Genomic DNA, 72,089 nt, shown 5'->3' with positions numbered 1-72,089 from the left:
TTGCGAAAATGAATCATCCATGTGCCGCAAGAATTAAATATCGTTCAAGAGGAAGCCAAAAACTTAGGTGTGAAAACGCACCAATCGCAGCAAAACCGCGTCACCGTATTCCGGTTGTTGACGTAAGCTGTAGTACGTAGCCACAACGTGTGAAATTCAAAGTTTCTTGGATTTCTCCGAGACCCCATATCAGATCCAGACCAAATTACCATGGGACCATCTGAGAAGTATACCCTTCCAAACAAAAAAAGATTTTTTCAAATCGGTCCAGTAGTCTTGGAATAAATCGAAAACATACATAAAAAGCCGCAATACGAAATCATAACCTCCTTTTTTGAAGTCAGTTAAAAATGGTAGAGAAGATGGTAGTTAGTGAAATGAAAAATTCTTCATCAGCTTAAATTCGTTAATGAAGAAAATACATTAACTTTCGATTGGAGGGATAAAAAATATGTTATTCGCAAAATTCAAAACTAGTTCTTAACGATTGTTGAGATGCAAATGAATCAATGGAAGACTAGAGCATACTGGTCAGAATTATTACAAACAATTAAACATTTTTGACCTCTCTCCCTCTCATCATTTTTGACACACGCATTCATCATGCAAAATTGTGCTACTTCTGGAAAATTTATTAAAAAAATGAAAAGAAATTAAATCGTCTGATCCAGCTTTGAAACGGGCACCAACTCCATACCGTCTGTGATGGTCCTTTCATTGAAAAAGAGACATGGTCATTAAATTTTGGAAAGGGGTCGTCGCTAGGTCAAAAAACTGGGGAGAGGGGGGTACGCTTTTGGCTGCCCGTTAATTGTTTCAAACGCATATTCCAATATGCAGAGAGAGAGAAGATTTGGCTTCTGGTTTAGCAGGGATAGACATATTACTAAGACCTTAGTACTAGTAATATACAATTTAATCGTAAGGATAATATTCAATCAGAATTAGGAAGTGTCGGAGGGCTACCTTGCATTACTTTGAAATTGAAGACATAAGAACGCAGTTTTAGATTATATTTTAAGTTTGGGAGGAAGGGAGAGAGGAGGTCCAGGATCACCTCTCCCGATATTTTTTTTCAAATTTACGTTCTCAACACAATCGTACGTTATATTTAATTATGTTCAGAAGAGGGGGTTCGGAGCTCACCCCCAGGAATTTTAAAGATTGTTTTTTGAAAAATACAGTTTTAGACGACCTATGGCGATGTTAAGGGAGGAAGAGACTCGGGGTCATCGTTCTATAATTTTTCAAAATGAAAACTTCGAGCACGCATTCCCAATTGTGAATTATTTGTGAGTGTGACACTGTAAAGGGGGGTCTGGTCTGGGGGATCTCTCGGGAAAAATCTGAAAATTGTAGTTCGAAAAATGCAGTTTTAGATGACTAAAAATGCATTTTAAACTTTGGTGACACCAGACAGGAGATTAGAGGCCCGGGGCTCTACGCAGAAAATTTTCTTAATTTTGGGATCTAGAAACGCAATTTTATGGTTTCGTTGGTCTTGTCAAAGGGGGTAATGACTTCCTTTTGGATCCGTGCTTGGGTGCCTCCCTTAATGTTGAAACACTCGAAAGTCGCCGCTTTCCTAGATCCGATACTGCTATGTTACAGAATTTGGATGGTTTCCTTTTTCACTGATGCAGAGTGATAAGATTAATAAGCCCTATAAGTTCAATTAACCATACTGATTCATTAGAAGGAAAAGTTGTGCATCAAAAATCATTACTTTTCATGTGAATGTGAAAGGTTTAGTTAGACATCAATTCACTAATTAAATACCTTCCGCTTAAATGAATGTCTCAGTTTGAAACTCACTGTTTATAGGAATTTTGCTGATATAAAGCAGTAAGATTAGTCGCAGTTACTATTTAACAGTGTTGGGCATTAATCAATTATTTTTTCAATTGCCTTATTAATTGATTAAAAAAGTAATTCCAATTACATCAATTGCAATTAAATTAATTGCAACTAAACAATTAATTACACTTTGCAATTAATTTAATTGGATTAATATAAGTTAATCGTTTCTCACAGTTAAAATAATTGCAATTAAATTTTTAAATTGTTTTATGAAACAATTAAAACTAACAATTAACTTTAGGTATCAATAAGTACAGCGCAGGGTACAGAGTCAAAAGTATTATTCAATTTCGTATTTTCGTTCAGTGCTGATTTCTTGCTCGCCTAAGTTTTGAAACCTTACTTCCAGGCCAGCTTTGGGGACATAAAAAGAAGGGTTTGGAGTTCCCCACTCTTCCTTTCAGTTTAGCTACGTCCTTCCTATCTTCATTGTAAATTTCAATAATTAATAAACATATTGTAGTAATATTTTTCCCCTCTATCTCTCTATTTCAAATTTATTTCGACGACCCATACATTTTTCTCCACTTAGAATGATTTTCAGGACAACATTTTTCATTAAAAAAAACATATGGGAATGTTTCGGCGACCCCTATCCTATTTAGTTATGTAATTTTATTTATTACTGTTTTTTTAACTGCAGAACCATGAAGCATGGTCTTGTATAACCAGGGCCGCCGAGAGACAAAGCGTGCAACATCTTAGTTTGGTCGCCTGTCCTCCCTCCCATTATTCAAATTTTACTCTATGCATAATACTATAACAGTACTTTAATTCGAGCCGGAGCCCATAGTTTCCGACTACACTGTTAAAACTACAGGTTGCATTTGGCACTTTTCAAGGGTGAAAAGCTTGTTCACCAGCGGCACTCTTTACGGAACCGATATTGCACCCTTAACACGGGCGAAAGACCGGCATCCTTCACCCAGCGTGCACCGCGGTGAAAAACGGAAACCTATGGCAGAACATTGGCACCCTCGGTTTCCTGTTGCTGAGCCCCCCCCCCCCCCTCGGTTTTATGTGCAATTCCGTAAACAATTGTATACATTATTATTTATTATTTTGTGTTATAAAACACTAAGTCTTGGTACATTTTCCACATTGAATAGTTCTGAAAATGATTAAAACTTGTACTTTAAGGCATTTGATCACATTTCAACTTTCGAACATAGTTTAGAAGTTTTCATGACTTAAATTTGTCTGCCGTGCACTAATTTTCGTACATCCACTTGGATTGCTCAGAAATTTTAATATGTTATTGACATTTATTGCAGCACGATCGCATCGAAAATGAAGAGCGTAGGTACTATTTGTAAATCATTTACACGAACAATAAATATTGTTACAAATTCTGTAAATAGTAATTATTGTAGTAACGTAACCTGTAAATAGTTTCCCGTAATGAATATACGACCGCTTAACATATGGCTAAAGTATACAATCCCCTATTCTTTTTTTTTCTTATTTCATTCACTGATTTTATCAATGAAAGTGTAGTAGTGGAACGTTGTAGCATTTTCTGGAATCTTTGAGAGATTTCTTTTCGGTGTGTATATAAGCCGTTAGCGATGGATAAAAAGTTTAGTTTCGATTGAGAATTTGTTCTGAGAGTGTATTAGCTCTGTTTATCGCGAGGCATTTCGCGGTGTTGTTTTCGTATTTGGAAGTAAATACGTGTGTAAACGTTGAGTTTACGGTGTTGTGTGATAATTGCTTAATTGCTGATGAATAATTTAGCAGTTGTTAACGATTTCTCCTGTACATAGTGTAAATAAAGCTCCTGTGTTTTTATCAAGAACTGTGTCTTCATTTCAAGAAAGTGGAAGTCGCTCCGAATCCGTTACAATTTGGCGCCCAACGTGGGGCTACTTTAGGACTTTCTTGGAGTAAGTGTGACTTTGGACATTTTTTCAAAAAAACTTTTTTTTGAATTTGGACTTTAATTTTATGGTGATTACTCGCGCAATGGATGAACAATTAAAACAACTTCTTGATGCAATCAACTCTGTTAAAAATGAATTGGCGGCTAATCAAGACCAATTAAAAAGTGATTTGACTGCAAGTATGTTGGCAAATCAAGACCAGTTAAAAAGCGATTTAACGGTGCTGAAAAAGGACTTAACGTCCAACCAAGAAGAAATTAAAAACGACCTTATTTCGGTAAAGACTGTGATGGAAAATAAATTTAATGACATAGAGCATCGAGTTGATGCTATTGAAGAAAAATTTGATACCGTTGAAAGCCGATTCAATGCTGTAGAAAATAAATTTGAAGAAGAAGATAGAAGATTTCATCTATTTAAAGAAGAGATCTTTAAGGACGTGGAAAGGAGATTGGCGACCGCGGAAAGCAGCTCTGTACAGTTTGGCGCTCCCACATCGGTTGCTCGACCGTCCATTAAACTTGCCACATTTGATGGGAAAACTTCGTGGCAGGTTTACAAAACTCAATTCATGATAGTGGCGGAAGCGAACGGATGGGACTCTGCTACCAAGGCCTGTCATCTTGCAGCATCCCTGAGAGGTGACGCAGCGGACATTCTCCAGACCCTTCCGGACAGCCAGCGCCTGGATTTCGCCGCCCTCACATCTGCGTTGGAGCTTCGCTTCGGTGAGAAGTGCTAGAAAGATTTCAGCCGACTCCAGTTGAAGTCCCGTTTCCAGAAAACCGGGGAAACCCTGCAAGAGCTAGCGGCGGACGTCGAGAGATTGTCTCATCTTGCTTTTTGCGACTGTCCTGCGGATGTTCGAGACAACCTGGCACTCAACTACTACATCGACGGGGTTCGAGATCCGGAAATCCAGAAAGCTCTACGGACGGCGGATGTCAAAGACCTGAATTCTGCTGTTGTGTATTCGATGAAGTTGGAGGCCGCCCAGCAAGCAACCCGCAAGAATCGCCATTCAATCCGCGGCGTGAAAACTGATGAGCCTGATCCGGTTTCGTCACGCTTTGCTGAACTGGAAAAGCAAATAAAAGAAATTGCAGGAACCCTCAAAAGGATTTCGGCTCCCAAGGACCAAAATGGACAATCACTTAAGTGCTGGAAATGTGGCGGCGAGGGTCACTTACGAAGAAACTGTGAAGCTCGCCAAGAAACCAGAGGGAAGAGCACCTCTCCCTCGCAGGTCCAGGAAAACTAAGCCATGGCAATCTCGCGGGGCGGAGGTCGCCAAATTGGAATGAGCCCCATCTTAAAGTTTTCCAGATTTCATCGACGAGTGGCAGCAGTAATGGACTGTTTGTTTACGCATATGTAAACGGGTTTCCCTGCGAACTGATTATTGACACTGGAGTCAATGTTACAATCATTAGAACAGATGTGGCTCGTCAATTTGGACTCAACATTCCATGGACGCCGCCCTGCGTTACTCTCCAAACTGTGACGGGTGACAAGATTGAGATTGAGGGTAAAGTGGACTTGGAAATAGCGTTTATATACGGCATTCGTTGCTGATATCACGGACCCCTTCATTCTCGGATTGGACTTTTAAAGAAGTATGACTTCAACCTCGACTTCAAGACTAATGAGTTGCACTCGATGAGAGAAGACATAGCCGTTTTCCCCGCAGAAAGTGATGTAAAATCCGCTCATCAAATAATAGCCCAAACAGATTTATCGATTCCCTCAAGGTCAGAATCATTAATACCTGGCTCCATTGAAGAAAGCAATAGTTTTCGATTTGGACTCATTGAATACCCTAACCTAAGCAATAGCCTAAAAGGAGCGCTGGTAGCATCTACGCTTGTGGACCTTTCTAAGGATGTAATTCCTGTGAGAGTCGCCAACGTGAGTGAAAGGCCAAGGAATATCCGAAAAGGTGAAGTGTTGGTAACTTGTACTCCAGTAAACTGCATCATTAGAAGAATCGATTCCCCCGAGACTGTGTCTTCCGAGTCCTTGACATCGAAGTTAATTGGGAGTGCGCCGTTATCGAATGATCAAAGAACTGCTGCGGAACAATTGGTGGATGACTTCAAGCATCTGTTTTCGTCTACATCGAGGGATGTTGGCCGTACGAATTTAACGCAGCATAGGATTTACACTGGAAAACACCCCCCCCCCATTAAACAGCATCCAAGAAGACTACCGTTCGCCAAGAAGGCAGAGGTTGAGACCCTCCTGAAAGAGATGAAGGAGAATGATGTAATCGAACCTTCTTCCAGTCCTTGGGCCTCTCCCATCGTCTTAGTCCGAAAGAAAGATGGCTCCACCAGATTTTGTGTCGATTACCGACGGCTGAATGAAATCACCAAGAAAGACAGTTACCCTCTTCTACGGATAGACGACACCTTGGACACTCTTTCCGGACACAAGTGGGTTTCGACCCTGGACTTGAAGAGCGGCTACTGGCAGGTTGAGATACACCCTGATGACCGAGAGAAGACAGCGTTTACAACTGGACAAGGCTTGTGGCAGTTTAAAGTGATGCGCCCTTCGGTCTCTGCAATGCACCAGCTACGTTCGAGCGTCTTATGGAGACAGTGTTAAGAGGACTTTCCTACGAATCCTGTCTGGTCTACTTAGACAATATCATCATCGTGGGACGCAGTTTCGAAGAACATCTGGCAAATCTTAGGAAGGTGCTGCAAAAGCTTAAGGAAGCCAATCTGAAGTTAAGCCCGTCCAAATGTAATTTGTTCCGCCGGGAAGTGAACTACCTTGGTCACATCATCTCTTCTGAAGGTGTACAAACCGATCCAGAAAAGGTATCTTCGGTCAAGAGTTGGAGTCGTCCCGAAAACATCCATCAGCTGCAAAGTTTCCTGGGGCTCTGTACGTACTACAGGAAGTTTGTAAAGGGTTTTTCCAACATTGCACGACCTTTGCATAAGCTGACGGAGAGCAAGCAAAAGTTTGAATGGTCCAAAGAATGCGAAGATGCATTTCTACGACTGAAGGAGGCTTTAACATCAACGCCAATCCTCGCCTATCCTCAGCCTAAAAAAGCCTTCATCCTGGACACTGATGCGAGCAACGAGGGCATCGGAGGTGTTTTATCCCAAGAAATTGACGGAAATGAACATGTCATCGCTTACTGGAGCAAATGCTTATCAAAGTCGGAGCGAAATTACTGCGTCACCAGAAAGGAGTTACTGGCCATAGTGAAAGCTGTAGAACACTTCCATCATTACCTCTACGGCCGAAAATTTCTGCTTCGGACAGATCATGCCTCATTAACTTGGCTTTTGAACTTCAAAAATCCGGAAGGCCAGATAGCCAGGTGGAGACAGCGGCTCCAGGAATATGACATGGAGATCAAGCACCGAAAAGGGTTGTCTCACGGTAATGCAGACGCTTTATCAAGGAGACCCTGTCCTGAGAACTGCAATTATTGTTCCCGAATCGAGAAACAGTATGGAACGACTAGCCCTACTGCCTATCAGGTGACAGTGACTCCAACATCTTCAGAACCTGATCCATGGAGTGACGACCAAGTTCGAAAAGATCAACTTGAAGACCCCGACATAAAACCAATTTTGGAGTTCATGGAGAGTGACAGTAGGCGACCTAGCTGGCAGGACGTTTCCATCTTTAGTCCTGCAACAAAAAGATACTGGGCTTTATGGAACTCGCTCCATTTACGGAACGGCGTGCTACACTGAAAATGGGAATCTGATGACGGTAAAACGTCTAGGTGGCAGTTACTACTTCCCCGATCAAGGATTTCAGATGTTCTGAAAGAAATACATAGTAGTGCGACTGGAGGACATTTTGGTGTGTTGAAAACCCTCAATAAAGTTCGGGAGCGCTTCTTCTGGAGCAAGGCGAAGGATGACGTCGAGAAGTGGTGCCATTCTTGTGACGCCTGTTCTGCTCGTAAAGGACCGAAGAAAAGAAGCAGAGGGAAGCTACATCTGTACAACGTTGGAGCTCTTTTCGAACGAATTGGGATCGACATCCTGGGTCCTCTACCAAGAACTGCTGATGGGAACAAATACATTCTTGTTTCCATCGACTACTTCACCAAATGGCCGGAAGCATATCCCATTCCAGATCAAGAGGCTACCACCGTAGCAGAGACTCTGGTCCAACATTGGATCTCGAGATACGTAACACCTTTGCAGATTCATTCCGATCAAGGGAGGAATTTCATCTCTGCTGTGTTTAAGGGCCTGTGTGAAATTTTCGGAATTGAGAAAACTAGGACAACACCACTACACCCACAATCGGACGGCATGGTGGAGAGATTTAACCGCACAATCCTGAATAATCTCTCACTTATGGTATGCAGAAATCAACAGGATTGGGACAAGAAGCTACCTTTGTTCCTGCTGGCCTACCGCAGTGCTGTCCACGAGACTACCGGATTTGCCCCATCTCAGATGCTCTTCGGACGAGAGCTTCGGCTACCTTGTGATCTCGTCTTCGGTCGTCCTCCGGATGCGCCTTCATCGCCTGAGGAGTACATCCAGGATCTCCAGGCCCGGTTGGAAGACGTTCATAACTTCGCACGAGAGCGAATCAACATCGCGGCGGAGAAGATGAAGACCCGATACGACACAAGGTCTACTGGACATGAATTCAACGAAGGCGACAAGGTTTGGTTATGGAATCCCATCCGACGGAAAGGTCTGTCACCCAAATTGCAGTCGCATTGGGATGGACCCTACAAAGTCCTTAACCGACTGAATGACGTCGTAGTGAGGATCCAAAAATCACCTAATGCAAAACCTAGGGTTGTACATTATGATCGGTTAGCCCCATATTATGGCCATAGTTCATGAGTATTACGTAAACAACCATGGTTGATAACATAAAAGTTGTAGATAATTTTTTTTTGCTTTTAATGTTTAGTAATATTGCTTGTTATTGTGTTTCCTATGCATTATTGGTTATTATTTAATGTGTGTATTTGTGAACTTGTGATAGAAGTTTGCACCCTTTCTGGGGATTGTACTGCCCGGGACGTGCAGTCCTTGGGAAGGGGGCAATGTTACAAATTCTGTAAATAGTAATTATTGTAGTAACGTAACCTGTAAATAGTTTCCCGTAATGAATATACGACCCCTTAACATATGGCTAAAGTATACAACCCCCTATTCTTTTTTTTTTCATTCACTGATTTTATCAATGAAAGTGTAGTTGTAGAACGTTGTAGCATTTTCTGGAATCTTTGAGAGATTTCTTTTCGGTGTGTATATAAGCCGTTAGCGATGGATAAAAAGTTTAGTTTCGATTGAGAATTTGTTCTGAGGGTGTATTAGCTCTGTTTATCGCGAGGTATTTCGCGGTGTTGTTTTCGTATTTGGAAGTAAATACGTGTGTAAACGTTGAGTTTACGGTGTTGTGTGATAATTGCTTAATTGCTGATGAATAATTTAGCAGTTGTTAACGATTTCTCCTGTACATAGTGTAAATAAAGCTCCTGTGTTTTTATCAAGAACTGTGTCTTCATTTCAAGAAAGTGGAAGTCGCTCCGAATCCGTTACAATATTCAGTTATATTGCAATCATGGAAAAATAATATCGTTTCATCACGTTCGAAATTTTAATCAAGAGCACCACATTAGTACGTACGTATATATGATTCGACATTTGAATATCCGTATAGAATATAAAAGAGCACAAGTCTTTCGATAAATTAAAAGCCAAAACAAATTCTAACGAGTTATTCATTCTTACTATTACTAGAGTGACGAAAAAAGCTCAGTCATTCGCTTTAAGCAATAACGCCGAGGAAATTTCTTTTTCTCAATCCGCTTTCCTTTTTTTTCGTGCTTTTATATTTTTGTTATTTGCATCATCGTAATTAGAGTTTCCGTTCACTTGCTGAGTGCATCACATTGCTAACAATAAATCTCTTAGTTAAAAATCCACAAGATTGTTGACAATAGAAGCAAGTAAAACCACATAGCCAAAATTAATAGTTGAAATAACTTTTCAGATATCATCTAATTTAAGCTTTTTGATTATTAAATGTTACTTATCCAATGTTGATAGCTATTTTTAGGTAAAATTTATGCATGATAGAAATAGCAAATGTATACATAACGGCAACTGAAGAATCAATGGTACCTTTGAAACACTTTTAAATGTGTTCGAAAGCCTTAAAAGCTACACTATGATCAAATGCCTGTACTTACGCGAAACTTTAAAGAGTAAATCGCAGAAACTTATGAGTTTTAATCCAATTTCGTACTTCATTCAATGGGAAAGTGCTTGTGCGTAGTTATTCTTGCGTCCGCCATTGATTGTGGTTGAATGATGTCAGAGCGGAGAGCGCATGCGCCAACGTTTCACCCATGCATTTAGGAGTTCCGTTTTCACATTTATTAGCGTCATTCACCTTGATCACATTTCCTACCCTCTATTGCACCCTGAGGCCCCGTGTTTTCACCCCAGGGAACCAAATAGTTAGTCAAAGGCACCCGTAGTTTTGACAGTGTACGCAGATATACGCACCCTGCGGTCCAGTGAAGAGTGTACTGTACTGAATATTTTTTCTTGTGTTAATAAAAATGTACTGTTCCGCGTCCCTTACTTAGATACTCTTGATAAAAGAGAATCATGGATGTTCCTAAATTGTATTTTAACATTACATTTTCTGTTCAAATTTTACAGAAAAAATAATTTTGTCACTATTATTTCACTTGTTCATTAATAATTACTGTTTTAGTTTTTTTAAACAACAAAGAGTTTTCCTTTTTCACAAGCTTTTATTAGCTTCACCTGTATGTATGTATGTATGTATGTATGTATCTTGTAACGGAATCTTGCAGCTCAAATTTTGCCCACTTCCTGCGATCGGATTCTTTTGAAATTTGGCACGCGACCTCAGACCCGATGACAATGCAATATTCTATAATCAAATTAATCTTCGTTGGTTGCATCGATAAAATAAAATTGTCGGCCGCACTTCTGAAAACGGGGAGGGAGGTTACGGCGACGGCACTGAAGAGTACACGGAAAAAGTATTATTAATGCATCTATTTCTTGTTGAATGAGTTTAAATATTTTTCCTTTCCAAAATTCAAAAATTTCATGTTGTAAAGGAAAAAACTTTTGGAAAAAAAATCCCCCCCCCCCCCCATTTTAATGGCGCAACTTGCGCCATAATCCCCCCTTGTGAGACATATTTTCTGAAATAGCAACTTTGAAAGAATCTAAAGTTACCTTGAAAAATATGAATGATTTTTACCGTTTAGTTTTGGAAAGAGCTGCTAGTGTATTTTGCAAGATAAGATTCATATCGTCTTGACGCACAATCAGAGACATCTTCCGCATATTTTGTTGGGTCTGAGATAGAATGATTTAGATGATTCTGGATTAGTCAATCGACATTAAGTGTCATCTTGTGATGTAATATTCAGTAAGAATGAAATCTGGCCCGAATCGATAATAAATTTTGGGCCCCTCCTGAAAAATTTGAAGGGGTCCTTCTCAAAGGCCAGTAGTGTATATTTACAACGTTAGTAAGTTTTAGAGCTCCCCCCGCCCCAATTTCTTGCGCCATTAGGCCCTTTAAGGACGTGCACCCCCATCCCTTCTGAACCTCTACCCGCAGGGCCTGCGGGTACGCAGATCCAGGCCTGGATCAAATGAAATGTTTTCGCTGTAGCCTTTGTCTATCACTGGTACAACAGTTTCTTTTTTGTCTGTTACACAAAATCAGCAAAATAGCTTATCTGACTTCCTTTTCTCTAGGCATGTTGAAATTTTGAAATGTGGAAAAATATTAATGCATTTAGCATATTGCAATGATTCAATAAAAAAAAATAATTTAAATAGAATAAGTACGAAACGGAAATATTTATGTGATATTATATAGCTATAAAAATCATAACTCTAGAAAAGCATCCATATTTTGTTGGTGCACAGCTTTCAAACTTATATTATTACTATTTGCATCAAGAGTCTAGTTGTAATTAGATTTAATTCAATGTATAATTGCTCCACTTTTAGTAACAAAATGCCATGGGAGCAGTCAGCAACGAATTAACGGTGTCTCACTTTTCCCGCATTGCAAAGTATATACTTTAAAGCTGATAATCTCAGACAAAGAAAAGTAACAACATCATTCTACTGCTTAAATGAACGTTAGAGTTAATGGGCTAATGGAAGATTGATAACACCAGTCTGTAAAGGTTATCTCGACTAAACTTTTCAAAAGTTTTACTAGATTAGAAATATCCAACAAAAAGCATTGTTGTTGTCTCGCTATCTAACTGTACCCACTCCTCACCTACTAAATCAAGTTCTATAGAGGATACATTTCTTAACATTCAGTTAAGCTTATTACAAAAGCATTAAATTCAACGAAACAGTGTTTCTATGACTTATGATTTTCGCTAATATTTTCCGTTGTAATTTTTTTTTTTTCTTTGGTACTTGTGGAATTATTTTGCGGTTAAAACCTGAAGTAAAAGTTGATATTTTCCGTCAATAATTTCTCAAAAAAAAGAAAGAAAGAAAACCAAAGAACATTTTGTTGAAAGTTACATTTAAAATATTTGCCACTCTCCCCCCCCCCCCTTTTTTTTTTGAACTCGGTGTTTGAGCACCCCCCCTCCCCACTGATTTTCAAGCCCCTGGCACCATTGAGTTCCAATTTATTAGAAATCATTTAAATTTTTAAAAATCACCATCTCAAAAATTTTTGAAATTTTACATTTTTTGGAAGAACTTTTATTATTATTAGTAGTAGTAGTAGTATTTTGTAGAAAGTACTACTGTTACACAACCAAGGACGCAGAGAGCCAAGGTGCTCCCCCCCCCCAAAAAAGAAAAGAAATGGGGGCAAAGAAAAGGGGAAAAGAAAAGAAAAAGAGGGGGGGGGGTCCAAAACTGCTTACCAGAAAACAGTTGACTCTATTTTAAGTGCCCCAACACTAATTACCAAAAAGTAAATTTTACTTAGTCTTTATGTTTTTCTTATAGTTATTTGGAATTTTCTCTTTTTTCTTTCTGCCTTTCTTTTTTTTCTTCTTATTTCTTTCTTTTTTGCGTCAGTGTCGCGGAGCCTCCCCCCCCCCTTCCCCAAGGCCCGTGCCCCTAGTTTCCGACTAGGCTGACATAGCCTCGTGTCGGGCCTGTACACAACTACACTATATAACCAAAAGTATTAGGACACTTTCAAAAATTCATTTTTACGGATTTCTCGAGAAATAATTAACTAACTGCTCTGTAATTCTTTTTTCTCAAAAAAGTTTTTCTCCAGCTGTGATTTTCCAACAAACATTAAGTCTACTATTCATTTTAGGGGGCCTAGCAACAAATTGAGCAAACATAAAAAAAGGTTTTTAATCATCCTTCATTGTGAATAGCTGAAAATTTCAGAAATAAGTCAACAAACTATGTAGAATTTTTATATTTTCGTGAAAATATCTGTTATACCCACAGAGATTTCAACAATTCTTGGATAGGCGGCGGCTCGTGAGAGATCGTTAGCAAAAAAAGTTTTTATCGTGAATCACTCTAACAACAAAGTCTTGCCGGTTGGCGAACGACCCCTTATAGATTCGTCGCCTATCTAAGAATGATTTAAATTCGGCTTATTAGATCACTGATAACTTTTTAAATTTTTAAGACATCGAACTGGAATTTTATCACGAGTTTCAAGATCTATTTGGACGTTGGTCCTAAAGGCTACAAATTGATATCTTTCACGCTTATACAGTGAAAATTCAATTGCTTTAATCGTTCATATTTCATCACATTTTTAATATTTAGACCTCAAATTTTATTATTATACTAGTAGTACCCGCACGGCTTTGCCCGAAATAGAAAATAAAAAGGTCTTTTGGTTCGCCTGTATATTTACAAATAATGTATGGTGAATTTTCTTGCCAATTGGCTTGTGCCCATGTTACAGTTCCACGTTATGATAATCTTGTAATTTACTCGTCCATCTTACGATAATTTTGTTCTTAAAATTGGAATAGAAAAAGAACCACGTCGAATTTTCGAAAAAATCGCTCCGAGGTGCATACCCCCATGCTACAAACTGACTTTGCGCCAAATTTCATGAAAATCGGCCGAACGGTCCAGGCGCTATGCGCGTCACAGAGATCCTGACAGACAGAGATCCGGACAGAGAGACTTTCAGCTTTATTATTAGCAAAGATTTCTCGTGTATGCTGTTAAATATTCTGAAAGTTTAGTAATGTTTGACGGAAAACTCTGCGTGTTATGAGCCGAAAGCATTCAAATAAAATTTGTATTTTTGAAAGAAATGCTTATATATCTCCGTTGGTATAAAAGATACTTTCGCGAAAATATAAAAATGAATATTATTATAGTTTATTAACTTATTTCTGAAATTTACAGTTTGTTTCCAGCTATTTGCAATGAAGGATGATTAAAAAGATTAGTTTTCCTCAATTTGTTGCTGGTCCCCAAAATGAATAGTAGACCTATTTTTTATTGGAAAATGACAGCTGGAGTATACTTTTTACAAATACTTTTGAAAAAAATTACTGAGCGATTGGTATTTAATTTCTTGAGAAATCCGTAAAAATGTGAATTTTTGAAAGTGTTTAAATACTTTTGCTCATAATAGTACATCTTGATTGCAAAACAGCAGCTAATCACACCAATCAAAAATTTCAGAAACTTAAAAAGCCAAGAAGTAATATAAAATATAATGTGTGAGAATAAACATTTCTTGAAAAGTCTAAGACAGTTTTCTTTAAGACGATGTTATGATGTGAATAAACATATATGGTGTGACCTTCGAACATTTTCACATTTACAGATAAAATTCAAATATAGCATATTAATGCGTAAAAGAACTTATTGAATGAACAATTAAGGGTAAATTTTATGAAAGATGAAGATTTTTGGCTAAATGTCATTATAATGGGGAAAAAAAATCAGGAGAAAAATGTAAGCAGTTTTCTGTCGCCGCAGAATCAGGAGGTCAAGCTTTTGGGGGTGCACTATTTCTTATGGAGAGGGGGGGCACCCCTGCTATACAAGTATGAAAATGCATCAAACAAATGTGACAACTCAGCTTGATTATTATTTAAAAGATACAACCATAAATATTGAAAATGTCACGTTTTAGAACTATTATAAACGTTACATTTTTGTAGTCTTTTTTTTGTGTGTGTGCATGCGGTTTATGGACGTTTTAATCAAACTGAGCATAATTCATAATTGATCAGTTATCTATAAAACGAGTGCAGAGGTAGAACCTTCAATTGACGAATGAGATTTGTAACCAGTTTACAAGAAAGCTCGCTTATTGTAAAGCTACAAAGGATAATGGTTATTCGTTTTTTAAAGATTTGTATTTGCACTTTTTTTTTTTCTTTTAATGTTTGCATGTGTATTTTATAAATCAGATTATAAATGAATGATTTATATGTCTGGCGAGGTCTGGCTATGAGATTATAAATGTCTGGCGAGATTTCAAGTAGCTGCCGTGTATTGATTTCATTTTAGAAAGCAATTCCTATTTATTTCCTAAGATCTTAAGTTATTTTCTAAATAAGAGTTTACGGAGTCCCTATTCACTGCATAAAAAATTATATATTTGTCGCACATTCTCAGTATTTCAATTAGCAACACTTGCTGAATTTCCTAATGATTACGACTTTAATCAGTTTTAATTTTTAGACTCTTTTATTCAATAAGTTATGTATTATTTCGAATTAATAATGCTTGTGATTGTGATTTATATTAGCGTACATCAATCATTTAGTAGTATAATCAAATTTGGAAGGAAAAAAATGAGCACATATGTTTTGTACTTAAAATATTTTAAGTATATAAATATTTTTGTATTTTAAGCCTGCCTTAGCCCTGGCTTAGGGCGGTAACTTACTACAAAACATATGTTTTGTAGTTGGGAAAACCCCCTTTTGTCAAAGCATAAAATGTATTGCTCTCACAATTTGTCTGTCACAATTGGTTCACTTTTAAAAGGTCATATTTTGGAATGAAAAGTTACAATTGACATAATTTCATTTCAACATTCAATTGTTTTTAAATTTATCCTTGATTTTTCTTTAGTGTTCAAATTTTTGTACATTATTTTAAGCATAAATCTGCTATTTAAAAATTATGTAAACTTTTATGGAATGTAAAAATAGACAAGTTTGCCAGGCGTTATCAGCTGGCTATCGATGGTTATCAGGACAAAAATACCATATGATGAGGGTGTCTGCATTTGGCCTACGTAAATTATGGTAAACTTGTACACATACAGGGCAAATTAAAAAACCTGAATATTGCTTACCATCATTCTTGTAAACTAAATCGTGGAATCACACTGCACCACAATTGTACGTTGTCCATTTCATATGTTATACCGCTTCTGATGCTATTTTCCATTGGTCCATGAAAAATTGCTATATTGATAATGTTAAAATCGTCCAGATTTTATGTTTCTTTTTTTCAGAAAATTTACTTAGCACGTTTTTCTCAAAACAGATGTAAATCATATTTCCTCTACAAGACTCTCAGACACTTTTTCTCTAAGTCTTTTTTCTTTTCCAGAAAAATTTGTCTCTTTGCTGTGTGATGCAACTAAATACAGAGGAACCACCATTTTACATTGTCCATTTTATTCACTGTACAGTGAAACCTCTCTGAGCGGCCAACCCTTCATTCTGCAAAATTTCGGTCATTGAAAGGGGGTGACCGCTTTAAAGGGTTTATGTTACAGTTGCAATATAACTCTATAATACAGAACATAAGAAAGTTTAATACATAGAATGAAGTTTGAGACCATTCTAAAAGGGAAATAGTATATTATTTAATTCAAATGGTTTTTCAATTCAAAATGACAAATAAATTGCTCTAACCAATTTATTTGTCATTGCATCTGAATTTTCGATGACTTTATTTATTATCCCCAAATTTACTTCAGCTGAAAGTTTTGTTTGCTCATGATTACAAAACACATTAGTAAATTGTTTGTCAGAGGCAGAATTAGTGCCTGAAAAGCATAAAAATGTATTTGCTCAAAAGACGTTAATACATACAGCAAACTGATTAGATAATTTAAACCAATCTCAAACTAATATTAGATATGATTGAAAAACGCTTATTTTCGCTGACTCGTTAACCAGAAAATGTTTGTTTCAGTCGGCAGGGTAATTATCAAAGCTCTCCTGCTGTTTCGTGCTGGAAAGAATTTGAAATCGTACTCTATTAATTCTCTCGCCGATTTTCCACGTTCATATTGCTCAGAATTTCAATAAGTAGTTCAAGATTCAAAAAATGATCCCCGACAGTGTTGTTTGCAACCCAGATTACACATACACACTGACCAACTAATAAAATAAACACGAGTGACATTTTTACTACAAAATTAATCGGAATTCATTAAAGACCAATGAGAATTCTTCTCTTTGAACTAAACGAGCTGATGTGTGCATCACATGACTTCTTTTTACACCAATTTAATGTTATTTTCCAAATTATTGCAATTTTAATGTGATTTAAATAGTTAACTCTCTAAATATCACCAACAGTGGTCAAATTAAAACCAGATTTAAAAAATTAAAAAAAATCGCCAAATTTGTCACCAAGTTGGTGAAAAAGCTTGGTGACCAAAAGACCTGCTATGCATTGCTAATTGTCCGCCCAAATAATAAGACCACTTGAATTTGAATCAAAATCAACAATGATTTGCCCCCAAAAAGGTGCAAAAGGTCCCTTTAGAAACACCTGTATGCAACCAAAGGAGGAGGTGCATAATTAAGACCCCACTAAGAGCCTACATACCAAATTTCAACTTTCTAGGATATACCGTTCTTCAGTCATGCAACATACATACATACATACAGACGTCACGAGAAAACTCGTTGTAATTAACTCAGGAAACGTCAAAATGGATATTTCGGGCGTCTGTACGTTCTTAGGAATATATGCACGTGTGGTCAGGTCGAAAAAAGCCCAATATTCATTCGGAGTTGAGCAAAATGGAAATTAAGATCGATTTTTGAGTGAAAATTTTTTCGCGAATACAATACTTCCTTTTTGCAAAAAGGAAGTAAAAACTGCAGATTAGAAACAGAAAGTGAATAGATTTTCCTGAAAAATGGAATGGGTGCATCCACTCAGCGGCCGTTCAGAAGGGTTAGGTGGCCGTTGCTAGGGGTGGTTTTTAACATTAGGTCTATGGGCTAAAAAATCTCTGCCGCAAAAAGTGGCCATTGAGAGGGGTGGCCGCTCGGAAAAGTTTCACTGTACCACGTCTCAGGTCATTTTCTGTTGGTCCATGAAAAATTGCTACACCGACAATGTTAAAATAGTTTATATTTTATTAAACCTTTTTTTAGAAAATCCCCTTAGTATGTTTTTTCTTTCAAAGACAAACTTTTTTCAAAAATTTTTTTTTCCAGAATAAATTTGTCTTTTTGCTGTTTGATGCCGTTTTATTAACTTTATTGTCGAAGCATAAAAACTTCGAACTAAATTTTATTTGCAAATTTCAAACGAAGAAGCAAATTTGCAAAAAAAAAAAGGACAAGAGCATGCTATAAATATAATTTTATCTATAAACAAAACACAAGTGAAGATTACAGATACCAGAGATGCCCACCTGGGGGGGAGGATATATAGCAGACAGCGCCATTGAAATTTTTAGGTAGGGTGTTTTGAGGGGTATTTTTCTTTTTTTAGGGGGAGTCTTGCTTTGGGGGGGGGGGGGGCTTCGCAATTTTTAGAGTAAAGAGAAACTTTTTTTTTAAATAAGTGTCTATTGAAAACATAACAAACATAATGAGAAAAGCAACAAACAAATTATTTTAATTTATTTACACTATAATAGTATTTAACAAACAGCAGAAAAACAGTATGAATCATACTTTTTATTAACAAAATAATCAAAGGCAACATAGTAAGGCCTCAACTCCTGTGTGCATTACACACAGAACAATTATTGCCAAACAAAACTAATTTAACAAAACAGAAAGATCACAGCTTGCATTCATAAAGACACAACAGAATTACTTTTTCAGTATAATTATAATACATTATATATATTTTTATGCATTAACTATGAATTTAAAGACATTATTATTCTAAAATATATCATGATATGAAATTACACAATCCTCCCATGAAATCTCTAGTGCTAGCCTGCCTTGTGACTCAAGATATTGTTGAAAATTATAATAATATATGACACTGAATTCACTGTAAGTATAAACAATGCTTGAAGATCTTTAAGTATATATCTAATTTAAGATTTTCTTTGCTTCTTTACAGTTCTGTCAGTTTCAATATTTCACAAAGAATTATATTTCAATTCAAACCAATAACATATTTTAATAGCAATGTACACAGATTATAAAATGAAATATGCTTTTTAAAATAGCAATTAAGATGAGAATTCATTGCAAAATACATCCTAGATTATTTTACATTTCATTTATAAAAAATCAATCTCAATCATTAATACAAATATTGAATGTGGGAAGCTTTTCCTCCCATTACTCTCAATGTTTATACAGTGGAGTCTTGAAAATCTGAGGTAATTGGGGCTCACTTTATCTTGGATCACTGAAAATTCGGTTTATCCGGAAAATTCTTCTAGATTTAAAATTTACACGACTCGTAAGACATACAGAGGAGCACCTTTTACTTCCTTGCATAAAGAGAAGGAACTATTGTCTTCACGAAAATTTATTAGTCAAATTTCAACATAAATTTTCTTTTAGTTGCGTCTAAACGAATGTTAACTTATTTTTTTCTTGGTTCCTGTACGCATTTGTGTGGAAAAGGCAACCAAAACATAACCAGCCTCTCAAGGTATCTTTATTATACACTGTACGTAGGATGTAAGTTTTACAGCAATAAAAATATTTCTAGTTTCAGATTTTAATGAAAATCAAATTTTGAGCTACTAAAAAATATAACTTAAAATATAGTGTACCTCGGATTAAGCGGAAAGTTGAATTTTCAGGACTCGGATTTTCGAGACTCTACTGTACTTGCAAAATTTTTACCACATCAACCACTGGGAAATTTCCAAAGATTTAATGAAAAAATTTGGTAAAAATTTCTTTATCTTTTTTTTTTTCTGAAAACCTTCGTGAACAATTGAAGTGGTTAAATACTAACCCATACTTACATTTCAAACTAAATAAAACTTTATAAAATATTTTTGAAATATGATATTTCTATCACAGGTTTAATATAAGCTAAATACATACACATGTACATACTTTGTTTAAAAATATATTAAATATTTAGTATTTACATAGTTTTATATTATTAGTAACGCCCTAAAAACTACATCACAAAATAATTTAACAATACTTGGAATGCTTATGAAAAGAATAATTTAGCTTCTTTAATTAATAATATATCATTTTAAATAAGCCAACTTCTTTAGGCATAACGTTTCAACCCTTAGAGGAATAGCGGCTTTATTTTAATCCACCTAGATCAGTACTTTCTTCAGTTAACAGACACAGTAGCATCACTAGGATCCACTTCCTCTCACCCTGTCTCACCTCAGTAATTTTGTCATCTTCCTTAAAGGGTTAAATGAAGGAATACAAATGGAATCCATTTATTTTGTAATGAAGTTTCTGATAGTTAACAGAGCAGCAAAATAAAAAATATTCTCCTGCAAAGCAGTAAAGAAGCTTTTATGACAATTTTAATGAACAGACTACAAGGGGAAAATAAAAAGCAATTTTAAACTTAATTTGAAAAATATTTACAACTAAAGAATTCATATAGCTCGACTAGAAAAGAAGTTTTTTATATGCTAGCACTTATTTTCTCAGATCAACAACTGTGATTGTAGCTTGAGTATCAAGTTTCACATGAATACTTTCCTAAAAAAAGAAAAAGATTGAATTCATTATGCATAGTAATATGATCTTCATCTCAAAATAAAGTGACAAACATAAGTTTAGTATTTTTTTTAATGAAAACTGACAAATTTAGTGCAACTATTTGCAAAGACCTGAAAATTATTTAGCTATTTAACATTAATAGTCTACAAATGTGATGTAAAACACAAAAGTTGATTTGAAATTGGTCTCTAAATAATTTCAGAGCGTTTTGGAGCATCTTCCGGAGCAAAACAATTGCCATTTTGGAGCAACTTTGTAAACATCAATTATTGGTCACTAAAAATCCATAACTCGTTAAATTTTAACATTATTAATATTTCATTCGCTTTTTTCAACAATTAACAAGAAACTTAGCAGAGAAATTGTTTGAGTTATGTGTAAATAGACATCTAATAAGTAGGATGGCTTTTAAAAAGGGAGTTTTTAAATGTAATACCTATACCATTGTACAAACATTATTTACATTTTTATAGCTACTTTTAAGCAGATAAAAAACATTAAATAGTAGTCCCTACAAAAGAAACCTTTTTATCCGCAAACCGATGGGCTTAAAACTACTTTTTGAGCAGTTAGTATTTGATAGCGCACATCCGTTCAGGTTTAGGTTCACTGAAGAATATACATTACATAGAATTTTCACGATTATTTGTTTATTACTTAGTAGATAATAATGCTTCAACAAAAATGTTTTTCAGCAGAAATTGGAAAAAAAAATATTGTGGTAAAAATCATGGTAATCTAAGCGTTAGGTAAGAAAGGGTGCAGTCCTATGATTTTAACACTTAATTTATGACATCTGATAATATCCCATCAAGTTTCATCAAAATCCTTTTTTAAAAAACTTGTTTTATGAATTTTACAATTAAATAAGTCTTACTTCATAAATAACTGGCTCATTTGGATGAGGATGAAAACCTTTCTGTCTGCACTGAGAAATATAATCAACACCATAATCAGGAGTCAAAGAAAATATGCTAGTACTGAAAGGGAATGGCAACAATTAACAAAACATTTGAACTCAGACTAAGACATATGTTTGAAATATGTAGTATTTTGCTCATGCTTAAGCATGAACTATCAACAAAGATGCATAAAGAAACAATTTTTAAACACATTCAAAATAATGCAATATAGTTTTATTTAAAAATAGGAATATTATGCAATAATCAGGGTTTGCCGATATCATGATATATATCACGATATATATCCCATATTTATTTTTTCAACTAGTGTTTTTGATATAAAAATTATATTAATCATAGTGATATTGTTCATTTATATGCAAGGATTTGCAAGGATTTATCATAGGAGAAAAATACTGCACTCAATTAAATGGCAGATTAAGAGATCGCAAATAATGCAATAGGAGAAAAAGAAGAGCATGGTGAAAGTCAAGAAGAAGAGTTCAAAGTTCAGGCCCGCCTGACACATGAAACAGTTTAACAACACAATAACTACACTAATATTGAGGTTTAAGATGGGGCACAGTTGACTGAAAAACAGATGCTAAGAAAAATGCAGTCAAGAATTAAGAAAATGGTTTCACGACAATAAACAAAACAAATGACTGGCTTTTTCAATAAAAAGCAAATTTTAAAATTTTGATGAAAATGATTTTGTCTCTTTGAGTGAGGTGAAATTTAGCACAAAAATTAGCTTACCTCAACGTTATCGAAAATACACTGTTTCCATACTGCTTTTATGTGCATTGACTAATAAAATACAGTTAATTTTGAACGTACATACTACATATATTTTCACTGTTTGTATCACATTTTATGCACAAAACAATTGCTTTTTAGCAAACAACTTTTATTTTATTTGCTCTGCATTTTCAGACTTTTTTTCAGGTTATTCGTAATTTTTATTATCCACCCCACTGGTGCTACACAATTACTACTGAAGAGTCATTAAATGGGAAAGGTTCAACCCGATAAACAAGTTCAGAAACAAAGGGCTGTCCGTTGAGGGTAAAAAATTGACTGGTAGTTTTATTTATGTTTACTAACATATTATTATCCATGCACCAGCATTGAAATCACTTCAGGGTTACATTTAAGAATGTATTAAGTTCTTCCTAGTCTTTTTTCACAGAGCTGCACTGTCAGACTATACATATTAAGTTGGTTGGTTATATTGGGTTCGATGGCGCAAAAGACTTGATTGGCCAAACAATGTTAGAAAGATGAAAAGTGTGCCGAAAAAAGTGAAATTGTACAATGAGAGAAAAGCACAAAACTCCTAGAATTTTGAAAATCTTTGCCAAAATAAACATTTTAACGAAGTTTTAAATTTTGAACAGTATACCAAAGAAATAAACTGAAAAATGTTTATATACATATTAAGCCTTTTACGTTTGATACCATAATTTGAATCAGAGAGTACCCTTACTAGCCTAGTAGTCATTTTTTGTGTCCTTTCTCATAAAATAATCATTTTCTGAAGATAAGGAGATCAAAACTGAACAGCATACTCCAAATGAGGAAATACTAAACTTCTGCAAAAACACTTGGTAATATTTTAATGTAAGATTTACATTTATAAAGTATTTAAATATTACTTTTCATATTTAGGAGCACAAACAATTGCAATAGCTTCTGGCATCATCAATTGATAAGAACAATGAGTGTGCAAATCAACACTGGACATGAAAGCTGTTTGACTTGGATGAGTCTGCAAAAATACAAAGAATAATTTTCAGACATATAACAAAAAATTATGTACAAGAAAATGCACATCTTACTCACAAATTTTTAATTATCATATGAGCAATAATCATATGATAAAGTTTTAAATTAATTTCAAGTTATACATCAATAAAAATAATATAATAATAATGAAAACTTTCATAAATCATTAAGAATTATTTACTGGATTAAAAATGATTTACAGAATGCAGCATTTAAAACTTTTATGATGTAATAAAGTTTTTAATCCCTAACTTACTTTTAAAATACAAGGTGATTCACAAAGAATGACTCGATTTAAAACGTACATAATATGGAAAATATTGAACACACACACTTCAGATGAGTTTTACAATACACAGGTAATGTATAAAAAAATTGTACTAACCAAATTAAAGGTGTCCAATATGTTCAGTACCTGTTATATATGTTTGCACAGCATATGCCTATGTCCTAGTTATTTTCGTCTTATACGCAGGGAAGGTGCACTAGCACAGCGTGGTATAAATGATTTTAAATGAAATGGCGGGCAAAAAAAAAGTAAGCAAGCACTACTTGACAGCAACAGCGTAAACTTTGAAAATTTACCTAGTGGCATGACAACCCATGGGAGCTAAGGCCTACTGTGCCCATCTCAGTTTTCCTGACTAAGGGGCTACTTTTTCTACTTATACAAAATTCAATCAAAAAGGTTTAAAATCTGAATCGCTGTTATTTTTGAAATTGGGATATTAATTTTGAAACACCCTGTATAAAGAAATTGAAGTTTCCTTCGTAGAATCATAGGTTGCAAATGATAAAGATTAAAAATGATGTCTGTAAAACTACAAAGAAGATTTTTAGGTGAGTAACAAAATTAAACAAAAAATGCAAATTATGATCACAAATTTTAAATCATTGCATAAGTGATAACTAAATGATAATATTTTAACTCATTATTCCCTTCCGTGTACAAACATTTATTAAGAAACTTTTCTACATACAAAAATAAAACATTAAATAAGCAATGTGTTCTTTATCTTTTTTTTTTTCCTTTTCCCAATAACATTAAAATCCAGTGGATTTAAAGCATATAAAAGGAAGCAATGATTTTTTAAAAACGCGTTTGGTTTATTTTACAAGCATATTTAATTTGAAATAATTTATGCAACAACTTACATGAATCCAACCAAGTGTAATAAGGTCATATTTGTCTTGATACATAAAAATATCTTCCTCATTATCAGTTGTACAGGAATCAGCAGTACCTGTTTGTTTCGGTATTAGCAGATGCGTAACCATAAGTTGATTGTGAGACTAAAAATATTCCATATGAATGGAGATTTAATACTGGTATTGAAATAAAATGACAAAGCAAAAGTTTTTAAAATACTAAAAGTGAGACAAAATTAATACTAATTCTATTGGAGATTCATTTATTTATTTATTCCTTTTAACCACTTAAAATGCTACGTGGAACAAAAATGAAAAACACCTTCAAAAAGTATTATGTACATAGGTAGGATTGCCAGATTTCTGAAATGCTCAACCGGGAACAGGAAGCCCCCCCCCCCCCCAATATTTAAAAGTGTACACACTTGTGGCTGATTTTTATATGGCTGTTTTTTCTCTATGCTATGAATACATGGTTACTAAGTATGAACCTAAAACAGTGGTAGTAAAAAAAAAATGACAGAAGCAGATAAAATTTGAACATTTCACTTCTTAGATGTAAATATTAACAATTTATTTTAGTTAGAAAAAAACACTTTGAATGAGGAATAAAGAATTGAACAATAATTAGATATACTTTTCATTTTATAGGATTTTTTTTAATAGTCTCTTTTAGTTTTAACCAAATTGTAAAAATTCTCAAAAGTTAATCCGGTATTAATTTTACAAGTCAAAGTTACAAATGACAAAGTAATTATCCTAAATAATCCTTCAGTTAATTAATTTTTAGACCACTTTGGTCATTTGTAACTAAATTGATATTTTTCCAGGATGTGAAGTAAACTCCCGAGTAGCATCAACTCATCGGCCGATCATCGGCTGTTCATCGAAATCCGATCAAACTTTGATCGGCCAATGATCGGATTCCGATGAGTTTTCATCGGAAATTGCTCCAATATGTCTCATCGGCAATAGTAGAATCCGATCATCGGAATCCAATAAATTTTGCTCCCTATACCGATGAGATTTGGAGCAATGTACGAGCAGTGCTGTCCCGAGGCGATGAGATTTGGAGCAATATACGAGCAGTGCTGTTCCGAGGCGATGAATTTAGGATGAAAATACGATGAGAAGTAGTAACAACTGCGATATAGGGACAAGCAGGAGGGAAAAAAATTAACAGTGGGAAGGGGGGTCTTGGATGATAACGTGACCCTTCCGCCATCTTGAAAACTTTCAAGAAATGTATTTTCGGATGACGTCATTTGGGACAACTATTTAATATATTCTAGTTTTTTTTAATAACTTGTTTATTTAATTCCTAATTTAACAACTTTTGATGAACGTGATTCATGAGCTCAATCTAAGTCGCTATAGCCGGGAATCGAACCCTAGACCTCTGGAATACGAGATTCATATGCTAACCACTAGACAAGTAATGCTCTTTCCAAGGAGGAAAATAATGTATTGAATGGAAAATCATTTTTGGCGCCATCTATCGGATGGCAAGGCCATGACAGATTTCTGAACGGAAAGTGAGAATTTTATTCTGTGAATATACTTGTGACTCCAGCTAATGAAGAGTCGGAGTCGGTAATTTTGGGAGTCAAATTGAACGGAGTGGAATTGTTTTGAAGATAGAGAGAAATCATTCAAGAGTCGGAGTCTCATTTTGTTAGCAATTCCAGTGAGGTAATCGGGGTTGGAATCGTGGAGTTAAAATTGAATTAATTTTGCAGCAAATCGGAGTAAATCCTTCCAAAATCCAGGAGTCGGATTCGGAGTCAAAGTCTCTGTCATTTTTCCTCCGATTCTTCCGTCCGATTCTTTATTTGATCCGTTTAGTCTTACGTTTGATCAATAGTCGGATATTCGAATAATAAAACTTATCCTATTTTAACAGTTGGGAGATTTCCTAAAATTTTAGATTGGGAAAATTTTTATCGGAAAATTTAAACGACCTACTTTTTTTAAGATGAAATGTAACTCGGCAAATTTTCATAGGAAAACTTGATCGTTACGATCTTTTTTTCTGGTGAAATTTCGCTCTGCAAATTTTCATCGGAAAATTTGATCGTTACGATCTCTTTCTCTGATGAAATGCAGCTCAGCAAATTTTCATCGGAAAATTTGATCGTTATGATCTGTTTTTCCGATGAAACGTAGATCGACAAATTTTCATCGGTAAAGTTGATCGTTACGATCTCTTTTTCCGATGAAATGCAGCTCGACAAATTTTCATCGGAAAATTTGATCATAAGGATATAGTTTTCCAATAAAAAACAGCTCATCGAAAACCGTTCTCGGATTCTGATCGCAACGATATCAGCGTGCATTACGCGATGAGTTTAGGAGGAGTCGATGATCGGCCGAGCAAAATCCGATGAGTTGATGCTACCTGGGCTGGCTGGGACAATGGGATTTTGTCTGAAAACTGGGACTGTCCCGGTCAAACCAAGACGTCTGGCAAGGTAAAATGCTAGGAGAGTAAGCATTTTATACAGAACTAGCTACGTTGCCTGGCTTTGCTCGGTCTACCTTGAGAATCAAAATTGTTTCAAGTGACATATATTCAACAATCAGGATTAAATGAAAGAAAAAAAAAGATCATGCAAAATTTTCCTTCCAAACAATGATGACAGATATTAAAATACTTTTAAGAAATTAAAACGCAAAAGATGGATTGTAAAAGCGTAACCATGGAAACACAAAATAAAATCAGTTTAAGAAATTAAATTCAAAATAAGGAAATAAACGATGGATTAAAAAAGAGTAACGGTATAAACTTGAAAATTAAATGGTTGAAACCTGAATCAAAATGACATTTTTCGAATTTAACTTAAAAACGCTTGTAACTTTTTTTCCTTTGGAGATAGAAGCTTAGTTTTTCAACCATAGGTCAAAAAAGATCTGGAGTAAAAAATGTCACTTTTTCCAATGGTGTCAAAAAGAAAATGGAAATGTTGGACAATTCCTTCACTTTTTTATTGATAGATTTAATGAAGAAAGTAGTTCTTAAATTTCAGCTAAGCTTAAACAAATTCGAGCTAAAAATGTAACTGCCGCCATAATTAAGTTAGAGCATTGAAACAATTGCATAGAACGTGAAAAATTCTACTCTTTCCAACGATATATAATATTAATATGTGCAAGCTATTTTTCACCCTCATATTCAGGAATTTATGTGAACATTGGGCCTAAATTGGAATAAAAAAAGAACTATTCATCGAAGTTTTTTTGAACTGGTCTGGAAACCTTTTCAGGACTTAAAGAAACAAACTGTGAAAATGTCAGCTAAATCAGCTGGGTAGTTCTCGAGTTTTGCGAGTTTAAACACACAGACACTTTTTGGAGACTTCATTTTATACTATGTAGAGATATGTGAAATTCATAGTAATATAATTTTTATTTATCAAACTAGAAACAGTTCGGAAAAATATAGGGGTTATTTCATCAATAGTTATACGTAATTTGGTAGAAAAAAATTCTATCTTTTTAGTCTAACAAGCAAGAAAAAAAATCACTATTATGAATAAGCTGCCAAGTTCACTAAAAAAAGTTTCTCATACCTATGTTAAGAATTACCAAAAAAGCAGTACTTTTGGCTTGAGACTTTTTATTCTTGAAAAACAAATTCTTTTTTCACATAAATAAACTAGAAGGCCAGGATAAACATAAAAATGCAAAGACAAAAAGATATATTTAAAAAAAAAAAAACCATAAACTATCAAAAGGAAAATTAACTGATATTTGAGAAATGTCAAACTAGCTCAGAGAGAGAACAGGTTCTAAAAATTGAAACAAAATTCAAATCAAGAAACATTATTACTAGAGGTAAATCTTAGTTAGGGAGTTAAAGTAAGTGCTACTGATTTTGGTTCTTTTTCTATTTTAATTGTCTTGTAGTTAAGCTCAACTAATCTGAGCTCTACTAATAACATTTTACAATCTTTTTTTTTTTTTTTAGTTTATCAATTATTTAGAAACACCCATTCACAATTTGAGTCATACAAAATAAACTAATACCTTTTACAATTGAAATGAAGTGCAAAAATGATAGTAGAAACTCAAGCACTTTAATTACTTCAAAAAACTTGCTTTAAAAAGTTTTTTTAGGGAAGCTCAAATATTTCTGTAAGTGCTTCTTTCATTTGGGTAAGGTACAGGATTCAACAAAGGTCTCCAAACTTTGTATTGTTGATGTTGATGAAAAATCCAAATTCACATTAATTTAGAATTAATTGATAATCAAATAATAAACAATGCAGTGAAATTTTCAGAGGAAATTTTAAATAATGTTGAAAAAAATACTTATTATGCATCTTAACTAATGAAATAATTACCATCTTTCCTGCTAATATCCCACATGTTTCTACATTCCTATCAGTATTTGGTTTGGCAAGGCTCAGGAACATATCAATACCCCTTGACGGAACAAGGACTAACCTGAGTCCATGGACGTATGAAGAATCTGGACCAGGACTGAGAATAGATCTAGGTTTGGTGCTTCGATCAACTGATGGTGTGCTTATAGATCGACTAAAATACAACAGAAAATATTTATTTCACCAGTTTATGTTTGTTGAAAAGAAGTATAAATATACCAAAAATAACACATCAATGCTAAATTCTTTTAAATGTTTAGCTATTAGTCAGAGCACACATAAAATTTAGCAGGTGCAAACTTTAAACTGTTTAGTTAAAAATTACCATACAAAACTATTTTTGTGCAAAGTTCATTGTTTTAAAAAACTCAAAATATATTACAGGAAAAAGAAAATAGAGTCACACACAGTGAAAACTGTAAGTTGACCACTTGCAGTGCACTACTTTAGTGGTCAACTTAAACAGGTGGTCAACTTATAGAGGTTGAATTATATGATATAGATCTAATTCTGTGTCTAAAAATAGCAGTCAACTTAGAGAGGTGGTCAACTTACAAGGGTGGTCAACTTTACAGGTTTTGAACATCCTTTGATTCAGTCCTTGTCAGCAATTGATTTTTTACACATTTTTTTTTTTTTTTTTTTTTGAGCAATCACGATTGCTTATTGCTTTCACTTGACTGTTTTGATGTGCTATCATTTTATTTTCCCACCAGCAGACTGTGCAGCATCACCGTCGACCAGGTCCTCACGATGCTGCTCCTATAGTGAAAACCATCTCCAGGTTGAGCCCATATCCTATACACACGCGCATACATACACAACTACACACATGCACACACACACAAACACACACACACACAAACACACACATACACCTACACACACACATACACAAACACATACACACAACTACCCACACATTCATGCCTGCACACAGACACTAACACATATGCCTATACACACATACACGTACCCCGTTCCTACGCACACAAACACTCATACACACAACTATCAACACTCATGCCTGCACACAGACACAAACACACATGCCTACACACACATACACATACCCCTTACACACAAACACACATACCTCCACCCCCCACACTCGTGATTGCGAAAAACATAATTTAAATTCAAGATGACAAAATTCAAATTATTTTTTTTCTTTGCATTTTTGTCATTTATTGTTTGTCGTTTCTCAGCTTTGTTGTGCAAGCTTGCTTATTTGGTTTCCACACAAAAGAAGTGTGAAAAACATGTCCAATTCCAAAATTTCCCAACCAAAAGTATTGCATCTAAAATGTATTTCTTCAAATATCTCAAAAATATTTCTGCAGATGCTGCTAATTTACCTGCTCACAACAATCTACTGTTTCGAAATTAACAAATACAAAAAAACTTATCTGGGTGATTTTTCATTTTATTTATTTACTTTTCAAAAAAAATTTCTTTAAACAAGTATTATTAGCTATTCCAATTAGATTTTATCAAAATAATATTTACACCATCTAAAAGTGAAATCAGTGTTCAATCAATTTATCACCATATCTTGAATTAAGATGGATCGATTTAAATTGTTCAACATTCTTTAGGCCTGGTAAGCACTCAATGGCCTTCAAATGAAAACAAATCAGAAACAACTTTCCAGTTGATTAAAAATGAGAAATGAAAAGATAAAGATATATATCTCACCAGAAAAATTAAAAATTTAAATTCAGCATTTCAGAACATTTGTAATAGTTAGTGCTGTATATGCGAATATGATTCTCCCGAAAATAAACCAATTAAACTTAACAAATAAAAAACCCTTACATAATGACTTTCATTTTCAAAGATTTCCACTTGTAAAACACAAATTCAAGTTTTCACAACTTCTAATAAAATATGTAAATTTTACTTTTGATTTTGTAAGGTTTTATTTCCAATATAATTTTTTCACTTCATTTTATATATTTATTTATTTCACTCATTAAGAAACTAACCCAAAATCATCAACATAACATTATTTTGATCATAACTGTAATTTATTCATTCAAATTTTGCTATAAAAGAATAATAAAAAAAGAAATTAAAAATTACATAAGTAGTAAGAGGAAATTTAATCTCAATAAATCCAACCTTGAACTCTGATTGTAACATAACTTATTATTTATGATCCAATAAAAATTTAAAATATACTGCAGTCCCCCCCCCAATACATATTTATTACACACATATATATTTGCTCAACACTTTTTTATTTATGAGATCCCTATATGATTACCTAGTTTTAAAACTTTCTATAAATCATATGCAATAACTTTTTTAATATTTTTCCTTCATCCAACTTGGACGAAGAATCTAGAGTTATTCACTTCAGTTTTATATGAATCAAACTCTATGAAGAAGAGATGAATAAAATGGCAGTAAATAAAGTAATAAGTATATCATCCAGACAAGTGGAGACGACTTGAAAAATAATTTTACAGCATCTGAATTATAAAAAAAAAATGCTGCTCAAAGGGCTAAAGTGGAACATAAATTACTATATCACACAAGATTAAAATAAATATTATTATTTTATGCAAATTCCACTCCTAGAAGCTCTCAAAAAGAAAATTAACATTTTTGCCAATTTTGATGCTATGTTAAAATATGAACCTAAACCTCTCAGTCCTGTAGCCAGGGGCTGCACAGAAATCCATATTGTTTATCCCTACATCAATACATATATTTTACCATTTATTTTAAAAATTTCTGACCCGCGCCAACAGTTGTCTTTTCTCTCCCCGCCCCCTCTGCACGCCCTGGCTGTAGCTAAGGGAAGGGGAGATGCCATCCTCCAAATATTTGGTTTTTTTATTATAAAAGCAAAGCAAATTGTATGTAAATTGGTTTCAAACCACTTTTTTTTAGGGAGTCCTCCCCTCCCCCTCAATAATAAATATATAAAAACTATGAAACAGTACAATTTAAAAAATGAAAGTTACATGACTTTCAAATCAAGGAAACATGAATTCTGAATTTTCTTGTTTGAGTTGTTACAGCACTTTAATCAGCAGTTTTTGAAAAATAAATCACTGATACAGTTTTTTGAATCTAAACATAAAAATAAAAGTAAAGTTTTTTAAAAAAAAAATAGTTTTATAATCAGACCAAAAAATTACAATGCACTTCCTTGAAGTGTCTTCAATCCATTTATGCCCACAGGGGGGGGGGGAGATGAAAAGAAAAAAAGAAATGAGTATAATAAAAAAAACAAGCTACTTTTACAATAAAATGTGTCTCTAAGTAGTAATTTACTATTAAAACATACTCAAAGGACAAAATTAAACTATACAGTAGAATACATTTATAGTGCTGACCTATATAACACAATTCTCTATAAATTACACAAATTTTCAGAGAGAAGCAATAAAGTTTGCAGTAAAAGAATACCCTCTGTTCCACCTTGCAAACATAAAAAGTTTTAGGCAAATCACATTTTTAAACAGTTTTTAATCTTTCCACCTTTTCCCAAAATCCAAAGCTTTTAAATGAAAACTAGTATTTACAGTAAGATAAAAAAAACAGATGGCTTTTGAAAATGCAGTTGTTATGCAAATGATGAAGCAAGTAGAAAGTGTAGGAAGACTCATTTGATCATGAAACATTTATTTGTGAATCTTTATATATTAATAGGCAAGACGTTTTCTTTGGGTACCGATTTCTCCTCTGTTTGTGAACCGATTTCTTTCAATTTTTTTTTTGTTCAGTAGCTATTGCCAAGTTTTAGTGTTATCAATAAAAAAAATTGAAATTGAATGCTATTTAACGGAGATATTAATTGAAAACGCATTTTCGTCCTAAATGGCTCTTTCTACACAAATGGATGGTCTAATTTTTTCAAATTTGATATGGTTGGAAAGGTCTTTAAAAAATACTCCTAACGTAGAAATTATCAGGGCACCCAAGGTCCAATAACCTAAATCCAGAAGAAAAAAAGTTATAAGTGTTTTTTAGTTAACGAAACTCAAAAATTTTATCTCTTTTCCATTGTTGAAATTCATTGTTGGAAGTGTGAAACATTAAGTTTTAATTCACTTTTTTTAAACTGCTTTTTCTACATGAAATATGTATTTTAATGCTTCAAGCTTGGTATAGTTGAAAAACTGGCAAAAAATACTTTGAAACACGTTCTACCAGTTTTACCGTGCGAAAATGGAAACGCCCTATGATGGCTAGAAAAGGAGCTAGAAGCAATTAAAAGTTAGCGATAACTCATTTTTATTCGCTTTTTCACACAACACAGTTAGCGTGAAAAAATTGTTCTGTAATATTATGGTGTTGCCATTTCTCGTTTGAGCTAAATAAATGAAATTCTTGCATTTGGTTTTATTTTTTAGGCTTTTTGGGTAACCACGGGCATTTAAAATGTTTTCATTTTGATTATTTTCTTGCGATTTGCAACTCCAGAGCTCGAATACGCTACCTTGCCATGATTAACAATACTACTGAAAAAGGTAAAACATTCTGTTCCATGTGTTTTCTTTGGGGTAAATTATAGGCTTCAGACAGTTTGTGATGCAATGTAATTTACACACAATCCCACACACATGATGAAAATTTACTGTCAGTCACAAAGCTTCAAAGCAAGTTATAAGCATTTGTTTGTTTTACCTTTTTTGTCTGCCATTAGGCAGTGGCTGCAGCGCCCCCTATAGTTCATTGGAGTTGCAAATTTTAATCTTTAAATAAATCATTTTGCTCTTGGATGGACAATTATAAGTTACCGAGAGTAGAGTTGGTTCATTGGACAGTTGGAAATTTTATATTTCTATTGGCAAAAGTCATGCCTACTTTTACAAAGAATATTGTTTGTACGGAAGTTTTACGTATTAAAGGAGTTTTGGAGTATCATTTCATTCAGAAAGACTTCCATAATTGTGAAATTGGCGAACTTTATCCATTGGTGTCAAATTTTTAACACCAATGCCAGCGCAAGAAATATTTTTCTTTTGCATTCGTAAAAAAAATTGAGAAATGTTTATTTGCAAGGAGAAAATAAATGACAAGAGGGACATACAATAGGGAGAATGTGACATCAAGCCTTTTTTTTTACATAAGAACGTAATGATAAACAGTGTGACATGTGGCAAAGGGAAGAGGGATCATAAATTTTGAAAAGTGCATTAGTCAGTTATCCCCTAAACTGTGAAAAAAATCACAAAGACTATTTTTTAAATAAAATTGCACTATTATTGTGACCTCCAGTGTTTTTGAATGGACAATTTTCAACATAGCAAGTAGGATTTGTTCATTTGACTATTTGAAATTTTATATTTCTAATGGCAGAGCTCAAGGCAACTTACTCAATAATATTAAACTTTTTGAAAGAAATATTGCTCGTGCAGAAGTTTTACGTATAATCTGAGTTTTGAAGCATCATTTCATTCGGGAACATTTCGATAATTGGAAAATTGGCGCTCTTCATCAATTGGCATCACATTTATGGCACCAATTGCAGCGCAAGAAATGTTTTTCCGCTGCATATGTAAACAAAGAGTAAGGAAATATATATTTGCATATGGTTACTACAAAACAGGGGCTGTGCACGAATGAAGTCCCGCTTTAAGGTGGGATTTACAAAATAGTAATAGTTTGTAACAAGGGAGAGAAAAGAAATGACAAGAGGGACATACAATGGGGAAAATGTGACTACAAGCTTTTTTTTAATAGGAACATCTATGAAAAACAGCATGACATGTGACACAGGGAAGAGGGGTATGGTGAAGTGAGAACTTTGTGACAGGGGGGGGTCGAAAATGTTGAAAAGTACGATGTAAGTTATGCTTCGTCCTGAACCACCTATTTTTTAAATTGTACTATTATTGCGACGTCCAGTGTTTTCGAATCGGCAGTTATATGCTGCCACACGTAGAGTTTGTTCATTTCATGTTTGGGAATTAATTTTTCTAATGACGATGTCAAAGCAACTTACTCAATAATAGTAGACGTTTTGTAAGCAATATTGTTCACACAGAAGTTTTACGTATAAACTGAGTGTTGATGCTTGCTTCCTTTCAACCGGGAAGATTTCAAAAATTGGATAACTGGCGATTTTTATCCATTTTTATCCATGGGCGTCAAATTTTTTGTTTCAAATGCCAGTGTGTTCCTTTGCATACGTAAACAAAGGGTAGGGAAATATCTATTTGCATATGGTTAGCACAAAGCAACATGGTATCCAAAATAAAATTATTCAAGCCAAGAATTTGATGACCACACCAATTTCTCTATGGTGTTGTTTCCTTCAGTCAAAAGTACTAATTTTAGTCCCTAAAATTGATAAAATAAGCAAAAAAAAATGACATGGAGCCAGAAAAAGAACTTTTATTTTACCAACAGTTTTTTTTTTTCTTTTTTTTGATAAATTTTTTTAAATGTCCAATTTTGGAAATAAGGCGTGGTCTTTATGACGTTACAAGTGATGTACTTTGGCTCGCTACTCCAGTGCCTCGCTAAATGTTTATGCTTTGCTGTCAACTGCATTTCCAGGTTATGATAATTTGCACTAATGGCATCAGTGAATGGCATTTCATCTCTTTTGATGCCATGTGCAGAAGCGTAAAAAATGAATTTCAATCAACGTACCGATTAAAATAATTGTTAAAAAATATTAATTGCTTTAAAAAATGGTTAAAACCCATGTTTTAAAACAAGCTCTTTCAGAAAAAAAATACTTTTAAAATTTCAGAAAGGACCCCATTACCGAAATATCTTCTTTCATCCACTTATTTTGAGATTAACAGACAAAAAGCAAAATTGTAATTTTTCATTACTGTTTGGTATTGTGTGTACACATAAAAATTGTACATTTCCAGATATACAGTATCTATGAGTAAGGATATAAATAGAAATGTTAGACATAGTTAAATTCATACATTTTTTACAAATATTCATTTATGAATATGGACTAATTTTGACCACTGAGTGAACACTAGTGATAAAAATATATATTATTGTATAATTAGTGCTTTAAGACTCATTGCAGTCAAAAACTTATTCTGAAGTGTAAATATACAGGTATAGATGTATTCTGAAATTTTGTTTCAAACAATGTAAAATGATCTATATAGGTATAACCCCAAAACCTGTATCACGCAAAAGCTCTGCTCCAAAAGTGCATTTTAACGGTTTCCTACTGTGTTTCACTTGATGTGTTCAAAAATAGATATGCATTTTGAAAATAATTACCTGTCAATGCTAAGTAGAGACTGATTGGAATACAATGATGGCGTTGGTGAAACTAACTCGGAACGGTAATCACAAATGCTACTCCTATCCACTTCATCAACCATTGATAAAGAGGAATCTATTCTAGTAACTTCAGATGAATTACTTTCAGTACTTTTCATCATTTCTCGACCCTGTGCCAGCCTCCAATTTTTTTCCTTTTCAAATTCTTCTCTTATTTTTTGTTCTTTCCTTTGTTTTTCTTCGATTTCTAGCAATTGTAACTGTCTCAGTTTTTCTTCAGCATCTTGTCTTTCCTATGATGCACAAATTCAAAGTTACTAAATACTGTAATCACAAACAATAAACAATATATTCAATTAGACGTAGACATACATCAAATTTTTTAGATACACTAAGAAACTTACATATAGGGTTTTTTTTTTTTTTTCCCCATGCTCAAAAAGGAATTTTAATGTACATTAGCACTTGGTTTATCCAGATCTCCAGATTATCTGTATCAAATCCGTATCTTTCTTTAAATGTACTATTGCTTATGTAAACAATTGTAAATTATGACAGCAAGATCAAAACGATAAGTAATCCAAACATTTGCTTTTTCTGATCTTTCACCTTTTGAACATTTCTTAAAAAATAAAATACAGTGTAAAATTGTGTTCGTGTTAATTTTAAGTAATTAAAAACTGAGCATATCTATGTATGTATCTATGTACCTATCCATGTATCTATGTCCATGTTACTTCTCATGAACTCCAGTAAACTGACCATTGAACCAAGTATTGAGAGATTCGTAATTTTCCCATCTTCATGTTTGGCTATTTTAACACAATCCTCCAATAATAATTAGCAGAGACATCAATTAAAAAAACTAAATTATGATGCTTCGATTTCAATATAAAATCTCTATTTTTCAAAGGCTTTCTTCCATTCAAATTATTATTCAGTGCTTCATCTTAACTTTCCATAAGAATGCTTTTATTAAAAATTTGTAGCGTGAAGAAAATCACTGGCAAGAAGATCTGTTGCCATTTTTTTCTCAAATATGAACAAATAAAATTTGGGTTTTTGTTTTGACGCTTTTCCTGTAATCGGGGAATTTAAAATGTTTCCTTTTTGGTTATTTTTCTGCAATCTGCAGCAAAATTTTACTGTTTTTTTTTTCCAAGCCTGATTGTTGAACACTCATTGCTTTTATTTTCGAGGCGGACCGTGCAAAGTCGGGCAACGTAGCTAGTAACTTATTATTGTTTGTGAGTTGCTCTGCACCCCTCATTCTCTAGCTTTGTGTGCATGTTGCGCGTCAGCTCTCCCTTTGTGACCATATGCTCCTATATGATTCTTACTTGTCATCGTCTGTTCTAATCCCATTCAAAATTTGTTTACCTATTTTCTGATCACCCTGTATGCATGCAGCAATAAATAGAGTATAAACAAAAATCTTGTACGAAAGAATCGAATCAAGTTTTTAGCTTTTTCCTTAAATATGCATATGATAGTAAATCTAGTCAAATGTCAAAAAAAGATACCTAAAAGTGGTCAGTAAATTACCATTACAGATATGAAACTATAATAGTTCAGCAGCAATTGCCTGTAGTATGTAGACTCACATGAAAAGCTTCTGATAAAACAAAATAAAAAGGGTGAACAGAAAACTATCATTTTAGAATAGAAAGACCTCATGAACTGATAAGTATTGTAACTGATAGAATGCAAGTAAGTGTAGCAAAAGATAAACACCTTTTCTTCCTTCCATTTTTCGTACTTCTTCGTGTAAGAAAGTAAAAGAGCAGCCTTAACTTTTTCAGCAACACCCAAACAGGATTGTAATTTCTAAATAAAAACATTTTTTTAAAAATGTGATTAACATGAAAAACATTTAGTCTCTCTAGTTTTTCTAAACAGCATCTTAAAAATTTTGAAAAGGACCATGCTACTACCAATTAAGTAAGCACTAATAATAATAAGTAAATAGTGAAATTTTATTATTTTATAAAATAATAAAATTTTGCTTACCAATAGTTAAACTTTAAAAATAGCAAAAAATCAAAAGAAGTTTTTTTAATAGGCAGCAAACCTTAGTAACCTGAGCTTGCTACATTCATTTAGCATACTAAACACAGAGTGGGCAACTCTGCTACATCATTATAGTAAAGTCAGAATAACAAGATAATTGCTCACAGCTTAGTTATTGTACAAAAATCTCAAGCACCAAAATATCCCAAAGTTGAGTGCCTACTTTTATTTCAAAGGAATTTTTTAATTGAATGCAAAAAATTATAGGATAAATTTGTATAACCAATGTTACTACAGGGTTACTTAAATTTATTGCGAATTGCAACATTAGATCTAATTCAGCGCTTCAGCCTTTGCATTTTTAAGCATTGGTAAACAATTCAGCCTGCCCTGCTTTTTTAATGTGATAAACAGGCATATCCAGGGCTGATTACACAAAAGGCTCGGGAAGCTGGAGCTTTCTATAAGAATTTTTAGGGGGTCCAAATATGACTGTAAAACTGTGCTTAAAAATTCTAGCTTTTGCTTTTAGCTGTGTTTTTTAAAGGGGTTGCAAACGTTAAAATTTGCTTCACAAAATTGTTAAAAAGAATTAAATACTTATAGAAATACATTCGATAAAATGAACCACAAGCTAGATTTTGATACATGGGATTTGATTCAACTCTATTATAATGTACTTTTATGACATATCCTGAGTGAAGTGTCAAATATAATTAGCATGTTACTAACCATATTTCCTGAGAATTCAAGCGCAACATATGTACTAAACAAATCTTTCAGTCGATAAGGTGGAATTAGCTTAAATCCCGAATTCTGCTGGACCACTTAGCATTAGTGTTGTATCAATATGCATAGAATCTTTAGAAAAATTCCAGGAAACAAAAAGTGGCGGGGCTCCAAAATGAGACCAAGCTTCTCCTAATTTCAGAGGTTAATCAGGCCCTGGGCAGTTTTAAAGGAGGTGGGGGACAAAGGGTAAATGCTCAATGTATATTTTATCTAAAAGGACAAAACCACTCCCAGCTCAATGTAAATACATTAATTTCTTAAAGCTGGGGGGGGGGGGGGTGTCGACCTCATTAATGACGTAACTGGTCATAAAATTTCAATGATTTCCGTGGCTACGGAAACACCAACATAAGAATTTTTTTAATACAGTTAGATTTAACATAGTGTTACAATCCATTTTATACATATTACACTATTAAATATTTAGTTCCACATTGGAAATCGTCTTTCATCCCCATTGAAAAATATTTTCACAACAGAATTTCTCAGTAACCTAAAAAGGCATGTCGTTTTACGACTGAAAACTAAAGCTGATATTTAAAGACGTATAAAGTACCTTTCTTGTATCATTCTTCTCCAAATCTGACAGAGTCGAATATTCAGGGTGTTTTGGTATTTGCTCAATAAATAATCTGAAATATAAAAAAAAATCTAATTACTTTCTGCCCTTGTAGACAGGCCGTGGTACATCTAGCATAGGTCTGACTCTTTCACCAAACATTGTTCTAATACAGAATGTGTTAAGCCAGTGCTGCCTGACCTAAGGCTCGTAGACCATATGCAGTCCCTAAAGCTTTCCTACGTTTAATTCCAAAAGAGAAGTTTATATAGTTTTGGATTCATTTTCAATTTTCAAATATTAGTCGGTTCCAGCAAAAATGCTATGAGTGCTGTCCATGTTTGAGAAGAAAAATTTACAAAGATGTAAGTTTTATTTTTTTCTCCATTTTTAAATCTTAGTCTGTTTTAGTAAAAAGTATGTGAATGCCCAAAATGTATACAAAATCCCCAAACACTACTAAAATGTTGCAGCAATAGATAAAAAATATTTATATCTTAATATATATTTATTTTCTGTGCGGACATTTGCCACCATAAGACTTTTAAACAGCTGGACCGATTTTGATCAAATTTTTTGTGTGTAATTAAGTTGTGTCAAGCATAGTTTATATATAGAAGCTCGATGGATTGATTCGGAAACATTTTTGTTAAATAATTAATTTAAACATTGGATGGTTATATTTCCCAAATGATTTATATTTATTTTGACCTATTGTTCAGCGAGAACTAAAATAAATATTTAACCCATTGCCAAAGGACAATAAGAAAGCCAGCTATAATTTTGGTAATGAAATTTCCTACTGTGATATGTCAATTGAGAATAGATAAAACATAGAGAGAGAGGGGGAAACCTTCATTTCTTGAAAGCAAACATTTTGGTCCAATGATATATTTTAAAGTAAAGTACTGGATGGGTCACGCAAAACGTGTGTTCTGTCGTAGTAGTTGAACCATGTAACCAGATCGGTGCTTAGGTTTTCCTAACCAAATGATCAGACCTAGCAACATTTGTTTATCGGCTCAAATCCATCTGAGTTTTGGTACTAATGTCAAGAATACTTAAAGGATTATCAAACGAATCAGTACATTATTAAAGGAAAAGATGATGGAATTTAAAGACGAAACAAATTTTATCTTCATTCAAATAAGTTACAACAGGGTAGATCTGTACACAAAGGATCAGTGCAGTGGAAGATCTGGTGGAAAGAACAAATTAGGCAATATATGAAGTTTTAAAAGATTTCGTTCAAAAGATTAGAGTTAGCTGGATCAGATGGATTACAGTAACGTGGTGGCTTGGCGACTTTGGCTATAAACAATAGAGTCACGTGATCATTTGTCTGCATTTTAAAGCTACTGTTAATGTAATTTATTGAATTTTGTTTATTAGGCGAAATATTTCAAATTGCAAAGAATTGTTTTTTGATTTTAAAGAGTTTAGTCATTTCAGTTGAAGAATGTGTTTATTTTACGTCGGAAGAGGGGGGGGGGGGGCTTCGCTTATTCAGAGAACTGTTTTTACCTTTATCATTTTTTTTTACGATATCTTTTCGATTGTTTTGTTCTTTTTCACATGGCACATGGGGGATGTTGCAGCGTAATTTCCCGTTTTTGTTCAAGATAAGTAGTTATTTTTTTACACTTAATACCTGAGGACACTTTTTACCCTTTGAGTATGGTTGAAGGAACAAACCATCAAGTAAGGGAGAAAAAATAGTTAATAAAGCAACTGCTCAGTGGGCATTAGATAAATCGTAATAAATATATGCATTCTGACACCAAGCAGCTTAAAACATTTTCTGTTTACTTATTTTTTTTTAATAAAACTGTTCAAACTCTTAATAGTTTATGGAAATTTTTTAACTTTTCAATTTATAAAGTTTGAACAGAACAACGTCCATCTAGTTTTCTGTATGAATATTTAACTATATAATATAAAAGAACTTATTTCCACGAGCCTTAATTTTCACGAAATATTTGATTTCGCAAGCCAAACATTTCACATTTTATATGAACAGAAGCTAAGGTAGATTGTGTATATAAAGTTGAAATATTTCGCGAAGCTTTAATTTTTGCAATTTCGAATAGCCCTTAAATATTATGAAAATTACAGTTTCGCGAAAATAAGTGCTTATACATTATAAGAATTTTACAGGTACAGTAAAAATTCACAACACCTTCCTTCATTACATTATTGTAACAAACATACATACCACATACATGAAAAGCTTTACTGAAAATGAATATTTGGCACTCTGCCCATAGAAACTGGTTTCCAAAATTAGTTAATTAATATTTGCAAATAATAATTCAAAATGCTTCACCATACATACGTAGTATACTTTGTATATAAAATGAAGGCATTTTCTAGTTGACCTTCATCAAGGTACATTTTAGCCATTCTCAGCATTTCAGACCCAGATCTGAAGTAGCGGCGGATTGGAATTTGACGATCAGCTGTAACATTACTTGCAGTTAAGGCCAATGATCTAACATAAGCTTGCGGCTCTTTCAAAAACACTTGGTCTTTTTCAGGTGCCATCTGAAAACAATAGATTAGTTTAGTACTGTTAATAAATAAATAAACAATATATAAAAAGTGACAGTTTACAACAAGGCTCTTAGGCCCAGTAGGCTGATACAGTGGATGCCGGTTAATTGAATCAATGGTTAATTTAATCAACCACTTTATTGAATCAAGTTAGGTTAGGAGAAAATAATCTAGTTTATGATGAAAAGAATTTGGTTCTTTTCTCTTCCCCTTAGCTTTTCAGAAGGCTAGGGTGTCCCCTCCCCCTAACGGCAAGGGCGCACCCCCTAAACAGCACGAAGACCCTTCCCTCCAAAAAAGCAATAGCCCCTCCCGAAAAAAAGTGAAAAATACCCCCTCATAACATTCTCTCCTAAAAATTTCAATGCCGACCTGGTGGGCACCCCTTCAGAAGGTAAGCTTTGTTTAGCAAATAATGTCATTCTCCTTGTAAATTATATCTTTTGGCATTGTCTATACCAGGAAAGCATAGTTAAAATGCAATATAGTTAAAGTGGATTCTCTTTATTTTTCTCTTAGTATGCTTCTCATAAAAACTCAGCATGTATTTTTTTTTTCTTTTTAATTTAAAAAAATGTTTGCTTTAAAAGAACTTGTGATTAGAAAAGAAATTTAGGTTTTTGGAGATTCACACATTATGAACACACAAAAAAAATCTGTCTAAGCATAATTTTGACCAGATCTCGAAAGCTTCCACCATCTTAGAGCCTAAAAAGATAAAGAAAGAAAAAAAAGATTTTACTTACTATGTCATCTAGATTTCTCAAAACAATCATTGAAAAAATAAGTGAAGTTGTACTATAGTTCAATTTATCGTAATTTTTCTGGGAGAAAGATATTGTCAACAGACAGATAGTACAGTAAAATTAGGCCAAAAAATGGCCAAACCCAAACATCCAAAAAAAAAAAGTGAAACCTGTTGCAAATTACTTCTTACCCTTCCAGCAAGAAGGGGTAAAAAGTCCCAGAACTTTGCGCGTCGGGTTTTGGGGGGAAGGGGGGGGGACGAAATAATCCTCTATTTAAATAAAAATAATTTCTATTACTTAAAAAAATACTCAAAAGTCGCAGAAATCACACTCTATAATAGTAAAATAATAAACTCTCCCGTTAAAAAATTCTAATTAACAGAGGGGTGAACAAGCGGGGGGGGGGATGGGGGGGGGCTCATGGATCAGCTTTGCGTCATTGAAATTTTTAAGGCAGTTTTTTCAAGGGGTATTTCTTTCTTTTTTGAGGGCTTTTATTCTGGATGGATACTCCGTCACAATTAAGGGGTGCGCCATCGCTTTTTTTTTGGGGGGGGGGGGACCCTGAATTTAAATTCTAAAATGAACTGTTGCAGTGAAGTTCACGAAAAAATTTCCCCGATTCAAATTTTTCAGAAGTACAAAATGCCACACAATGATATGGTAATGTCAGAATGATAATTCTAAAAGATCTAAGCGAGCTCAGTAACGAAATTATTTGTGATTGGAGTTATTAAACTGTTTAGAGAGCTGGAAAACAAAATTCCTGTGCAGCTTAAAAAAAGTCCAAATTGACCAATGTTTCCCTACTTCTTGATTAACTTACTTCAACTTTTCTACAATCTTTTGCCATCACCGTAAGGGGGGACAAATCAAAATTGCCAATAGTGAGACGGGCAATGTTGCAATTCTGCACCCTCTAAGTCGGTGAGGGTTCTCATTGACAAACACCGAGCAACCTCTCTTTTACGCAGCTGGTTATGTGAATTATGCTAAATATGCAGACATATACTTGCAACACTATCTCAAACTTTTGAGTACATTATGCGATAAAAAAAAATTTGATCACATCAAACATCAGCTAAAACATCAGCTATCCAACGATCTAACGCGAGTGACAAATTCAGGTGGTCTAGAACCTGTAGTGATTCAACGATAGAACAAGTCTTGATGAATGAGCAATACAACAATAGAATGCTAAATATTTACACCTTTTTGTCTCTCATTTTGGAAATCACAATCCGTTTCAAAAGCCCCTAGAAGTTTCTTCCCTCTCAAGTTGGTAGTGGTATTGCTCGCTGATGATAAGATGAGTTGCGATGAGACCTTTAACGTACGGGTACAAAGGATATTGAAGGCAAACAATTTTGTGGCATTTCTTTGCAAAGGAGGTAAACAGTTATGTCTTTAGCTTCTGTTGCGAGAGTAGTTACTATCTGTAAAGATGTGTAAGCCCAAACCATTTTTTACACCGAATGGTATGAACAGTAAAGATGAAATAACAAATTGTTAAAAACTTCTGGTACGAGTTATGCGCTGATCCTCCATCAGTATTCGATGAATCTGGTTTCAGAAGGAAAGAAATCTTGTTTTGTTAAAGTGCTATTATCTGAAGCAAAAGGTTCATCCACCATCACAGAACGAACAGCTGGTGTCATGTATGAGGCAGTGAGAAGCAAAGGGATGCAAGTGGACATTTTCAAGTTTTGAATAAAACGCGTTTAAAGATAAGATCCTAGGTAGGCTTTCACTGATTTTCTTTTCTAAATCATGCTGTATAGAAGCAATTACCAGGTCTACTAGTACCATCTCTTGCCTCAAGATAGAGGAGAGGTTCACCAACCATTTGTACTGGTTATCTCCAAATTTTTAATTTTGCCGCTTACATCCCTTTGCTTCTCACTGTCTCATATGTAATAAATGGAAGATATCTGCTTGGTCATATTTTTGGTAATGATCTGTAAACTTCAAGGAAATATTCCAGCAATGCAGTGTATAGGTAACTTGTAAGTATGAGAAAGCTTGTGTCATTTTTGATGGGTGCAAAGAAAGCAACACAGAAATATAATCTGCGTCCTGTTACAACAGCCAAGCCTTCTGCTCTAGAAGACTTTCTGCGTCTCAAATCTTGTGCTTGCTCTGAAGGGTTCATTGGATATAGTGAATGTTTGAAAAGTCTGAAAATGGACTGAAGTGCTCAATTATATGCTCAAACTGTGTTAGACATAGCTGCAACAATAACGATTTTGCTGAGGATCTAGATTCCAAAAAACATCTTGACTTTTTGTTACAAGATTAGGAGAAATCATTTGAAAGCAAAAAACAGGTCAGCGTAATTTTCTGGTTATTTAATCGAATGTGCACCATCAGAGAGGGTGGGGGGGGGGGGGAGGATAATATTTTAGTATATAATTTTGTTTTGGGAGATGAGCTATGTTCTTATGGGGTGGACAGTCCTGATTTAATGCATTTTAGATTTGCATGGAATAATACTTCTACTTGAAATAAAAGGGGGGGGGGGTGAGGATTTATTTTATTTGACGGAGGGGGGGGGGGTGCTGTAGCTTTGAGGTGCACCATCGATCTTGGAGGATGGACGCACTCGATTTCTAACTTTAACTTAGCATAAAATAATGTTTCCATATGAAATGTATGGAGGGGGGTTCGGGGGTACTGCTTCGTTTTACGGGGATAGGGGGGCTCTGTAGCATTGGTGGGTTATGTCATCCCTCTTGGGGGTCAAACACCTTTAATTTCATGCTTTTAAATTTAGTATAACATAATATTCTCACTTTAAATTTACTCTAAAAATTCTGGAAAAATACCCAAAACGGCAATTTTTAGATGCCCCCCATTCAAAAACCCGACGCACAATGGGGTGGGACTTTTTACCTGTTCTTATTGGGAGGGTAATAAACAATTTGCACCAGGTTTAGCTTTTTTTTTTTGGATGTTTGGGTCCGACCCCTATTTTTACTGTACTAAGAGGAGAGGCTGGATTAACGCAGGATCATGACGGTCCTAAAACTTTGAAACAACAAACAGCGAAAAGCCCAAAAATTAGGAATTCTTCCAGACCAAAATCGTTTCTGACAATAAAAATGCAAAAAACAGGTTGGAAAATAATACAACCATTCATTATACTCTAATTAAAATAAAAGCAAAAATTTAGGAAAAGTTTTCAACTTAAAAAATGAATTAATATACAGTGAAACCTCGCTTAATGGACACCCCTTTAAAATGGACACCTCTCATTACCGATAGCTTATTTTATTCCCGCCCCTTTTCTATGGTAAAACCATTAAAAGTCCCCTTATTAAAGCGGACACTCACTTAACCAAACACAAACACAACTTTTCTTGTAAAAAAAGCTCTTTCCTCTCTCGTTAAATAGGACACCGACGGACAATTTCAGCAAATCAATCTATTTCCCCTTGAAAAAAAGAGAGAGAGAGATTTATTGAAAATCCTAGATTGGGATTCACTTTCAACACAAGATTTGTTCAATAATCGACACAAAGAGAACCAGAATTAGTAATATCTTTCCCTCTTCCATAATAAACCATAAAGTTTATTTACCCCATTACAAAGATGCACTACCGGTTCAATCTGACAGGAAAAAATCTGCTGAGGTGGAAAATGAATGTAAAACCCATTGTTTGGGGGTAGTGAGTACATTTCAGGCTCAAGGGGACAGCTCAGATTCCAAGAAATGCAATTGATGGTTATTGAGTGCCTTAGTGAACAAGCCACATGGTACACTGGCCGAATGTTTTATCTCTCCCAAGAGTAATTAAACTGTCCGCAATGTAGTCTTCAGAATTTGCAAAAGAATACGTGATTTCTCTATATCTTTTAATTCTTATTACTGTGGCCTCTGCTGCACTTCATTGGCAGCTTAATGGACGGGGCTGATGGTTGAGAAGTGATGCATTCTTAATGCCAGTTATTGACAGTTTATTTTGAAGGGAAAAAGAATGCTGAAAATTTGTGAATGGAAATAATGGAGGATTGTTGCCAGGAAGGGGGGAGGTGGAGCAACTTCTTTGGAAGGGTTATTTCATTTTAAAAGTTTTTCTAATAAGTTTTGAGTTTGACTCTGTAGTCAAGTGTGTCCTTATTCGCATTGACATTGGAAAAAAGCTTTGACTTTAAAAGAAAACAATTGAGGTGCTGGAATATCACAAAAGCGAAAAATGTTGTGTTAGAAAATTAGCAGAGCACTAACATTGGAGTAAACTCAAGCAGCAGAAATTGTAAAAAATAGAGAAAAGTTAATGAAAGCTTGGTGTGAGAATGGAAACAGCAAGCAGAACAGAATGTCATCCAAAAAGGGACTTTCTTATCAAATTAATAAATGCATGTTTGAATGATTTTGCCAAGTGCAAAACAATCAAGTTCCCGTGCCCTGTAGCAGAAATTGCGAGACGCGAGACGTGCGTCGCAGTTTTTTCAGCGGCCTGCAGATAATTTTACTAAAAAACAAAAAGAAAGAAAAAATTAATAAATAAAAGAAAGAAAAAGAAATACAACTTGGCAAAAAGATCGTTCGAAGTTCGTTTTTTCACCGGAAAAGCGATGGATACTTCAGCATTTCAGCTAGAAACATAGTCGCCATATTTGGTCATTCATAAGATCGAAGTAGATAAGATACTTAAGTGCGTACATTTTCCAAAACAAAGGAGAATTGAATGTTTCATTTAACTGCAAACTAATAAAATGACTTAAAATGTGCAGCAAGTCTTTTTTTTTTTTTGGATTTTTTGAAATAGTTTTCTTGAGAAATGAAAAATTTTATATTTAAAATTTCACCTCATCCTCATTGCTTTGGACGCAAAAGCGCTAAAAACGTTTCAACTTAAGTGTAGTCTTAAGAGGATTTTTATTTTTAAATTAGTTTTTTAGCAACAAATTTAGAAATTAAGATCTTAATTTTTGGCGTAGTCGCCATGTTTGGTCATTTCCAAGATGTTGATACGCAAGACTCTTAAAGTACCTACGTTTTCATAAACGGAATTGGATGTTTATTGCAATTCATGCAGTCGAAAATTGTGCAGAATGTGCCATTTTTTTCGGATAATTTTTAATTGTTGTCTTGAAAAATGCAAAACTATCTTTACAATATTATCCTATATTCATTGATTTAGAGGCTAGTGCTAAAAACTGACTATTTCAAGGATTTTGAATCTCTATTACTACTTTACAAATTAAAAAAATCTATTTATAATCATTGAATTTTTCGCGTAGACGCCATGTTTGGTCATTCGCAAGATGGAAATAGATAAGACTATTACTTGCCTAAGTTCCCTAAAAAAGAATTGGATCTAGTTTTGATCAGTTTACTTCAATACAAACTATTGAAGGTAACAGAAAATGTACAATAAATCATGTTTTTTTAAAATTAATTTCATGAAAAATGAATTATTATCTGCACAATTGTATTTGATGATCGTCATTGCTTTGGAAGCTCTGCTATAAACCAAAACATTCATCTAAAATGTAGTTTCCTGCCAACTTCTCATTCACTAATTTATTTATTTATTCATTTTTTGAAACAAAATTCAAAAACCTATTTTAATTTTAATTTTCCACATTTAAATAAATATGAATTGAATAATTGTTTTTCATATTGTGCAGAGTTCTATTTATTTTTATGAAAGTAGTAATCCCCCCCCCCCTTTTATACTTTAAAACTGGGCGACTTTTCGTGTCTAGTGGCCACTGGCCAGTTGGAACATATCTGAATCTTGACCTTTCAAGGGACTTGTGTATTTTATGAAAATTTAAAATAAAACTAATAATAATGCTGCAGATTTTTTACAACTGCCCAAATCTGTGTCGCAGACTGGCTAGAAAGTTTCTGCTACTGGGTTCCCGTGTCAGGACCAAAGCTGCAAACAAAAGCAGTAAAAGCTGCGCAGCACCTTGGAGTGAAGGAATTTAAAGCGTCAAATGGATGCCTCGAAAGATTTTGGAAGAGACATTCTGTTTCTTTAAACGCTATAAGTGGAAAGTCCACTACTGTAAATCCAGAAACGGTAAATGAATGGGTTGAGAAACTGTCATCCGTAGTTAAAGACTATGAGCTCGAAAATATTTTAAATGCTGATGAAACAGGGTTTTTTTACTGTGCATTACCTGAAAAAACCATGTGCTTTAAAGGTGAAAAATGTCATGGTGGCAAAATGTCAAACGAAAGTTCAACGGTCTTACTCTGTTCTAGTATGGATGGTGTTAAAGAGCAACCCTTAATTATAGGAAAAGAGGCAAAGCCAAGATGCTTTAAAGGTATGAATCTGCAAAAACTTGACTTTCAATAGGAAGCGAACAGAAAAGCCTGGATGAACAAACATGGATTTAATGACTGAATGGCTAATGGAATTAAATAAAAAATGAGACATCAGAAGTGCAAAGTTTTTCTTTTTCTGGACAGTGAGACCTCTCATCCAAATGTGAAACTGACCAAGATGTAAAGATTGTTTTTTTTTCCTCCAAATGTTACGTCCGTCTTCCAACCTTTTGTGTGAATCAAGGTCATAAAAAACTTCAAAGAGGAAAACGTAGTGCAAGCTCGGTAAAAATCTATGTCTTACAGGCATCTTCATGGATAAATGCAGCATAGCAAAAAGTCAAGGCAACTATGATTACCAGCTGTTTTCTAAAAGCTGGGTTCAAAAAGGTCTACCTGTTGCTGAAGAAGGAACTGTAAATGACGAAGAACCTGTAAATGATTTAACAAAGTTAATATGCGTCAGTGGTGAAAATGTTTTTAATGGCGATGAATTTACCGACATTGATGGAGATGTTAGATGTGAAATAAATTCCTTAGAAATAGAGGAGATAGTTGAAAGCATAACAGATAGTGAAACCAAAAGTAAAGGAGAAGAAGACAATCCTCAGATAGTGGTGGATGTATCTTCTGAAGAAATGAAAATTAGAATCTTACGTGATACTCAAATATACATTGATGAACTAAGACATTTCTACAGCAAAATAAAAGATGAAATGGGTAAAATTAACACAAGAACTTAAAATTTATTATGAAGATATTATGAGCATAAACTACTCCAAACAAACTTCAATTTAATGTTTTTTTTACGAAAATGACAAAGTGTTTTTGTACTTTCTCAGCATATTTTAAACTATATTATTAGTTAAAAACCTTGAATTAAAGCATATGTAACACATATTACATTTCGTTATTTTTCTTTAATTACAAGCATCTAACTTTTGATCTCAGAATAAATTTTCTTTTAAGAGGTGTCATTAATTATTCTGTAATAAGTACCTAGATTATTTAAAAACTTGTTTTTTAATTTTTTTCCCGTGTCCTTCGGGAAAGCGGACACTCCTTTAAACCGGACAATATTTATGTCCCTGTAGGTGTCTGTAATAGAGAGGTTTTACTGTACATCATTTTACTTGCACAACATTGCAATAATATTCATTTCCACCTTAAAGAATTTTCAGTTGATGTCAGTAGTTTCAAATTTTCACTGCAAAATCGAGTTTTAAAAAGTTTTCAATCTCATTCATTTTGCGGCACAGCAAGCTATTTCTTACAAAACAATAATTAAAAACATGGGAAGTGGGAAAAGTTAAAAGGAACAACTTATGAAAATCTAAAAATATATTACTTTTACCCGGAAGTTACAAGCTCCTTCCAATGAACACTTTACATCAAACTGTAAATTAAACACATTTCATAAAGTTTATCATAGTAAAAGAAGCAATAAATCAGTTTTGTAAAATATGAGTCACTATTGCATATCAGACCGAAAGTACAAAAATTAAAAAACAAAAATCTAACCATCTCATTTTCGTTGCCACACCATTTCAAGAAATATCAACAATTATATTTGGCTTCCAAATAAGTATGGCTCTGCTCGATCTGGACAGTATTCCCATGACGTCACTGCGGGTAAAAACCTCACTGCAATGCATTGTGGGAACTGTAGCAGACGAAAATCCGGCACTACAGCGTATAATAACACTTGCTTTTGTGTGGCTTATAAACTCTTCTTTCTATATAAAAATGGGAGATTTTTTACGTTTTTAACTAAGAAACGCTGTAAAAGAATGATGAACAATTCATTTGATACGAAATACTTTCTTTATTATCGTATTTTCATGGGTTTATGCCTCTTTGGTTCCTTATCACAAACATGGTGAAAACTCGAATTCTCTTTTTATTTTCTCCGTTTCTCGGCATTTTCATGCATTCGTAAGTCTTTTTAAGCTCTAAACATGTTCATTATGCGCATGAAGTCCAGTAATCCTTAAATAAAACGAGTTTTTTTAGCACTACTGACACTGCGTGATTGGTCAAAATACCCGCAGACGGACAGCTGATGGGACCGTTGCAAAACCGTGAATAAGGTCCATTTTTAACTGGTAAAACTGGTCAACTGCTTCGTTAAAATGTAGAAGAGTAGAAGCAATTTTCACCCGTCATACCTTGGTTGCGTTCGACGAGCTCGACCGAGAGCGACCGGTTAGTTAATCACGTGACAGCTAATGATCACGTGCTCCAATCAACCAATCAACTGCTTAAAATGGTAACCGGTTGATCATAGAACGCTTCGGTTAGGAACCAGTTATTTACCGGTCGACCGGTGAGTTTAGTCGAACGCAACCCGAGACGGACGACTTTCTAGTAATTATAAGAATCATGCAAACTTAACGTAAATTAGTTTCTAACCATTTTCATTAAACACTTTTGTTATACTTCGCCTCTGATTGTCACGAAAACTCTGAGGCCTGCTTTTGCTTATATCTCAGCAACTAGATTACTTAGAGACTTTGAGATTTCACTAAATGATTTGCTTAATCTTAAAGTACAACTAAACGCTTAAAAATTGAAATTCTAAAATAAAATTATCATTTCGGTTAGGATGAAAAACAACAAATTTCAAGTACTTTCTCCATTAAATGTTTAAATATAAAACACATTGTTCCAAATTCTGTTGCCTTGCAACAGCAATGTTAATAGTAATCATGATAAAATTTTGAATCAAGACTTCTCTGAATCAAGCATGAAACTTATTCACTGTCATTGCGCACTCTCGTAGGATTTTTATCCTCTTCTATGCCAATAATCGCTAACGGGGCTAATAGTACGAGATCCGGCTGCAGAATTCTGCACTCATTGAGTATATAAAGTCAAAATAAAATTTTTATATTACATTATGAAAGGGACAATGTATTTTGGCTAGGTTGCCTAGCAAGAAATTCCTGCAAGTATTTTTATAAAATTAATATTGGTTGATATTTTGGGGTAAACATGACGCATTGCCGTTGCGCAACTGGCCGCTACCTATTCACAGTCACATGTAAAATGTACTATTGGTGCACATTTATGCACTCATAAAGTATCATTTATATATCAAATTAAACCTATTTTTTTCTGAACGTGATAAACTAAGGTTGCCCATGCAAAAACTCGCCGCAATTGGGGGTTGCCAGCTGTTAAAGATTGCTTAGAATGAAAGAGTTTGCGCTTTACAATATTCGTTCGACAGGGATGGCGATAGCCTCTACGCATGGGCGTATTCAGAGGGGGGCAATCAGATTTCAAATCACTCTTCTAGCTCTTTTAATGAAAATATAACAGTAAAAATGATTCAGATTGAAAAACTATCTATAACTAACTATCTGCTCTAATTCAGTAGTTGTTTATGAATTTCTTGATGACGAAATCGTACTTTAAAAAATCAAAAACTTCCGAAAATTTCATTTTTTCCTCTATTTCAAATGTTTTTTTTTTTTTGAAGACGAGGGAATGCTCTAAATTTACTCATTTTATTTTTACGTAACATATTGAAGTGTCTTATGGATGCTACTATATTTTAATCATTCGAATCAGCGTATTTTTGCTACTAGAGTAATTTGAACTAAGGTAAAATTTCATTAGTTACTTTTTATCGTAAGTTTAGCAAAATTAACAATTTCTTTCGTGTTTCATTTTCTCAAAAGCATATGCTTATGAAGTACTTGCTGAAATGTTTCCTTAATTATTTTGTTGAATTTTCCTCTCCATTCGTAATACAGGGGGGGGGGGAGCTCTTAAAGAACATATTGAGTTGAAAGATATGGACAGAGGACCATTTAGTCTAATTCACAATAGCGAAACTCGTCTCTATTTTAGTTATAGCTTTTCCTTCCAAAATAAAAATGATCAGGTAAACAGCATTTGCCACAATGAATCTAATTTTCAATGGAAAGCAGCTGGCTTTTCTTTCCACTATCAATGGCAAAAGTGCTTATTATGGCATTGATAAACTATCGAACTATTATCCGTCAGAACAAATATGCATACGACGTACAATAATCCACTTATAACTGCAAGATATTTTCTTCTTCTGCCTGCTACAATCGCAAAAAGGTTTTTTTTTTTTTTTTTTTTTTTTTTTTTGTCTCATCAGTAAAACTTATCTGTCTTGAAAGTTAGGTTCAATAACAATTTATTGAAGCACCCATAGCTGTCTTGGAGATATAAAATTATCATAAATTCATCCCAATTAACAATTGAACACCTAAACTCCTTGTCTCACATTTATTTCAGTCATCAATGAAAGGAGCATATGTTTGAAGAGAAATAGTTTAGCAATTAGGCCTAAATCCAACATCAATAATTTCATTTGTTTGTTATATATGTATAGGTAACTATTTGTTTGCTGTTTTTCGACACATTGATTTTATGCATTGATATTTTTAAAGATAAATGATTTCCTTAAGTTATTGAATCCACATGGACCGTCACCGTAGTACACATGACCGATTAAAGATGATATTTGTCTGAAACTACAAAAAATACATTAATTAAAGTACTATTAATGTCTTCAAGTGGATATTTCTACAAAAAATGAGCCACAAATTTTTAGCCAGATTGTAAAACCTTTTGTGGAGAGCAAAAAGAGAAAGAAAAAAAAAGCATTTTTTTTATGCATTTGTTGAAGTTATTATTATGTATTATTATTACTTGATATATAATTTTTATCTGCAATTTTTTTTTAAAATAAAATTCACATTATACCAGTACATTTTTTAAAAATTGAAATAAATGTTAGATATATTTGATTTTGCATCATTTAGTCGTTTATCTAGTTCTTTGAATTCTCGTAATTTCACATAAGGATCAATCCATACAGGTTCCTTCCATACAGTGTAAACTACTCATTCAGGACCAAATATTTCTAAGTTATCAAATTAAAATAATTATTTTGAAAATTACAATATGTTTTTTTTAGTATAATGTATTATATAGGGCACAATATACGTAATTTAAGAAGGTGCAATGAAGTTTTCACACGTTTTATTTCTGTTTTAGTGTGAATTGACTAGCAAAATTGCTCAATTTCAAAGACCTGTATCTTTTTTACAAACCAAATACAAAAAACAATATATATATAATATATATATAACATGTATAGTACTTGAATGAAATATTCAATTGGCCAAGAAATTTTATTTTTAATTCCATCCCCTTTTGGTTTACAGGGGTCTAAAAATGTCACTCTTGTCATTTTTCTGATTTTTGAGGGGCTGTAATCTATAAAGGGTACACAAACACACAGCAACAGTTACATATTCTTTTTAGCATGGTTCCAGTGATAAGTTTTTGCCGTATTTCATTTTGTGTTTCCGTCCCCTACGCGAGTTATCCCCCATTGAAATGAGTAAAATGTTTTACATTTGACCTTGAATTCTAACCTGTTGCCATTATTTTGATTATTAACTTACAGCAACGTAACTCAGCATGTAAGACTATCAACTTATGCAATTTAACATCAAAGTGCTAAATTAACTGTCATAAATGTAATTCAAATAGATTTTGATTTTGGCCAAAATGCAAAGGTCTAAAAATCCCATTTTTGACTACGAAAATCACTTTTGATGATCTCTAAAAAAAAATCAAAGGTCCAGTATTGAGAGAAAAAATAAAGTGGTTTTAAACATCTTTCATATGCAGCTTTTAGGGATATGAATTTCAAAAAAATTAAAAATGGTCGAGCACACCCATCCGTCGAACCTGTATGGATTGGCTATAAAACACAAAGAAAATGCTATTTTGCTGAACTTTATTTTACGTTTGGAAATCGAAAACAAATTTCGAGTTTCTTCAAGCAAATAGTAGAAACACAGCTCTATATTCTTGCAAAATTTTAAAGTTGTCTGAATTTTCCCTCATTTGAAATTTTGTGTCTATGTGAAGGGGAAAATCAACATTTTACAAATGTTGTAAGTTTAAGACTACTAAGTTTAAGACTGATTTCGAAGATAAAGGAGTTAAAATACAACTTCAAAAGTAAGGTATTTCTTATATGATACTTAGCACATTATTGGGTATTAATTTCAGCAAAGCTAATGCATTCCTTAAAGATTGAGATTAAAAAATAAAATGCTTAATTATGAGAAAACAAACATTTGCAATTTTTGAAACTCTGTTAAAAGTTAACTATATAATAACTTTGAAAATTTTACTGATATCAGATTAATTACCTTATTCCATGGATCGCAACAACATGCAACTTTTATGTTTTCATTAAATAGTTAATAAGATACAAGCCTTCAAAAATGCAACATTTAGCATTTATGAGAATGCTGTTCAATTTTCCAATTTTTAATCGCATGTAACTATTCAAATAAAAAATATTGAGCAAAAATATTTTAGATATTTTTATATAGGCATAAAAGGAACGTGTATACCAAATTTAATAAAAAATCTGTTCCCATGAGGCCACCACTTTTTTGCGAATTTTGCTCATTTCGTATGGAATGACCCGTATATAGAAAACAGCGTGGTTTAAAAACGAGCTATCAATGGTGGTCCAAAAATGCGGTAGCCCGTTTTGGACCACCATCGGTAGCCCGTTTTTAGACCATGCAGTACTTTAAGTTTATGGTGTACTAAATCATTACTAAACAAACAAATATTTCAAATCAAGTACACTGAAGGAAAGCCCATTTAACCTACTTTGTTTTTAAAGATAAAACCCACTTAATTCACTGTATAAATTAGAAATATATAAATTAACTTGAACAAGCTTCAAAAAATTTTGAGTTCATCAAAATCGGAAATTTCTTATAAAACAGTTCCTGACAAAGCACGTACTTTAGCTATCAAGGTCATTTGCTCACTACGCTTTTGCTTCTTCCTGTTGATTCATTCGGTACCATTTTTAAGACTGTGCACAAACCCCTTCCCTAATTTTCGGCGGGTGGCCCGTATTTGGACCATGGCCCGTATTTAGACCACTTCCTCTAATAAAGCTATTTTTATTCGCAAAAAAAAAAAAAAAAAAAAAAAAATCAGCACCTCTTGGAGAGATTTGCGCCAAATTTGAACCAACGCTTGTTTACATATAGGTTCATATTTATTCCAAATTTCATCCAGAACGTAGCATTCCTTTTTGAGATATAGCACTCGCAATGAAAAAGAAAGAACGTTCAATTGACCACCCCCTTTTCAGCCTTTGACGCCAAAATAAAATCAGCTCTTGCACCTTCTAAGGGCTCCTTGTTGATTTTTGTTTGATTCCGTTCATTATTTCTTGAGATATAGCAGACAAAAGTGACGACAAAAAACGTTCTATAGATCAGCACCTGTTTGAGCTATTGACACTAAAATTAATCAACACGTGAACACGTTAAGGGCAACATATAGACCAAATTTTGTTTGATTCTGTCAGTTACTTCCTGGGGAATAGCAGGCACACATAACTCAAGAAACCACTCTCGTTCAATTTCCCCCCAACTCGTTCCATTTCTCCACCCCAAAAAACCAATGGCACAAGTTTACATAGGGGCACATAAGTGTACCAAATTTCATGTGATAGTTTTTGCTGTAGAGCGGCCACAAAAAAGGGGGAAGCATTTTAGCTTTCTAATTGGTGTGTCGTATTTCGTTGTTTTTGGCAACTATTAAAAACAACTACGTCACGTCCGTCACACAAAAAGGTAGCGGATAAGAATTTCAAAGCCCTCGTATTAAAAGTTTCGCTTCAAATATATTACAGATTTTTTTCGTATTTTCCAAAGTGAGTAAGTGCTACACGCTACACGGCACAGATATCAAAAGGCAGAATGAATTTCTATGACAAATACAAGGAAAGAAAACGTCCAGAGCACCAGTGAAAATGGAATCCTTCTAAGTTTCGTCTTACTAACAGACTTCATTCGGATTTGCGCCCGCCGTAGGCGGCCGTCATTACTGACAGGGTCGCTGCTAAGAGCCGAGCAGTGAGCTCAATATTGTCAGTTTGGTCTCCGAGTCTCTCTCCACCTCTAAATCTTGCCAAATTTAACCTTACACCGATTCCGAGTCGGGGTCCTTCAAGAGAAGGGCAAGGGACCTTAGTTTCTGACTACTAAGGTTTTTTTTTTTTTTGGAATATTTAGTTTTTATTCTCCTGAAATAAATTATTCTATCCTATAAAAAATCATTTTTAATCGATTATTAATTTTTATGACTGAAAAGTGAAGGGACAAAGCCGCTTTAATTTTGGAAGTTAGGGGGTAGTCGCCTCCCATGCCTCCCCCCCCCCACCCCGAACGAGACGCCTATGTTACGACTTAAGTTACGACTGCTTAACTATTTTGAGAATGAAAACACTCTCTCAAAATCAAAAAGAAAAACATCAGTTTTCTTTCCTTTTATGGATTTCCATTCTTTTTAAGAACAATGAATAGTTATGACGTCACACCTCGGGAATTGTGTGGAGAAATTTATACCTTTTAACACTTGACCGTTTTTCCGGTCACAAACCACGAGTTCAGGCACGAGCTCCTCTGAGGTGACCTCAGCAGGACGATACGCACGTGCCGGCAAGCGTTTGCCGAGTCTCGCTTTTTAAGCATTCAAATGAAGCAATTGATGAATGTTAGGCGAGCGTGAGTTTATAAATGGATGTCAAGTTGCCTTGACAAGTGCGAGAAAGGTTTAAGAAATAGGTTAAATCTTTGGGAGATGGAGGAGGAAAGATAAAGCAAGCACAACAAGTATTCGAATCAAGGGCGTATAGACGTGAGTGGTCAGATAACGAAATAGAAGAGTATTCTTCAAAATATCTGAAGAAAAAAATACACTAGTGTAAGAAATTAAGTGAATTTTCAGATATGGTCAATTATCTCGAGAACTACTGGGCCAATTTTAATGAAATTTAGTATGTACATACATTGAAACCAATGCAAAACAAATAACCGTCCAAGATTTAAAATACACACGCATGATCATAAATAATACTCGTTAGAGTTGGATGGTATGAAACAACGGTTGTGCAAAATTGAACAACAAAATGGGTTGAGGGGGGGGGGGGGGGGGGTATGACCTCCTTTAACAAACCTATAGACCTTGCAGTGTGACTCCATACTTGAAATGAAGTAGTTTAATGGATTCTGGGGCAATTGTTTCCACTCGTTCAACAACGCTGTTCTCAGACTATGGATGGTCCCCGGAGAGGTGTTGCGAATTGCTATTGCTCTCCCTAGAGCGCCCCAGACATACTCTATAGGTATTGGAGTGCAGAGATCTGCTTGGCTAAACCCTCCAGTGAATATCCTCCCCTTCCAGAAATTCGCCGACCAGAAGAACTCTATGTGGCCTTGCGTTAACATTCATTAAAATTACCCCAGGACTAACAGTGCCTCTCAAGAGGTGAGCATAGGTCTCCAAGACCACATCTCTGTTCCTCGCAACAGTCAAAGAGCCTCTCTCAAAGACATGGAGGGGTGTGCGGCCACCCAACATGATGCCTGTTTGACCGTCAAACCATCATCGTCATAATGGTCGATTTCGCGGATATTGGAGGGCAGGTAGTGGGTTACTGCTTCTATCCAATGGATGTAGGACAATAATAGTCGGTTAAGCTGAACCGGGAGCCACTACCTGCCTTCCAATAACCGCGAAATCGACCCTTATGGATGAGGAGGTTTGACGGTCTGGGCAGGCACCATGTTGGATGGCTGCACGCCCCTCCATGTCTTTGAGAGAGGCTCTGTTACAGTTGCGAGGTATAGGGATGTGGTCTTGGAGCCCTACGCTCACCTCTTGAGGGACGCTGTTAGCCCTGAGTTAATGGCAATGGATGTTTACACAGACCACATACAGTTCTTCTGGTTGACGAATTTTCTGAACGGGAGGATATTCACAGGATAGATTGGCCAAGCAGATCTCTAGACTACAATCCTTTAGAGCACGTCTGGGACGCCCTCGGGAGGACAATAGCAACTCGCAATACCCCTCCGGGGACCCTCTACAGCCTGAGTATAGCGTTGTTGAACAAGTGGAAAGAATTACCCCAGGATCCCATAAACTGCGTCATTTCAAGTAAGAAGTCACACTGCGAGGTCTATATGTCTGTTACAGGGGATCATATCCCCTACTAACCCCTTTTTTGTTCAATTTTGCACCCGCTGTTTTATATCATCCAACAATAACGAGCGTTTTTTATGGCTATGCCTGTGTATTTTAAATTTTAGATGGCTGTTTGGTTTGTATTGTTTCAATGCATGTACCTACCAAAATTCATTGAAATCGGTCCAGTAGTTCTGGAAATAATTGACCAAATCTGAAAATTCTCTGAATATCTTATACCAGTGTATATATACATTCAATCAAGGGTGCCCATTCCCCCCCCCCCCCCCGAATTTTTCTCTGCCCTCTTTCCTTTTTAATTACTTTTACAAAAAAGGAAGTATTGTATTCGCAAAAATAATTTCACTCAAAAATCGACCTTAATTTCCTTTTTGCTCACCCCCGAATGAATGTTGAATATTTTTTTCTACCCGGCCACACGTAGATAAGTGCTTAAGAACGTATAGACACGCGAAACAACCATTTTGACGATTCCGAGTTAATTGCAACGAGTTTTCTCGTGACGTCTATATGTGCGTATGTATGTCGCATAACTCAAGAACGGTATGTCCTAGAAAGTTGAAATTTGGTACGTAGACTCCTAGTGGAATCTAGTTGTACACCCTCCCCCCTTTTGGTTGCATTCGAGTGTTTCAAAAGGGGTCTTTTGCCCCTTTTTTGGAGGAAATCATTGTTAATTTCCATGTAAACTCAAGTGGTGCTATAAATTGTCGGACTTTTGGCGATATATCGCCAGTGTTTTGGTCGCCACGTTTTGTCGCCAACTTGGCGAAAAATTTGGCTCTTTTTTTTTTTCTCTTTTTTTTAAATTTGGTTTCAATTTGGCCACTGTTGGTGATATTTAGAGAGTAAATAAACTATTGAATCACATTAAAATTGCCAATTACGGGGAAATGACGTTAAATTGGAGTAAAAGGAAGTCATGTAATGCACACATCAGCTCGTTTTTTAGTTTTCTTTTTTATTTAAAAAAATTTTTGAAAATATTTTTGATTTTATTTATTTTTTTAATATTTTTTTTTTATTTTTTTTTTTTTTTTAATCCTTTTTACTTCCGTTTACAAAAAAAGGAAGTATGGTATTCGCGAAAAAATTTTCACTCAAAATCGGCCTTAATTTCCATTTTGCTCAACCCCCGAATGAATGTCGAGTTTTTTTTCTCGGCCCGACCACACGTGGATATATACCTAGGAACTTACTTACATCCGAATTATCCATTTTGACGATCCCCAAATTAATTACAACGAGTTTTCTCGTGACGTCCGTATGTAAGTGCGCATGTGTGTATGTGTGTATGTACGTATGTATCTCGCATAACTCAAAAACGGTATGTCCTAGAAAGTTGAAATTTGGTACGTAGAATTCTAGTGGGGTTTAGTTGTGCACCATCCCTCTTGGTTGCATTCAGATGTTTCTAATGCTGTCTTTTACACCTTTTTGGAGGGAAATCATTGTTAATTTTAATGCTAACTCAAGTGATGTTATAATTTGTCAAACACTTGGCGATATATCGTCAAGCTTTTGAAAGCCAAGTTTTATCGCCAACTTGGCGATAAACTTGGTGATTTTTATTATTTTGTTTTTTAAATTTTTAAATCTGGTTTTAATTCGGCCAATGTTGGTGATATTTAAAAAGGTAACCACTGAATCACATTAAAATTGCCAATAATGGGGAAATAAATCTGTGTAAAACTTTTTTTTGGTTTGGTTCGCAAGAAAATAGAGGTGAAAATATTTGGTATTTTCTTGCTTACTCCAAGGCGCTATTATCATAAAATTGGTGAAAAAGGAAGTCATGTGATGCACACATCAGCTTTTTTTTAATTTTTTTTAAATTATTATTATTATTATTTCATTTGAAAAGTTCTGAGTAACGTCAATGACACACACACACACACACAATATATATATATATATATATATATATATATATATATATATATATATATATATAAACAGAATAAAACAAAAAAATAAAACATTTCAATTAAAAATAAATCCATAAATAAATTAAATTAAATTAAGTTAAAAAAATTAAAAATCCCCCCACCCCCTGCTGTCAACACACAAGATCTAGCAGCCCCTGGCCCTGGCATCCGTTTGAATTTTGACGTCTTGAATTCAAGTTATGTTTTTCGCTGTCACGAATTGTCTCAGGATCCTACTCGTTATGTTTCTTGTTTGTACAAATGGCTCAACATAATTTGAATTCGAGAAGTCAAAATTCAAATGAATGCCAGGGGCTGGATTCTGGATCTTGTGTGCTGGATGCTGCTTTTGTCGAAAGAGGATTGTGCTAAATCGAGATGGTCGAGCGAGTAGAAATAAAGTAGATTCCGTGGAACATGAACGCCACCCCCCAGGAGGCGAGACATGCTTGCGGAGGCAAGTGAACCAGAGGAGTTTGTATTATAAGCATAGAAAATAAAAATAAAGAAATATTAATTACGGTAAATTGAGAGCAATAAGCAACTCCTGATAGCTCAAAAAAAAAAAAAGTGTGAAATGACTGATATGATGAAGTGTGAGAGACTGATAATGTATTGAGCGCATTGTCATTCACTTTGGATTGATCAATGGCTAACTTTCTGATTTTTTTCGTTCCTCTGAAAGGAAATAGTTCTGAAGATAAAATTCGCTCTTAATTCTGAGTTAACTACCTAAAAAGGAAAAAAAAAAAAAAAAGAAATAGCTAGCATTGTTAAATGCAATACATAAACATTTTATCTAACTGTATATTTTCGGTCCTAGTAAAGCCTATAAATGACACAATAGCATATTGATTCAAATACATTAGGGTAGACCGGGGCACGTTTACAAGGATTTTTTTCAATGATTTTTCTAACATTTATGTTTTAACTTAGGAAATTTTAGACATTGCGGTTTTATGAAGCAGTTAATGGAGTCAAAATTAGTATACTCAGTTGCTGCTCAGTTGTGTTTTTAGCCGTTAAAATAAATTTTTGAGTCCAAGTCGGTTGCGTAAACTTGCCCCGGACACGGGGCACGTTTACGCATATTTATTGGGTTCAAAACACTAACGTGGTTCTGTTAGTGTTTTGAAAATAATGTTTTACCATCGTTAAAAAAAAATCAAATTTATTAAAGGCTGAATCCATACTAATATTATAAAGAGAGAGGGTAGATTTTGTGCGTTTATATGTTCGAGGTAATTTCCGGAACCATTGCATTTATTTGAAAAATTCTTTCACTGTATGAAAGGTGCGTTCTTGCTGAGTGTCATAGGCTATGAATTATGCAAAAATGTATTTATATTAATTTTTTTTAAGAAAAGTTTGTCTTCGCTACCAGTTTATATGTTGTATTGCTTTGTTCTTATACACGTAAAAACAACTACCGATTATCCCGCATGGCAACGAATAAGTGGTTCAAGATTCTCTTTGAACTAAATGCAAAGGAACCTTTACTAATAATAAAGCAGAAAGTCTTTCTGTCTGGGTGTTTGTAGGATGTCTGTGACGCGCATAGCGCCTAGACCGTTCTGCCGATTTTTATGAAATTTGGCATAAAATTAATTTGCAGCATGGGGGTGTCCACCTCGAAGCGATTTTTCGAAAATTCGATTTTATTTTTTTTTTCTATTTAAATTTTAAGAACATTTTCCGTAGCAAAATTATCATACGATGGACGAGTAAAATTACGAAATTATCATGACGTGGAATGGGAGAGAGAATGAACATAGACAATTGGCAAGAAATTCGTCATCCATTATTTGTAAATATACAGGCGAACCGAATGACCTCTTAATTTTCAAATACGGGCAAAACCGTGCGGGTACCACTAGTGGAAAATAAAATCGCAGTGTCAGAATAAGGCCTTTACATGTGTTCGAGGCCGCAGAGGAGACAGTATGTAGCATTCTATTATCCTTGGACATTGAAAACCATTTAGAGTAAAAGTATGTTAATACTTCTAAATTTATATTTAATAACTGAGATTCGCTTCGGACAAACTAGCTCTTGAATTCAAGTAGTGCAAATGGATGATAAAAATCCGTGTTTCTAAAAGTTGTAATTTTGCATGCATTTCGGGCTCTTCTTTAAGGTTTTTATTTATACTAAAATCGAAATGAGAAACATCTGCCAATGGATTCACTTAAGTATATTTAGTTTAGAAAATTATTAACTCAAACAGTAATTGCACATAATTACCGTATATTCAAAGTTATGAGTTCAAACAATAACGAACAAAGAACATTCGGTAGGAAAGAAATTGAACAAGAAGAGGAAAAAAATATATTAAAATTATTTGGAGAAATATTTTTCATTTAAACATTTAAAACGATATAGTTAAACAATATCCGTCACAAACATCCCAATAGAAAGAAATTGCCAAGGAAAAAAAGCAGAGGTATGTGAAGTAGAGGCCGAAGAAAACGAGTACAAGAAGTTGCAAAAGGCATCCCGGGATTGAAAAAAAAACAAGCTGATGTGTGCATCACATGACTTCCTTTTACTCCAATTTAATGTCATTTTCTCATTATTGGCAGTTTTAATGTGATTCAACAGTCTAAATATCACCAACAGTGGCCAAATTGAAACCAGATTTTAAAAAAAATAATAATAAAAAAATTTAAAAAATGGCAAAATTTGGCGACCAAAGACTGGCGATATATCGCCAAGTGTCTGCCAAATTATAATCCCACTTGAGTTTACATCGAAATTAACAATGATTTCCCCCCAAAAAGGGGCAAAAGACCCCCTTTAGAGCATCCGAATGCAACCAAAAACGGAGGTGCGCTACTAGACCCCACTAGGAGTCCAAGTACCAAATTTCAACTTTCTAGGATATTCCGTTCTTGAGTTATGCGACATACATACACACTTACACACATACACACATACGCACATACATACGTACATACAGACGTCACGAGGAAATTTGTTGTAATTAACTCGGGAATCGTCAAAATGGATATTTCGGGTGTCTGTACGTTCCTAGGCACATATCCATGTGTGGTCGGGTTGAAAAATAAACTCAACATTCATTCGGGAGTGAGCAAAATGGAAATTAAGACCGATTTTTGAGTGAAAATTTTTTCGCGCATACAATACTTCCTTTTTTGTAAAAGGAAGTAAAAAACGACCTCTCAGTACAATATACAATATTCTTCCTACTAACCAATTAGAATTTCGCAAGTAAAAAATTTATTTACAACATTTTCCTGGTCTTACATATTTCCAAAGTCTTTTTACATTTAAATCTTCTGCCAACCTATCAAGCAGCATGTATAGAACTCGGACTTATAGAGGACGACAAACCTTGGAAACTAACATTATCCGATACATGTAACTTTCTGACTCCACTCCTAAACACAGAAAACAGTTTATTATTATTTAAACTTTTGTATCAACGTTTAGAATCTATTACTTTATGGCAAACTTTTGAAAAATACCTCTAAGACAACATATTGCAAGAAGAGCGTCAGCAGAAATATTGTGACTGTCGTTTAATGTCAAACGATATAAACTAAAACCTAGTCAAAATAAAAAGCAAAATTTTTCAATGAAGCGGAAACTCAATAGGAGACTTTTGTTTGACCCTGCCATAGGGAATCAACGAAACAATTCAAAAAAAAAAAAAGTTTGGTACATAAAAATCAGAAACGCAAATTAATGTTTATCGGTATTCCCGTTGGAAATGGAAAAACTTAATAAACTCAACGCTTGCCAAATCTCGATCAATAAAATTTTGCGATGGTTTTTCACGGAACTGCCAGGACTTTGGTGAAAAACTGACCATTCCACATTTAATTACTTTGAGAATCGCCTTCAATAAGATATGTAGGGTCTGGTGGGGTAAAGTGGTCATAAAATCGTAGGTTTTCAACTTAAGTGGATATTAAATAAAATAAATTCTTTAAACGCTTAAACTTTTTTTGTTGTTATTTTACATTGCATTATTAAAGAACACAATACATAGAATTTCAGGGGAAAAAATATTGATTTAAGTAGTTTTATAACAGTTTCATTTCCCTATGTATTTATGACCACTTTACCCCATGGGGTGGGGGAAAGTGGTCATAGCATGGGGTAAAGTGGTCATAGTTAAAAATAGATGCAAAACCGATACAAATAACCGTAATATTTGAATATTTCGGTTATTTTTATAGTTACAAGTATATGCACGAGTATATGTGGGTATACATAAGAATGCATACGTGATTACCTACAGTATACGTTTCTACAAGAGTATATACGCGTATAAACGAACATCATATGCGTGTATGCACTTGTATCTCGAGTATATACATGCATATCTGAGTATATGCGTGTACAGTAGACATATATACGCATATATAGGTATACATACATACATATACGGGTATACACGAGTTATTTTGAGGATACATCCGGTGCGTGTTTGTACATGCCTACTCACGTACATACATATGGAAGCAACGAGCATACACGTATGTTTACGTGTAAACACGATTATGTACCAGTATAGACGTATATACGTACATTTACGTGTATATCAGTACATGTAAGTATACTCGAGTATATCCCCTAATACACATGTATGCTTACAGAGTGAATCCAAGCTCTGGGGCAAAGATCAAAGGGGTGTGAGAAGGGAGGATACGAAGCAAAGAATCATAATGAACTTATGGTCGCTGACGCGCTACATGCACACTAAGCCAGAAACTGATGGATGCAAAACAGGTCACAAATTTGTTACACAAAGATGATTTTACCTGACCAGCTGGTGGCGTGATGGTTAGGCGCTGGCCTTGTACGTCTGTGGAATCGGGTTCTGACCTGGGGATGCCGGTCGGTGGATTTTCGAGATGCAGAAACTCATCAGCTCTCATGTCGTATGATTATGCGGCATGTAAAAGATCTGTATGGTATTCGTTTTGATTAGAATTTCTTTGGCAAAATCAAATTCCTACTGCAATTTCGCATCAAAGAGAGCCCAGGTGCCTCCCCCTGGTGGAAACTGGGCGTCAAAAAAACTGTGTCATACATCAGCGTCTTAATGGTGACACATGAAAGACTGATGCATTGTAGGGCAGCGCACTAGGTCTGGTTATGGCCCAGACGCCTCTTCAGGTAGGACTCTTATACAGCCCCACTGGGGAAAAAAGATGATTTTAACCAACATTTTAGTTTTTAAGAATTATTTAGAGCAGATGTTAAAGTTACGGCCCGTAGTAGCTCTAATACACGCATCGCAACAAAGGCACAACGACTGTTGAAACAATTTTCAAAAGTCTCATTATTGCAGCAGAGAATGCTTTGTTATTGCGACGCATGTACTCGTAGTACAGCAGTCGGCCACAAATTTCATCAATCACTTTAACACTTTCTTAAGACCTAAAATTTTGTGTAAAATTGTCTTTGTGTAGTAAATTTGTGACCTGTTTTTCTTCCTTTAGGTTCTGATTTTGTGTGCATGTAGCGCGTCAGCGTTGTGTTTGTGAATATATGTTTCTTATGATTTTTGCTTCTTCTACTCCCCTCTTACATCTTTTAAGAATTTGCCCAAGAGTTTAAACTCACCCTATATACATGTATATCATGTGCTTGTGTCTGCTCGAGTTTCGAGTACGTACGCGTACATATGTCTACCTGAGTATATAAGTGTTCGTATATGTACGAGTATAAGCGGGTATATACGTGTATCGATAGTCGAATGTATATCTTTACAGACAAAAAATACTTGCAGTTACCCATATACTACGCGTTTATTGGTGCATTTATGTTAATACGTATATATACGAGCCTACACGAGTATATGAGTATGCATACGCATATACTCGTATATTTAACCTTGTTTACTGTAAAAACAATACATATTGAGTCAAATTAATATTTCATTTATGTCTGCCTCATACTTAAAGTTTAAGTGACGTTAAAAGGACAATATTCGTTAAGCCTAATATTATGACCACTTTACCCCATCTTACTTAAATTGTTCTAAAAAATTAACCAAAATAGATTCAGCTAACTGCTAATGAGTAAGAGTTCTTGAGACATGTAGAAAACTTCCTGTGCAGTCAATCTGTTCATAATTCTAAGAAACAAAATTTTCCAAGAAAGTTAAAAGAGGTGTTTAGATTTTGAAATTTTTCATATTCACACAAAATATTTTATTTTACCAAATAAAATTTTGCTAGTTGTGAAATTTTGTATTCAAAATGTAGTTTTTAACTGCCCTATCGTAAAATAAAATTTTCACATTCATTCGAACATTTATTTCCAAGCTATAGCCATTTATTTGAAGTATGACCACTTTACCCCATTGACCACTTTCCCCCACCAGACCCTATGTTCCACAAGAAAAAACGGGCAATTGGGAGAATTTCTTTAAAAGGGTGTCTCATAATGTAGGACGAATGTTCGATGAGCCACTGTTCGGCTATAGCGTAGATAGAACCTAAAAAAGTCACAAAGTTTCAGACAAAATTATGAAAGGTGTCACGTATTTGACGGTGTCTTTCACCAAACTCTTCCTGTGTCTAGAGGAACGTGTGCAGATATACTTCAAGTCTGATTAAAGTCATCCCCTTCACAATCTCTGTATCTCAAGAACAACTATCAGAGGGGGGCCGTGGTAGCCTGATCGGTAAGGCATTGGACTCGGGGCCGGAGGGCCTCGGGTTCGATCCTTGCTGGTCGAAGACCCACCGTCGTCATTAAAGGGGACTGGGCGACGTTAAATATGCTCGTGGTCTCAATGTCCTCCAAGTGAAACGATACCTCTGGGGGTGCTAGTACCAGGTAGCTATTAGCTCTTGGACTAGTTCTAAATTCTCATTAACTGCTCGATCCGGTGATGGTGCTGCCATCTATCGGTATATAAAAACAATGGAGGCAAGGCACTTAGTATGCAGTCCTCGACATAAATGCAGTTGAAGTCAGTTGTGACTTTTGAATAGAAAATAGAAATAGAAAACTATCAGAGCCCGTTTGGGAGATGGTGGTAAACATTACTAGTCTTTTATGACAAGTAGGTAAAAATACCTGGAAAATAGTGTCTTATCAAAATAGATGAGTTGGGAAATTTTCTCTGAATTATTTGACCCTCAATGTTTATTCTGAAACCAAGACTGAAAAAAAAAATACATTGGATATACGAGAGGCTATGTAGTTTTTGCCACGAACGCTGTGCACCATCTAAAAGAATTCCTTAACTCCCCAGGATTTGTCTTCATGCTTTTAAAATTAAAGGCAATATCCCAATAATTTTATTGTGCTACTTTAGTTTGTCTAACCTATGGAATGGAGTTCAACCCCAATTAAAATCACTACAGATTATATGATTTAAACTAAGAGTTGTTCTTACATCGTCTGCAGCAGATCAGTTGGCTCATAATATTCCTTGCAACCTTATGGTCCTTGCATATTTACTTTTCCTATTTAAGTAATTACAGCTCCCAATGAAAAGTTCTTATGAACGTTATACATGGGAAGATTATATTGCTCAGTGGAAATTTTTTGTTGGTCTCTCTTGATCAGGAAATGAGGAAAATCAATTTGTTTCAAACCTCATAAAAACGAAGCAAAAATGTTGCTTACTATTAAATTTTAAATTAAAAGTACCTACACAATATTTTTAAAAGATAGATCCCTTTTTAACCCGATCAAGGTCGGGACGGGCCGCTAGTAGTGTATAAAGTTAAACCTGAACGGGCATGAAGACAACACTATGATTGCAAGCTATAAGATACGAATGTGTAACTTAATTAAAAATTAAATAGTAATTTTCAAAACTAAATAGCCAGAAAATACTAAAAAGGTTTAAGATAGTTTGGAGTGAAAAAAGTGTCAGTGGCACGTTTGAGTAAGACACAGTAAGAACGTGCGTAAAGGTGCTCCGACGTCAAAGCATAAACTTGCCCCGTCGCCAAGTTTGGATTTATTTTTAACGTGCAAAAAAATATAATAACATTTCAGTTCATACAAAAACAATTCTCAGAAATGGATAAAATTCTGCTAATTTTTATATAGTTGTTCTTTCTTAACTAAGTATTCTTTATTTACAATAAGCTTCGAAACGTGTAACACAAGATTTACTCAACTTGGTAGAAAACGGATTATTCTTTCTGCATGCTAAACCAAAGCTCGACTGGAGCTCAAAAACGTGAAAATATTTGCTAGGGAGCAGCATCAATCTGTTATGACTGTTGGCTCTCCAGTTATAATTCGCTTTGAAAAAAGGGCACTGCGTAAACGTGCCCCATGCGTAAACGTGCCACCCTACACTTAAAAGAAATAACACAAGTTTTAAACGAAAAATTATGTATTTTTCTCCATTCATTTGACATTTGCTTGTGTGTGCCATTTTTACGCATAAATTTACATTCTATTAAGGGAATGAAATTTCTCTTAAAAATTAGATCTTCAAGTCCTTATTTATTTATTTTTTAAATGTGTTACCCACTACAATGGGAACATTGGCACGTAAACCGACCAAACGTTGCGCCATTAAACTAAAAACAATTTATTAGTACAAGGCATGAAATGTCTACATGGGTAAAGGACAAAGCCACTAGCTCTATATATTTTGTTAACTATCAAACACATAGAATAAAAATATAAGAGACGTTTACAAAAAAACCGGTAGCTACCGATTCTTGGACTCAAAGTAATCAGGGGTGCCCACCTGGAGGGGGGGGGGTCATGGTGCAGTCTGCGCCATTGAAGTTCTCGGAGGTGGGGGGCTTTTGAGGGGTAATTCTTGGGAGGAGGGCTATTTGAGGAGCATTTTATGTTTTGTTTTTTGAAAGGGGCTCTCGCTCTTGGTGGAGGGTTTGATATTGGGAGGGGATGCACACTTTCTCTTCCCGGGGGGGGGGGGCTCCCCTGAAGTAATGATACATAAGCAATCAATATTTGATCAACAAATGTTACTGGTGACTACTTGACGAAAAAATGATATATTCTGTATCAAAATATAAAGTACACTGCAAAAAAAAGAGCTGTTGTTTTTACAGTAAAATACTGGCAGCTCACATTCCAAAGAAAAACTGCAAAAATTACAATTCTAAGCTGTAAAATTTGCAGTAATATACTGTTTTATAACAGACTTTTACTGTGAAATTTACAGCGATAAACTGTAAGATTAGCAGTAATATACTGTCTTTTAATGGAGTTGCCCTGTGAAATTAACAATGATTAACTGTAAAATTAGCAGTAATATGCTGCTTTTCAATAGAACTGTCCTGTAAAACTTACAGTATCAAACTGTAAAATTAGCAGTAATATACTGCTTTTTAATAGAACTGCCCTGTAAAACTTACAGTATCAAACTAAAATCAGCAGTAATATACTGTTTTAGGAATGACTTGACCTGTAAATTTAACAGAGATAATTTGTAAAATTAACAGTAATATACTGTTTTGTAACGGAATTGCCCTGCAAAATTAACAGTATCAAACTGTAAAGTTAGCAGTATTATGCTGCGGAATCAACTGAATTGCGCCATAAAAGCAGCAGTAGTATACGGTTTTATAAATGATTTGTACAGTAAAATTAACAGCAGTAAACCATAAAATAAAGTTATCAATTTTTATGCAAAAGGGTTTTTCACCCTATCGTTGTAGCTTTTCATAGTCGAAATCACTGCTTTTACAGCTGAAGAACAATATAGAAAAGTAAAGCATTTGATTCTGTATGTACGTTGTAGAAATCAGCCTACATACGAAATCTGTTCCTTTTCTAAAGTTTTTCAACAACAAAAATGTTTTAGGCTATGGAAAGCGACAAATAAAGAAATATAAAACACTTTTACATAAAAAATAGTTAACTGCTGCTAAATATATGTTTTATTGATATTAATTTCCTTGTACACAAAATAAACCAATGCCCCTTCCCAATATTTTATAAACACCTGTTAAAGAAGAAAAAGTGGTGCATTTTCATTTCTACAAAAAACTTTTAGCTCTATTGCAGACTTAAAAACTTACAAATAGAAGGAAATTGCAAAATATGGTCTGAAACTTTATTTTAAGAACAGTTACAGCTTTTTCATAATACAAAACTTTTTGATCCATGAAGGTAGTAAAAATAAGAAAGTTTTTTTTATATATAACTGAAAATACTACATCGTATCTTCACTAAAAGTACTTTTTTCATTATTGTAATGCTAAAATGTACATCATAACGTGGGAAATGTTTTGCAATATGCAATCCATTAAACCTTTAAGTTTATTTTAACTTTATGCAATTATGTGCATTTATTTTTCTTTTATGGTAAAACAGAATATTTTCATGGTTTTCTTCTTTTTTTAATGTTATAAGTTGCATTTGGATCTACTTTATTTGAGAAATATTAGTAACAAACTAATTTTATTTCACACCATATGTGCAGTATACAGCATTTAGACTGCACAGAATGAATTTTATTCTAAACTGATTATTATAGATTAGATAATACTTTATCCTAATAACCTTTTAAAGTTTACATAGATGAAAACTATAAATATGTGACGGTTTAAAATTCCAGAGCTACTAAACAGAAACAATTTTTTACTCGGTATAATAAAATCTGCAGGTTTATGAGTACTAGTATTAAAGTTAAAAATTGGTTTTACTACTCCAAAAATTATATAACTTTATATTACGTTATACTGTTTTCATGAGAAAAAATGAAACATTCACACCATTAAAAATTGCCAAATTATTTTATTTCGTATACATCACCTATAAATATCGATTAGTAGTTTTTACAGTGAAATTGCAGAAATTCATTTAAAACCGAATGCTACTTTTTTCAAGGTCAACATTTTTATATTACAAACTTGATTCTTCTTTGTGACATCTTTGCCGACTTAGGTGCCATCATTAGGCCTTATATCATGAAAGCATCTGTCAAAATAAAAATTGTTAGAATCTCATAAAACTTGTGGACACCAAAAAAACATTCATGGAAAAATCAAATTACGTAGGTATAAAAATACGCCCTAAAATGATTAAAATTATGAATCTGAATGATCTGAAATTAAGA

At 34.3% G+C, this 72,089-nt stretch overlaps 1 protein-coding gene across 2 annotated transcripts; it reads right to left on the bottom strand.

Moving 5' to 3' along the window:
* Positions 1-18,562: 18,562 nt before the first annotated feature.
* LOC129229321 (STAM-binding protein-like) lies at positions 18,563-50,513 on the bottom strand. 2 transcript variants are annotated; one of them, XM_054863608.1, is made up of 10 exons: positions 50,377-50,513; positions 41,773-41,981; positions 39,435-39,510; positions 37,811-37,903; positions 36,074-36,369; positions 28,811-29,006; positions 24,474-24,611; positions 23,189-23,301; positions 21,506-21,608; positions 18,563-20,607 (listed from the first exon to the last, which is right to left on the bottom strand). In XM_054863608.1, exons 2-10 carry the CDS (start codon positions 41,979-41,981, stop codon positions 20,545-20,547), a joined length of 1,287 nt encoding a protein of 428 aa, XP_054719583.1. In that variant the 5' UTR covers positions 50,377-50,513; the 3' UTR covers positions 18,563-20,544. The 2 variants fall into 2 exon arrangements, with proteins under 2 accessions (XP_054719583.1, XP_054719582.1); XM_054863607.1 differs by having other exon boundaries at positions 50,383-50,507.
* Positions 50,514-72,089: the final 21,576 nt, after the last annotated feature.

Source organism: Uloborus diversus, chromosome 9, assembly GCF_026930045.1.
Source record: "Uloborus diversus isolate 005 chromosome 9, Udiv.v.3.1, whole genome shotgun sequence".
Lineage (NCBI taxonomy): Eukaryota > Metazoa > Arthropoda > Arachnida > Araneae > Uloboridae > Uloborus > Uloborus diversus.
Note: the sequence above shows the minus strand (reverse complement) of the source record. Positions and strands in the feature narration are given on the sequence as shown.

What these genes read in the sequence shown, in the direction of transcription:
- LOC129229321 (XM_054863608.1), bottom strand. Translation starts at nt 41,981, where the DNA reads ATGGCACCTGAAAAAGACCAAGTGTTTTTGAAAGAGCCGCAAGCTTAT. An exon ending in AGAAGAATGATACAAGAAAG is followed by an intron (nt 37,904 to 39,434) that starts GTACTTTATACG and finishes GTTTTTATTTAG; the next exon opens with AAATTACAATCCTGTTTGGG. An exon ending in AAAAATGGAAGGAAGAAAAG is followed by an intron (nt 36,370 to 37,810) that starts GTGTTTATCTTT and finishes TGTGCATCATAG; the next exon opens with GAAAGACAAGATGCTGAAGA.